This window comes from Rhyacophila brunnea, unplaced genomic scaffold (genome assembly GCF_057557595.1).
Source record: "Rhyacophila brunnea isolate RB1 unplaced genomic scaffold, BYU_Rbru_1.0 scaffold_44, whole genome shotgun sequence".
Taxonomy (NCBI): domain Eukaryota; kingdom Metazoa; phylum Arthropoda; class Insecta; order Trichoptera; family Rhyacophilidae; genus Rhyacophila; species Rhyacophila brunnea.
Genome location: NW_028233109.1, coordinates 1,206,622 through 1,257,762, shown reverse-complemented (window position 1 = coordinate 1,257,762; position 51,141 = coordinate 1,206,622). Strand labels below are relative to the sequence as shown.

General features: G+C 25.1%; 1 protein-coding gene and 1 non-coding gene across 2 annotated transcripts; one reads left to right on the top strand and one right to left on the bottom strand.

Moving 5' to 3' along the window:
• The first annotated feature begins 2,220 nt into the window (after nucleotides 1–2,220).
• On the top strand, nucleotides 2,221–6,814 carry LOC147066638 (fidgetin-like protein 1). The gene is made up of 2 exons (XM_085955105.1): nucleotides 2,221–2,240; nucleotides 5,866–6,814. Exons 1-2 carry the CDS (start codon nucleotides 2,221–2,223, stop codon nucleotides 6,812–6,814), a joined length of 969 nt encoding a protein of 322 aa, XP_085811231.1.
• Nucleotides 6,815–26,767: 19,953 nt separating this feature from the next.
• LOC147066637 (RNase MRP) lies at nucleotides 26,768–26,925 on the bottom strand. Its single transcript, XR_015071574.1, has one exon.
• Nucleotides 26,926–51,141: the final 24,216 nt, after the last annotated feature.

Here is a 51,141-nt window from a genome sequence, read left to right as displayed (position 1 = left end):
GTTTTTTTTTGTATTTTAGTTAGTGTGTTTTATGGTAAAAATTTAAATTACATGCTACATAAAAAATCTACAAGATCAATTAGTTTTTATAAAGTCTTATATCAATCCAAAATTGGATATTATAACACAAGAAACACTTATAATATAATCTACATAAAGTTCAAACATTTTATCAAACTAATATTTCTTAAGCTGAAATAATTACATCCCAGATTATAAAAATATTCAGATGCGATGATATGGTCTTGTTTGTTTTTCCATTTGACTATAATCTTAAAAAAATATTGATCATGTTAGTTTAAAACATTAATTATGATATATGCTTTCATTTTTTATACAAAGTCGCATAAAAGAAAGTGATAATTATACATTTTTGTATGATTGCTTTAATTATTTCTACAATATTGTAGTTCAAAAAAGCCATATTTGTTATAATATATCAGTTGTTGTGAATAATTTTATCAAAAAGATTATATTTTCTTTCTTAACTAAAAAAATATCCCGCTGGATAACTATTTAATAATTGGAAGTTTGTAATGCTTATTTTTTTTGAACAATATGTTTACTTGTATCTTATAGTGGGGCAAGATACTGGCTCACGACTTCAATTAATTATCACATAAGTTGAGTTTTTACCTGCAAAAATGATAGAAGAACACATTTTATGAACTTAAATAGAGACCGCAAACTGCATCTGGTAATCTATGGAATACTAATTTAAGTGAACACAACAATCATTGGGCATAAATCCAATAAAAATAAGATTATAACAAAACATTATTCTTTAATATACGATCCAATTGTATAATACCGAGAAAAACTGCAAGTTTTAAAGCCTACTTACGATTTTCAATTTTTTTGTTGAAAATAAAATTTTAGATATATTATAATTTATTTATGTATTATACAAAATAAACAAAGCCAAGAAATATAAATCTAAAAATGAATGTCTAGAGTTCAAAATATATAAGCATATCGGTGTATTATGGATGAATCCAGATACTTTGCCAGAAAGAAATTTCATTTTTTAACCACCGAAAATATATTTCTTGTGCTCAATACAAATAAAAACATATACTAAAACTGTTTTTTTTTCTGAAAAATAAATGAATCTGTTTAATAAACTATAAATTCACATGAAAGTAAATTATTTTTAATACAGATTGATCGAGATAATTAATTCTTCTAATCTGCTTTTTATTATATGAGAGAATTTTTTGATTGCAGATCTCTTAATTTGATGGTATATATATGACCCAAAAAAACAATATAAATCTAGATTTGGTCTAGACATTTATATTTTAACTTTATTATATCAGAAATACAGATTCGATCTATTATTTTTTAGGAGTATAATCATGATAATGGTTCCATTTGGAAGCTCACCATTGGATGAGAAAGCAATTATAGTCTGCCACATTATCAATTATATAGATTTATTCAACCACACCATATAGCATTTCAAGAAACATATAAATTTTTTAAAAATAATTTTGCCCATGGTTCGAAACGGAGACAAAATGCCCGAAAGAAAAAATACTTTCAAAAGACGAAATAAGATTATGAGAAATATAAAGAGGACGCTTTTTTTGAAACACTGTATGCCAGTAACACACAAATTTACACCCTGGACAATTATGATATTAGCAGTGGCATATACACTAATAAATTTATGTTTATACGCACCATTAATTTACATATGTCCGAATTACAGTCCAATCGTTCACTTATTAAAGCTAGTGGCATATAATGTTGTTCCTTATCTTAATGGATTTTTCTGGGTAAACTATTTAAAAAAAGAATATTATCAGACGTATGTGTATATTTCCACACTTTCTTTGATATTTACGCCGATTATAGATTTCTTAAGACTTATTTTAACTTATTTTGATACACCTTACATTTCGATCATACTTTCGATAATTGATATTTTAATCATTCAATATATATCTACGATAAATATTTTGGATATCGATACCAAGAAAAAAAAGAAGGATTTTTTATTGTTTTTGTTAATTGGATTTGTAGTTAGTTTATCTGCTTTTCTTGCAATCAATCCTTTCACATTCAATTTGAAGATCATATTTAAATAGCAGACAATTCCATTATAGTTACAAAATTTACACAAAACAATATTATACAGCTTTATTAGCAGTAAAAGTATTCTTTATAATTAAATTCTGATCTGAAAATTTAGAAGGAAACCAAAGATTTTGAGAAATGAAAGTTTTGGACAAAAGGTAAAGTGTTTTTATACAGAGAATAAAATATTAGTTTTAATCTTATTATCATGAACTTTTATTATATAATAATTTGTTATATCTTCGCAGTTAAACTTATTAATTCACGTTTTTCTGCTTTTTACGCGCCAATCGTGTTCGAATTCTTCCATTCGATTTTAAACCGATGTTATTTTTTTTATGTTAAAAGATATAGATTTTATTAAAATAAATTTTGAAATTCACTGTCCATGATAAAAAAAATATTGAATCATATTATATAAAATATTTAATCAATTTTAATAATTCATGATACAATCAATGATATATATTAAATAGATATGTTCATATTATGCAACTACTCTTAAATTTTTAGTAATATATGAGTTAGTTTTGTATTTCTTTATTAACCAAGGCAAAATTTAGATGACTATATAGGCCTGGTCATATTTATATATTCTTCCAGTCATATCCTCTATACAATCCGCTTCTATATATCTTTTCCAACATATTAATTCAAGTGTCACCCTTAAATATAATATATCCAGTCAAATTCTCTCAATAACGTTCCTCTATACATCCTTTTTTATCAAGTTTTTATTAATTCAAGTGTCTTCCACAACCATAATATACCTCTTTCATCTTATTCTCATCATGGCTATTCTCTCCATAATCGTAACTTTTTCAAGTGTAATTAATCTAATTATCACCGTCGATCATCTCGTGCTTCATTAAATAACATCCCTTTTACTTTAACTCTATAATAATCTAAAACAATTAAATTATTTCATGTGTTATTTTTATTTCTTTACCTTTTATCACATTGATAGAAAAGTAATAAAAAGTATGGGTAATCTTACTAAAGTTAAAAATGAGAATTTTAGGAAATATGACCATTAGCAAATGACCATGACTAGTCTATATATGTAGAACACAAATAGTACACATGCGTCATAACTTGGGATGGTGTGGTTAAAAATACCATAGGTTGTATATTAAGGAGTTAGGAACCTTAGCTGAAGCATGCGCACAAACAATAGGTTTGAGGAAGACACTTAAACTAATAATTTTGGAACGAAGAAGATGTATATGGTAAGATTATAAATATAACGAGGTAGAAAGAAGTATCAGCCAAATATGTTCTGTTGAGAACTCTGAAGTTTTGCTTGAAGAAGATTAAATAGCTCAAAATCGAATTAACCCATAAATAAATATTCATTGCTCCCTTTTACCCCGATCCAATCAAGCAAATATTTAGGATAGTTCTATGAGCTGTTTATATTTACACACACCACTGTACTTTACATTAAACAACCTCGCTATATTCATCTTCTTCTTTTAAGACTTAATTATTCAAGTGTCATTTTAGACACTATAATATTTGACTTATTGCTTTAAAGTGATAGAGCAATAAAAATTAATAATATATTTATGCCTGGCTATATAGAATTCAATCTTCTATATATATAGTGAATATTATTTTAAAATAAAGAGCATTTAATATTTTTCTATTATATGTACAACCCGATTAGGTATTAATCCGATTATCTATATCGAAAGTTGTTGCTGCTGAAATAAATTTGATTTATTTATATGACCAAAATTTTAGTTTTCTTCTCGTGCACAACTTGGTTGATTTCCCATGCACACTGCGTATTTATATTTTCGGCTACCTTCTCCTCTTCGAAGTTTTCTTCAATACTTCTACTTCTTTCGAGACCTATTAATTCAAGGATATTTCTCAAGCCAAAGATTTTTATATATGCCTAGATCTGGTTCGTGACTAAAAGTTTCTTCTGGTACCTGTTATGATAATCAGCACCCCATCCTGCTTTAAAATAAATGTTTTAAAAATTTTATGTCCCTGGTAATAATTTTGGCATTAAATATTCATCTTTAGCACATAAATAGATTTCAATTTGGTGTAAATTTTACAGATGCGAAATAATATTGTCCAAAAAAACATTTTTTTGCTGCTAAGATCAAAACATGATTAATAAAGAAAGAATTTAAATTAGTTATAAAAGCTATTTTTTTTCTTTGGTTGTTTCTAAATTTTGATACAGCCTGTGAATTTTAAGAAAACATACAGAAAGGCAAGAAATAATTAGTATATTGAGGTTTATAATTAAAAACCAAAATGATTGCATTCAAATGCAACCTTTAATTATCTCAAAGTTAATCTTAATTATTTTTTGAATATCTGAAAGAAACACAGCATAATAATATGTAAATAATTGAATTTTAAGAAACTTTTTTTTTATCAAACTTTGTCTACATATATTTTTGATGGAAAATAAGATATTATAAACGCTGTTTCACTAATGGAATTATTTAGAATACGAACACAAATCTATTTAAATTTTAAGTTGTGATTTTGACGCATAAAAAAAAGATAATTTCTAAGCCTAAATAATTTTTGATAGAAAATAAGATATTATAAACGCTGTTTCACTAATGGAATTATTTAGAATGCATAAAAAAAGACAATTTCTAAGCCTAAAAAATTTTTGACAGAAAATAAGATGTAATAAATGCTGTTTTAGAGATATAATTATTTAGAATACAAACCCAATGGTATTTAAATTTTAAGTTGTGTTCTTGATGCATAAAAAAAGACAATTTCTAAGCCTAAATGATTTTTGTGAGAAAACAAGATGTATAAATGCTGTTTTAGAAATAAAATTATTTAGAATATAAGAAAAAATTCAATTTTAATTTTAAGTTGTGATTTTGACGCATAAAAAAATAAAAGGAAATTTCTTAAGCCCAAAATATTTTTGAGAGAAAATAAAATAATAATAACGCTTTTTAACGAATTTAATTATTTAGAATACAAATATAATGCTATTTTAATTTTGAGCTGTGTCTTTGGAGCATAAAAAAATAAATTGTGATTTCTTAAAGATAAAAAATAAATGGCTTAATATAATATACATAGGATGATTCCTATCTGAAATCTGCTACAAACTTTGAAATAGGATTCTTATCTTCTATATGCGCTAGTTTTTTGATTATTTTGTTTTATTTCTTAAATATGAAGCAAAATTAGTAAGAAATTGTTTCATTTTATTGTATTTGCCCAATCAAATTCATGGTAGTTTATGTAGCCTACAAATTATTATATAAATGAAATTATAATTTATGCTATGTCTTTTTTTCATGCTTAAATTTCAATATTTATTGATGTTTTAATTTTAAAATAATTTACATAGCTTTAACAATTTCATACGCTGATATATAATGTTCAAAGACCCATGATATTTAAAGAAACAATGGAAAATACTTTTTATGAACTGCAAAGACTGATAAAAGAAAATAATCTTCCCGAGTTTCCATCATTCCTACCGCAAGAATGCTATACACAAGATATCATGAATAAATATAAAGAGTTATATTCACATTATATCAAGCTTTTGTTAGATGTTCGAAAAGACGATGAAAACAATTTTAATAAAACAAAAATTTTCGAAGAATGTATTCCATTTATATATAATTTTATATCAATTCCAATTTTCTGCAGCGATACTGAAATTGAAGCAATAGATATTTTGTTAAAGAATGAAGAATTAATTGAAGATGATTTATTTTATGGAATCGGAAAGTCTTATAATTCAAATAATAATACCGATTTTAAATCTGGTAGTGGAAATGATATAAAATTAAATGAAGAAAAGAAGAAAGCTGGCAATAGCAATGTTGATCCAGAAAGTGGAATTGATAACAGTCTTCTTGAAAAAATAAAGAACGAGATTCTCGATAAATCGCCGCAAATTAAATGGGAAGATATTGCGGGCCTCGAGAATGTAAAAAAAAGCATCAATGAAATTGTGGTATGGCCGATTCTCAGACCTGATATTTTTAAAGGTCTTCGAAACCCACCAAAAGGACTTTTATTATTTGGTCCACCCGGAACTGGAAAAACCATGATCGGGAAATGTATTGCTTCTCAATGTAAAGCAACTTTTTTTTCTATATCCGCAAGTTCACTAACATCAAAATGGGTCGGTGAAGGTGAGAAAATGGTTCGTGCACTTTTTTATCTGGCTAGAAAAATGCAACCTAGTGTTGTTTTTATTGACGAAATCGATAGTTTATTAAGTCAAAGAAACGACGGTGAGAATGAAGGCAGCAGACGAATCAAAACGGAATTCTTGGTTCAATTTGATGGCGCGGGAACAAGCATCGAAGATAAAATTCTGGTTATTGGGGCTACAAATAGACCCCATGAAATCGATGAGGCGGCAAGAAGAAGACTTGTTAAAAGAATTTATGTCCCTCTTCCATGTGATAAAGCAAAGGAAATTATGATAAGACATCTTGTAAAAGATTTCGAGACATCGCTGCATGAAAGTGAATACAAAGAAATAGCTGAGATGGCTGAAGGATATTCGGGTTCGGATATTTATAATTTGTGCAGAGAAGCCTCAATGGAACCAATAAGAGAAGTAGATGATATAACAGCCTCGGATTTTAGGGCTAGACCAATAGAAATAAAAGACTTTGTTGGTGCAATGAAGCAAATTCGAAAAAGCGTCTCTGAAAAAGATTTATCGGCTTTTGTTGATTGGAATAAAAATTTTGGATCTGTTTAATAAAAAATTCTTTCTCATAATGGCTAGTCATAATTTTATTGCTCCAAACAGACCCTTTGTTTAAGCAATTTATAAAGATAAGATGATAAAATATATTTAGTGAATCATATTGCGTCATATAATAATTTTAAATGTCACAATCTTATATTTTAATACTTATCTACATCCTTTTATGCCAAATTCTAAGCTTAAAACAAGATACCACGTCAAAATATAAGTTTGAATAAGATAAAATATGGTGAATAAACATTTTATTTCTCAAAATAATGATAAAATATGTTTTTAACTTAATTAACTGGTAATTATTTTCAACAATTTTATTTGAGATGTAAAAATTTTACCTAAAATAACAATATAAAAAACAGTTGATTATGTGAATCCACATTAAGGGCATTGTGAAAATTATAAAATCATCAAATGATGTAACAATAAAAACGATACATAAATGTTATATGCCTTTAATATAAAAAAATCGCATAGCTTTTTTTGAAAATAAATTCGGTTTGCACATTTATTGTGTTGTTTCATGGCACAAATATACGAAATCTAAACTGATAATTTGAAATGATGTAGTGTTCACAGAGAAAAAAACGCGCAATTAGGCTAATCTCCATGGCTTTTCCCGAATTTCGTAAAATAGTAAATTCACGTGATAAAAACGTACCTGCATTTTTTATAGGTTCTTCTGAATGTGGCAAAATTTTTGATTAAAAGAGATTTTCCTCCGTTTATGTATGAATGAAACTTATAAATTTTACAATAAATATCAACTGGTAGATCATGGGTTATAACTAAACATCTTATCTACGAAATAACTACAATTATAGAATGAAAAGACATTAGAAGGAGAATGTTTGCGAGGAAGGTGTCTTTCATCGTAGGAGATATCATAGAGCATAAATAAGAAATCAATATGCAAAAATAAAAAGATTTATTACCATATTTTAATATTTTATAAAGAACAATTACTTCAATTTAAACACAACTCAAATATTCATACCTCAAATTAGAAGATCATGTATAGATATTTTAATTTTTTTGCAGAAGAATATAATTTTCTTTGAATAATGATAAATCGAAATTAAGTTCTACTTATATATTTAAGGACTAATTCACTTACACAAAATATGCCTTTTATGTATCTAACATATATATTTTTCGCATAAATCAAACAAAACATTTTTTGAAGAAAATTTCTTGAAATAAATAGAATGCACTTTATTAGATTCCAAAAATATTAACGATATCATATTACTTTTGGCATATTATAATTCTAAAATGGTAATTATTTAAGAACGATCGTGTGTATTATATATTTATTTGGGTAGATGAGAACTATAATAATATAATAATATACCGAAAATACGCACAGCATATTTGATTATAAAAAATTATTGCATCAGATAGCCAAAAAAAAGCATGCGATGTATCAAGAAATATCTTATTTTTATAAGCCTGAGTAAAATTATAAAAATAATTGCCTATTATAATTAAAAACCCCTTCTCAGCCAGATTTCTACTACCGCATTTTGTTTTCATAGTGTATTGATTGATCTTATTAGATTATACCTTTATATCCAATAAAATTCTGTGCATCAGCTTTTAAAAAAACAGAATTTCTCGTCTTTTAAAGATTTAAATATTTCATTTCATGGTTTTTTTTTGCACAAGATGGCTTCAAAACCTCCACAAATTTTATATTATAGCAGAATTTCAATCTGAAGAAATTACAATGTATTTTTGACAAAAAGGAATTAAATATTTGTGGTACTATGTTTTTATTTTCACTTTAATATATTATAAGATGAAAATTAAGTTGTACGCCAAATTATATTCATTTATATAATTAAAAGTGTTTATTTAGTTCGAATAATGAACCTAGAATACAAATATAAACTATAGAGATTTAAAATATCGCACAAAGAAATAATAACGTAAACAAATCAAATACCGCGGGTTTTAATTCCATATAAAGCGAAAAAAATCAGAAACTGTCAGAATAAAACAAAAGTTTAAATTTTATAGATATATTTGATCAGAATGTCTTTCTAAAAGACTCAATTCTAGACGGTGATAAATAATTTTGAAAAAAATAGTGCGGTGGGATATAGGCCTAAGGAACTAATATCAAATAATTGGTTTACAAAACCCCCCAATAACATTATATTTTCACATTTATAAGAAATTAAACACTTTATAAATAACGTTAACAGTTAAAATATGGCATGGTATGATAATATAAAAAATAACAATTATAATAAAGTTACTTCAATAAAATGTTACTGCATGATTACACCCGAAGGCACAATGAAATCGTAAGAGGTCTTCATTTTCTCCTATAAAGACGATATAACTTCAAGAAAACCAAACAGATCAGAACTTACTCCTACAAGAGATCTGCGAAAACGAAAATGCAGAAATAAAGGTTGATACCTGAATAAAAACAGATACATTAATCAAATAAAATGGTCCTGATATTTTTCTATACGATAAAAAAGAAAATATGATTACACTGATTGGAATACGTATAACTAGCCTTGACGACTTAACTGAAGTTGAGAATGAAAAATATAGGAAGTATGACATCTTGGCGAATGAACTTGGTTAATCTACAAATGTAAAACAAGAATAATACCATGTGTAATGACTTGGGACGAGATAGTTACAAAATTCCATAAAAATATGTTAGGGTGCTAAAAATACCAGACACGTAGAAGCATACATGCAAGCTCTCACACTCTGCAAGACACTTGAACCCATCTCATTTGAAAGAATAAGAGCAGTTGACATAGATAGCACAGGTGTAGGTGTCAAAAAATATATCAAGGAGTTGTGCAATATTCCCAATGGGCTGACCTCGTTCAAATAGATAAAAAGAAACTTAACCGATAAATAAATTAAATAATATCCTTACTTTACGCAAAAAACAATCTATACTTTTTTATGATCAAAAATTATGTTCATATATTAATTTTTAAAAATTTTTATGGCACCAAAAAAACAAAATATCAATCAATTCATATAAGAAAGACACTAAATTTTAATTTGACTTGATTTGATCTAATTTGTTTAGTTCTGATAATATAAACACTTACTTATTCAATGGGTGCTATTACCTAGTTTGTTGAAAATGATTGGATAAATTGACAAACCCCCAATACAATACAATAAATTAGTTAAAGCATTTTATCCACTTAAAGTTAATGATTATATAAAATACACTTGAACTGATCTCATTTGAGGGAAGAAGAGTAGTTGATGAAGATAGATTAGGGGAAGGTGTCAAAAGATGCCTCAGGGAATTATGTAATATTACCAATGGGCTGATTACATCTAATAGATGGAATTGATATGATGAAACTTAATCCATAAGTAAAAAAATAATAGATAAAAATATATAATATTTTGGTAAAATCATTGGAACCTGGTGTGAAAAGGATATTTTATCATAATTGAATGTATAAATTTTATTTCTTAAATATTTATTAGGTCATGTGTGATTACATCACCTTGCCTCTGATATGATAAAAACCATAAAGACCTTCAATCATCAGACCCTTTTGTCTTTCTTAAACTTTCTCTTTTTTAATGTGTAATTCAGCTTGTTATTACATGACTTAACGTTATGATTATAAAATAAAGAATCAGGATCAACAAAATCATGAAATGCGCGATCGTTTGATATTAATAGTCTTTTATAAAGTATAATCATGGCCTTTACATTCATCAATATATATTACTAACCTCTCTAACTACTCTCTTAATGACATTCTCAATGTATTTTTAATTTTATTCAAAAGAAATCTAGCGAATATTTTTAGGTGATCTGCTTGTGCCTACAAATTAAAAGACTCTTGTAGGATCTATTTGTTCCCTTCCTCGATTAAGCTCAATCTTATAGTTAAGAATCTACTTGAAAAATGCCCTAGGTCTTACTATTCTCACTATATTATTGCTATAATACACCGCTATGAGTTCATAGACCTCACTTATTAATTTACCAGTGGATCTTAAATTCATGCCAACAACTTCGCATGTAGTCTTGTCGGTGGTTTTTTGAATGGAAGAACTGAAATTTCTAACAATTTCTTGATGTCGATTAAATTTACTCAACCACATTTCTTTATTAAAATCTTTAGTAATTTAGTATTTATCACAGGATTAATATATACATTTAAAGTTATGACCATTCCAGCCATCTTTTGTAGATTTCATAGCTATGGAAAAACTAGATTTTATACGAAACCACATGACACATATTAATAGATTTAGTAATTTAGTATTTATCACAGGATTAATATATACATTTAAAGTTATGATCATTCCAGCCATCTTTTGTGGATTTCATAGCTATGGAAAAACTAGATTTTATACGAAACCACGTGACACATATTAATAGAGCAGTTTATTATTTCAGAAAGAAAAAATTAGATGTATTTTCGTTTTTGCTTCTAATTACTTAAAAAATTAGACATTTTAAGATGTTTTATAGGTCATTTTAAGCACATTATACAAATGATCTCTTACGAATATTCAGCATATTTTCTGTATTTGAACCAAAATATAGAAAATATCCTTTCAATAACACATTATGCCATGCACAAAAATATGAAAAAATAACAATATTCTGATATAAATAAGCAATCTTTATCATCATTAAACTTTATGAAAAAGATCATTTTTTGATCTTTCTTCACTGAATATCCCATCATTGTGCGAATTTTTTTTATTTCACCCTTCCAAATCCTTATAACCAAATTTTAAACAAGATAATATCAATCTGATAGCTTAAAACAACTTGATCTTGTATTTTAGTCATTTACCGAATGAAAATTTGACAAAAATAGTCTAAAGAGTAAATAGAAGTTTAGATTACAGTAACGGAAAATAGTTTTTCGTGTAATGAAATATTTTATTTGTATTATTTTCCTTTTATCAGCATAAACAGTTTCCTTTTTAGGCATTCCAATAACTTTTTACAAATGATTATTTAGGGATACATTTATAATATTATGCTACAGTGAAAGCCAATTCTTTTGAACTCAAAATTTTCAGTGTCATTTGACTTTTTAGAGGTAGTATGCTTTTTCTATTGATTTATAAAGGTTTTGTTTTCTTCAATTTATACTGCCTAGAATAGCAAATTAAGTATAGTGATTCTAAAGTAGATGATTAAAAACACACACGCTGTAAATTTTTAAATAAAATTTTAGGAAATTAATTTTCCAAATTTTTCGATTTGAAATACATATGATTTAATGGATTATATTTTTTTCTAATAACATTCTCTTTTGAGGATATTCAACAATCATACAATTCAATATTATTGTTTGACCATGAAAAAAGGTCAATTATAGGTTAATTTACAAAAAAACATAAAAACAATCATTAATTCATTATATAAGTTTAATTGTGTTAAAATAAACTGTTTTATAATTTATAAAGCTCTGTTAAGCGATTTATATTGGATTATTATCATTTATGGTGTTAAAAATAATATTAGGCGAAAGAATTATTTCCAGTTGGTGAAAAAACATGATTGTGATCATTTTTACTTATTGACTATGATATGCCCATTAAAGTCTATAGATATAATATTTTCAGAATTGTTGTATTTAAATTATTAAATTAAATCATATATCTCTTGAGCTCACATAAAAATAAGAATAAATTTCATGAAAAAATAGAACAAGTTAATTGAAATTCGTTAATCTTAAAATAGTATTAGGAAAAAGTTAATATACCACAAATGGAAAATATAATAATTCATTTTGCGGCATTCATGAATATTAGTTCTTTCAACACCCTGATGAATAATTTCTGTTCACTCGTTTTTTTATTCAGGTATCTAGATATTTTAAAGAAAATTATATGAACGAACATCGGATACTCAATTTACTTGGTACTTGCGTGAATCGACAAAATCAATTATATAACCCGTTCAAAATTTATGTGGCTTTGATATTTAACTTCCCCATAAATAAATTTATTCTATGATTGATTAATGTGCCCAGAATGAATGCCGGTTTATAATTAAAATTTAGCAAATTTGTTTAATGAAATATCAAATAAATATTTTGTAGGAATGCTGATAATCACTGTGATTATATTTTTGTTTTTCCTTAAATTTGACAATAGATGTTATTTATGATATAAATAATAATGAAATAAAGTGTTTTGTCTGTTTATTTTAAGCTAAGAAATCGTAGGATTTCACATATTTTATATTTTTAATAAAAAAGAGTGTAAAAGATTAATTACAATCTTTGCTTTTTGAAATTTATTTCGACGATGGTTAAATTTAAATATATATTTATATATACGAAAAATAACATTCTTCTATAATAAACACCTCAATCAAATACAGACTGTAATAATATTTATAAAATTTGCAATTGATTCATTTGTGGTATTTGAATATAGTTTAAAAAAATTGGTTTATTGAATTATATTTTTATGGATGGCTAATTTCCTTTTTTCTCTAATTGGAAAGTTCGTTTAAATGCAATTCAAGATAAAAATTTATGAATATTATCTACGTAGTAATTATTTTTGCTATATTTTACATATGTTTTTGGATAAAGAACTCAGCTGAATATACAACCAGCACTAAAAATTTTGTCTATTCTGACTATAAGACACCAAAATATATAGATTTTAGATATAATTTGAGTCTATTTGCTTTCTTGGAGAAGACAAGAAGAGACGGAATATCTGTTGATAAGTATGAGGGCGAAGATGCTCATATTTATGTATATGAAAGTGTTTTGCTTGTTGTTCAATATATAAGCGCAATCTTAAAGCATAATTTAATTCATGAAAAAAAATTTGTTTCACTTCTTGACTCCAAACTTTCAGGCAAAAAAATACAATCCCTAACACAAACATTTTATAAATGTGAGGAGTATTGTCAAATTTTTGAGGATATAAGTGCAGATGTGCTTCCAGTATCAATTTTACATGCAATATGCATAGTAGATATTAAATTTTTTAAAAAACTACTTCCATATGCCTGTGATGTGTTTTTTAATGCGTTACAAGATGAAAAAAAGCTAGTCGATGTTATTATAGAAGAAACACGCAATTGGATAATGATAAGAGAAGATACTGAATATTCCAAATGCATAAAAATGTCCGAGGATAGTTCTTGTAAATTATTTGAGCAGCTAGATATTTTTCATCATCATAATGTATTTACATATGTTCATACTAAACTCCAGGATCCAACGGCAAATAAAAATTCAAAAAATGAAATTATATTTTATTATGATTATACACAGTTTATAGCGGTGAATATATTTAAAAAATATATTTTCGAGAACGATTGGAATTTTATCGAGTTTGAAAAGATAATTCACAAGAATACATCTAAACTTAAGTTACCAGATAATATAAAGATTTCAAGTCTTATACTCAAGAAAAAAAATATTCATTTAGATATTCATATAAGTGAAAATTATTATCTATCAAAATTGATATATTTATTTAACATATTTTGTTTGCAAAACGATTTAAATATAACATTATCTGAAGGTGATCATAAAAATTTTACAAGACTCTCTGGATTGATTTCTTGTAAAATAGCAACTTATTTTGAGAATTTAGAAGTATTTCTCAGTTTACATTACAAAAATATTGAATTTTCATTCTTTTATACGCACCGAAGTGAAAATGATGATGACACTCTGACAGAAAATGATAAAGAAAGACTTCAAGAAGGAAAATCATTATTTTTCGATGATAACAAGTTGAATAAAACAAGTACACAAGATACTGGAGAAGTGAAAGAAAATGTAGAAAGGATATTTAATAAGCAAGTAGATAACACCAATTTGAAGAAGCGCAAATTTAATTCAAAAAAGAAAAATAGCATCCAAATTCTAACAGAAATTGGAACAGAAAAACCGTTAGAGCCCGCAAAAAAATTTAAAAAGCTAAACATAATTAAAAATGATAGCATTAAAGATTCAATAAATAAAAATCCACAAAAAAGTCAAGAAGAAAATTCCATTGACGGGAATAATAAATTAAAAAATATATATAATCTAGAAGAAAAAAATAAAGATCTGGTTATATCTAGAGGATTAAATATGAAGACTTCAAAATATAATATGGGACAAAATAATACAAGCGAAGAATTAAAATGTGCTCAAAATTCAAATAAAGATTCTAAAATAGAAAACCATGGGACAAAAGATCGATTATCAAATATTTTAGGAAAAAAGACGACGAGACCAGAAGCTAGCAAGAATATCCATAAAACTAATATGAAGGTTAGAAGCTCTACAGCGAATACCGCCCCATATTCACTTAATACAGATAATGCAATATTAGGAAAAGAAATAAAGAATAAATGTGCAGAAAAAAATGAAAAAATGAAAATCAATGATGGTTTTGATAAAAAAGAGTTTAAAAAAACAAATGTAAACGATATTAGGCCATTCATACATAGAAACGTTGTTTTTTCACATACGAATTGCAAATTTACAAGCCAGGACTATATTCGTTCAACATTACGAAAAAGGATTTCTTTATTTTCTAGCCCAACACTACCAATAAATTCTTATAACGAAGGATTACAACCTATTTGGGAGATCACAGAGGAATAATAGAGAAATATCTTTTTACCGTATTTTTATTGGCGTATTCGATATTAATCTAAAATTTATTCGATCAAAATAAATAAATATTTATTTTTAAATTTTATTTAGAAAAAATTAAATTTTTAATAATTCCAAATCTAATTAAGAGGTTGCTATTTATACGTTTGATAAATATATGAGTTTCACGTTTTCTTATAAATAATAGATAATATTCAATAAAATACATATTCGTAAAATCTAAATTAAAGATTGAAGGTGATTTATGAGCCTTAAATTATAATTACTTTGAATATAAATTGTTTCGATAAAAAAACTATGAAGATAAACTAACAAAATAACCTTAATAGCATACGCCTTCAAATTCATAAATTTATAGAAAAGAGTTCATTTTTTAACAAATATTATCCTTTTAACTTAATTTTACTTATGTTCAATATTCATTTTTTCAAATCAATATATAGACTTGGTGTTTTTATTTTTTTCGGGCTTTTATTCGAAGGCATTAATATCAAGATATACAAAAACATCAAATATACCACTTTAAAAAACCATTCAATTAATATGTAGAAAATTATTTGTACATATCATAATAGACGCTGTATATAGCAACCCTTGTTTATTCAATAATTTACAAATAAATTTAAGTTTATGCACCATTGTTATGTATTATTAAATTTTTGGGCTGAAAGATAATAATTCCCCTTTTTGAAAGTTAATTCCAAATAATTTGTGAATAATGATTTGCATATTTACCAGGTCTCACCACTTCTTTGTAGATACGAAAATACACTTTGATAAACGAAATTCGAAAAAAAAAACCTATTAGGGAGAGTGGGATAATTGCACAAATATTAAAAGCTACGACACCCTTCTTATATATATTAACATTTGATTTATTCATAAAAAAACAAACAATGCATGCTAGAAACTTTATTATACGAGTATGAACTTTTCATAATCTTCTAAAAATATAATTTACAAAGGATAAAGGGTACGATACACTGGAGAAGATTTTTTAAATATATTATAAACCGGATGATAAGCTTATTTTTTTAGTTGAGATTTTGTTACCCTTCAAACCATAAAATTTAAAAAAATAATTCTCAAATGCAATGTTTTATATTGTCATCTGAAAATTTAAAATTATTCGATTTGATTAAATATACCCAATTTGCAAACATCATAATATAATATACGATGAGGTTTCTGTATAAGTATAAATTTTAAATAGAGTAAATTATATCTCTATGGTGTGATTACATTGTTCTTTATTCAAAAATTTCGACGTCTTTTTTCTTTTTCAGGTAATCAAACTTTTCTTTATCAGTTTTACCTTTACTCTTGGAGATTTTCAAATTGAGAAACGGATTGTATCTTTTTTCTTCATCAAAAGTGAGAAAATTTTTAAATTCAATGTCTTTTGGAGGATTAAGTTTCGAATACTTGTTCAATGATTTCATATTTTTTTCCTTATAATCATTTCCATAAAGCATTATTGTAGCGCTATCCACTCTCGAACTAAGTCTCTTCATAGTTTCATGAATATTATTGTCTTTTGCCTGAAGGGATTTTCCAAGACTCAAAAAATTAAATTTATCCCCCGTTACAAGATATTTATCCATACCACCATTTATATAATAACAAAAAGAGTCTTTAGTTTGATACGGTATATGTATGGCTTTGATTTTCAAGCCTTTAAATTCAAAGTTTTCACCGTTCGTTGCGGTTTTTGTATGTTTTGGTGGCTTTTCATTTGTATCTAAATAACCATTTGTTTTGCTGTTCTTTTTTCTGTTCTTTTTTTCGTATTTTCCGATTATTTTTCTTTCAGCTTCAACTTGTTCACCACCCTTAGTTCTGTCTTTGGAATAGCTCGTTGAAAATATAGCCAGTATCTTTCTTTTCTTTTCACGGTCTTCAAGATCTCGGAACTCTTCAGCTTTATAATGAGGTTGATCTATTTTGGCTTTTTTGGCCTTTTTGATGATTTCGGCATCAGCGGCATCGAATATAACCATGTTATCGTCATCATAGAAGATATGCATGTATATTAAATTCTCCATAACAATAGAAACAATGTTCATCTTTATAATAATTAGATTAAACCTGATTTTTGTGTATTATCTAAACCTTAATTTATTTTAAGGTATCCAATATTACTTTATTTTTTAAAAGGAGCGTGGATAACCCTCTTCTTATAAGTCCTAATCAAAGTTATATCTTCTAAATATACCTAGTTGGATGTAATCATATCAGTTAGGAATTATAAAATCTCCTTTTAAATAACAAGAGAATATAAATTTTACGTAAAAAGACAAAAAATAAATATTTATGTATGAAAATTATTCCTTTAAATCATATTTATATTGTAAAGTTTATCAGACAAAATACACATATTTTTAATTTGATTGATGAATTAATTGAAACTTTATCTGATGACATCTTGATAATGAATTAAAAAGAATCCGAATTTACATGAAAAAGATTACAATTAACTATATTCTGTGTATTAAAATCTATTTTTTGATCAGAAGAATATATAATATATTTTATCACCAGTAAAAATTGTATTTTAATATTAAAAAAGTAAATTTCTGTGTAGTTTTAAATTTTATGCGCTTTAGGTTTCCACAAGTCATATGAATTTTAATATTAGATACAATGAACCATATATAGTGCTATTTATATGTATTAAGAGAGATTAATCATATCATGTATTATTTAAGATTTTTGAAACAATTAATTTTACAATAAAATAAATACCAAGATAATTATTACAATTTTATAAATACTTATACAATATTTCTACTGAATCACACACATATTTTTTCGTGAATATTTAGAAGGGCTGTTTGATGAAATCAGATACAAACTAGGCCAGTCATAATACTGTAAATAATTATATTAATTGTTTATGAAATGTAGATATATAAAATTCTCAGATTTTATTTTTAATATCCGAAGAAGGTCATAATAAATATTTCAATTTAGAATAGAAATTTACACATGTGATATTTAAATACCAAAAAAGCATATGTAAATATTAAAAATGAAAAAAACAAACCCATTTTGATCTACAGCGAAGGCCAAAATATAGCGTTTCAAAGATTTTTGAGTTTGGTTCAATAGATATATGCAAAATTTTCGATAACGAGATACTCTTATAAAAATTTATGTTTTTTCGATACTTTTTTTAGGTTTTGAAATTGGTGTCTAGAAGAAACCATATGTATAAAGAATAAATATATTGCCAAAATATATCTTTTTTTGAGACGCTTATAGACTATTATGAATGTATTTTTAAAATTGTTTGAATTTATTAGGTTGTTAGCTTGCAAATAGTGCAAAATAGATTCAAATCATATATTTTTGTAGTCTGTCTTATATAATGAAGAAATTACTTGCAGATTTTTTGTTTTTGTGACCACTAATCAACGTGAACAATATATTATCTATAAAACTTAAATTAATTTTTTATAAACGACAAAAAGTGCACACTAAATTTACATTTAATTTAGTCATAAGTAACAAAGTTATATAATTAATATTGGTTCGATTCGAAAATTATGTATTTTATATGATGAAATTATAATTGGTCTTGTCTTGACAAGGAAAAACAAATATAGAAAATTAATAAAACGGCGATTAAAATAAAACCTTTGTGTTTATAGTAAAGTCAATAGAAATAAAAATAATTTTTAAGCAAATAATCTGTAATAGGAAGTATAAAATACAGTTATTCTGGATTTATGACTAAATTTTAAACGTTAAATTCGATTTTTTAAAGGAAACATAGACACAATAAGTCGCTATATTTAAAATCTGCGACATTATACGGCTAATAGGTTTACAATTAGTTCAAAACATATTTAAACATAAAAAAACATAATGTCTGGATATATTTACGTTCCTTTAAGGCGACATTATTTGATTTAAATACTATTTCTATTATTTTTTAATTTTCTGATGTCTTTTTAGATTCTACCCTGACCAATAATGCTTTAAAGTATATTTAAAGCTCTTATATATTCTATAAAGCACATTTTAAGCAAACTAATTGGAAAAGCAAGCCTTATTCGGCATAAATAAACGATCCTTTTGTCGGAAAAACAATAAATAGATACATAAATTGTCTAATTAAAATTATATCAGATCTTAATTTTATGAATTAAAAGTGTATTATTTTAATTAGAGTGAATATTTTTTTTGGGCGGGGGATTTTCCGTCATAAATTCTTAAAATCTTAAATTTTGGGGTAAACATACTTATTAAGATAACAATTCTTGATAATATTGCAGTATACAGTGAAATCTAATCTCAACGCATATCTAAATCGTTAGATTATAACTATGTATTGCAGAAAAAAAAATTAACAATTTTTTCATAATAGAGTGAGATTTAATCACCCTTTACACATAAATAACTTTTAATTTACTTTTTTATTGTAGGAAACCAAAATTCTCAATGTTTAAATATAAATAAAAATTTTAATCTCCGCACATACTTAAATTCTTAGATATTTTTTTCTTATTCTGCTAATAAGTATCTGATCTTAACATATAATGGTGTTTTTATGATCCCTTATTACCTTGTTAACTAGAGTTCCACCTGATTATCTGGAAAATGAATCTCTTCGAAGTTCACACGATATAGTGAAGTTTTATCCACCCATATTTCCAATTAATATGTATTGAGTTTGTTATTGCGGAAAAAGAGCACTTAATATCTTTACATAATATCTGTATCTTCATCATATACCAGAGACAATTTTCCTAGTGTATATTTAATTAATATAAATAAAGCCAATAGAATACAATTATTTTTTATGCACTCAATATTAGCCTATTTTTATTTTTCTAAAAATCTTAATATTAATGATTAATAGGGGGTTTTTCGCTATTTTTTTCTTTATCAATATGCTTAAATTTTTGAACAAAAAAAAATTGGTTCCGATAATAAAATAAACTATAAATACTAAAAGGTATAAATGGATATAATAAGCAACAAAAAAATGATTTTAATGATTGAAAGGGCTAGGTGTAATTTTTTAAGTTCCATAAAATCGCGCTATAAAAATTAAAAGATCAAAAAAACACCTAAAAAATGATTTGATGATCTAAAAAGCCTGGTGAATTTTTTTCAGCCGCAAAAATTTGCGCTATATAAATTAAAAATGCTAAGATAGAAAAACACCATAAAAGATTTTAATGAATAAAAGTACTGGAAATACTTGTTTAAGTCACATAAAATCGTGCTTTAAAAATTAAAAGGTAGAAATGGATAGAATAAACACCACAAATAAGATTTTAATGATCGAAAGTGCTAGAAATACTCGTTTAAGTCACATAAAATCGTGCTTTAAAAATTAAAAAGCTGAAATGGATAGAATAAACACCACAAATAATATTTTAATGATCGAAAGGGCTAGATGAATTTGTTTAAGTCACATAAAGCCGTGTTTTTTAGTTTTTGAGAGAAAATGGTAAAAAAATCGTTCAAATTACTTCTGACAACTTGATCTTGGACCGAATCAACTTCTGGTCTTCCTAATGACAAGCATAGATTTTCTAGAGACCCCAAGAAGACGTCGATTTCCTCTTTCCCTTTTCCAGGAATTTGAAATATACAAAGAAGGATAGAATCGAGTATAAAATTGAGTCTTTTACGAAGTTCATCAATTATAAATAGACATTTTTCCAAAGATATATTGTATTCTTTATCGATGATGTCCAAGAACACGTAATTATAAATTTTGTGAATCAAGTTCAAGTAGGTGATAATTCTTATCATTCCGTTAGTATCGAAGCTTTTTTTCTTTAGTTGTTTTAGTAAATGTTCAATTTTTTTGATTCTCCATAAAAATTTAAAAATAGATACGTATTTCATAATAATTTCTTTTGTAAAAATTATGTTTGTAGGAAACTCCAGTTGACAGAACAAAGAAATATAATCCCATTTTCTTTCGTTATCTAGAATACAAACGTCAATTTTCTCCGTAAATCCGTTTAGCTCTTTAAAAGTGTCTCTAAGAGCCTTTTCAAGCACGAAACTCATACTTCTGTTGAATAAAACTTTGTTAGATGCTTTGCTATAGTCTTTAATATAAAATACAAGTGTTTCTATAAAATCAGATCTTCCGAACATAAAAATATCTTTTGCTGATTTTATATGGGCGATCATTTCCTCTTTTACAATAAAGACGAGATGAATTTTTTCGTTAACTTGTTTTATGATATTGTCAATACTATTTTCCAGATTTGTTTCTAAAATATTGACTCTGTTATTCAACGAATATTTTTCTATTTTGTTGATTAAAAATAGGCATTTTCCAATATACAAAATTTTATGGGCCACTTTATGAGAAATAAAATAAGGCACAAACCCATAATCAATAGTAAAATGTTCCCAAAGATCATTTATGACGTTATTTGTATTAATAGTAATAAAAAACTCATTTGTCGTATCTCTAAAATTTCCAGTGCACACAAATTGATTAACAAGATTGTTTAAATGAGATGAACATGTTTTTATTATTGTGTCTTGACCACATACATTAACATTTTTATTAAAATTATATTCGTATAGCTTGAGGAACTCAAACGGATTTTTAGGGTTATCTCTAAAACATTCATTCAGTTGGTTAATGAATTGAAGTTGAAGATATGCTTTCCACATGCCCAAATGAAACCCAAGTATTCCATCTTTAAGATCTTGATTAATTACCAATTGTTCGTATGATGATAGTTCTGTTTTAATTATTTCGTAGAAATTTAAATGTGCCCTGCTTTGATAATTTTCATCAGCATTTTTTAATTTTTTGTATATGTGTGCATTTTGATAAACACGAAAGATAATTTCATAAACATGTAAATCCAAAGTTTCTTTGAGTTTAAACAATTTTATATCGTTAAAATAACCAATTTTGAATCCTAGAGCACCTTTTTTAATGTATTGGCAGATTTCGGTGCCGATCTCAGATTTCTTATCAAGACCTATTTTTATTCTTTTATATTTTCTCAAATCTGAAGTTTTTATTAGAAACATAATCAACTTTTTATCTATTTCTGTATTATTTTTAAGTGATGTATAAATGTTTCTGGCTTCTACACTTTTCCTTTCTAAATCTTTGTGAATCTGGATGGAAGAAACTGTATTTCCTGACGATTTCCGTGTATAATGGGAAAGATAATTTATAAAAGTTGATGATATTTCACTTTGGTTATTTATTAACTTTAAATACTCTTTAACAAGTTGGTTAAGATCTTCTTGCATTTTATAGTTGGGTTGAAAATAAATGCTATAGATTTCGATTCTTAAAAGCTCAAATATCAAGTAAAAATAATAATAAATTTGAATTTGAAATACGAGTATCAGAAATGCAAATCACACAATATTGAAAGTAGAAAATAAAAATACCATTTAAGAAAAAACAAGAAATACCAAATAGAAAAATATTAAAAGCATAAATATCAAGTAAAAAATAATCTAATATTAGAAAATAATAAAATCAGAAAATTATTAAATGTAAAAACAAGAAATACCAAAAGAAAAAGATTTAAAGCTTAAAAACAAATAAAAAATAAGAAATAGTAGAAATAAAATCAGAAAATTATTAAATAAAAAACAAGAAATACCAAAAGAAAAATATTCAAAGCTTAAAAACAAATAAAAAATATCAAAATCAGAAAATTATTAAATAAAAAACAAGAAATACCATAAGAATAATATTAAAGGCATAAATACCAAGTACAAAATATCAAAATCGGAAAATAATAAAATCAGAAAATAATAAAATCAGAAAATTATTAAATAAAAAACAAGAAATATCGAAAGAAAAATATTAAAAGCTTGGAAACAAATATCAAAATCTGAAAATATTAGAAATAAAAATATTAAAATCTCAAAATTATAAAATTATACAATAAAAAACAAGAAGTACCAAAAGAAAAATATTAAAAGCTTAAAAACAAATAAAAAATAAGAAATATATGAAATAAAAGGTATATAAAGTGTTTAATCAAAATAAAAAAGATGGTGCATATATAACAGGCCTATACTTTTTTTATTATAATACAATTTTTTTGGTTTTTTTCTGCCATTAAAAACCATCTAATATTTGAATTGGCCAAAAGAACCCTTAATTAGTAAAATAAATTACCAGAAAAACCTTTTGTATATTCAAAAAGGTAAAAAAACATATATTACTACCAATTTTTATAGATTTAAATTTTAGTTCTGCTTTTTTTCAAGATATGTAAGACTCTTCTTAAATAATCAGTGCTCATAAAGTTAAAAATTAATATTATAAAAACATTCTAAAACTAATATCTTTTATTAATATCAATATTTTTTGGTTTTTTACACATACACGTATTCATAGTAATTTTTTTGACATGTTGTTAATATAAAATCGATGCAACAAAAACTGTAAAATATCAAATTTTTAGAGCCTCATTTTAAAGTTATAGAGTGATGAAGACAAAATAATGCCTTTAGCACGGATAAAAAAAATAATTAAGAAAACGATTCATCTTAAAAGTTACAATTTAGATAAGGTATATAGCTGATTCTAAATTATTTCAAGAAGAATAATTTTATATCAATGCCAATAAGATTTGAGGTTTAAAATAAAAACAGACTAATATTTTATAATATTTTAAAAAAAATGTATACAGAAGATACACCATTTTTTTTATAAATAAAATTTATCTTTGTTAAGTCCATATAATAATTCAAAATAAAAAATATATTCCAAAATTTTCATGATAATAACTATAAGATATAATTTAATATCTAAAAAATATTCTAAACAATCAGAGTTAATTTTATAAGATTGTCTAAAAGTAACCATATCTAATACAATTTACATATAGTAAAAAACTTCACAGCAGAGTTACCGTTAATATTCAATAAAAATCAAGACCATCAAAGAAATTTTATCAGTCCAGCTAAAGCAATCATATCTAATAAAGTTTACATTTTTAAAAATATTTAGTGCTTAGATACACATATGTATTATAAAATAAATACAGAAATCACGATCTAAATATAAACTGAAATTTTTATGTTTTAATGAACGAAAGTATTGTTTATTAAAATAAAATCATGGATTTTGGGGCTTATAAAAATCATGCTCGAAAAAAATTAATTAATTTAGAAAACTAAAATAAATATTTCTTTTGATGGTAGGTAAAGCTATATTGAACAAAATAGACATTTCCAATTTTCTAATCTTCATAATAATCTATTTTATCAGAAAATTAATTCCAAAAAAGTTAATATATAATATAATGGAGGATAAAATAATCACATAATCATATTTCTTTCATGCTAGCAAAGAAATATAATTTCAAAAAAATCCGTAGACACATATTAAAAGAAATAATGGAAAATGTATTCGCAGAGAATAAAGTATTTAAAGAATTAAAAGTGATATAAAATTACCAAATGAAAGACCAGGTATTTTTATATATGATAAAAAAAAATTATCCCTCTCATAGAAATTTTTGTGCTTAGTATTAAAAACATAAACATAGTTGAAAACGAAAAATTGAGAAAGTATTATCTTCTAGCATCCGTGCTGTAATTAATATACAAATGCAAGACAGAAATTATTCCATATGTTATAAGTTAGGACGGTGTGGTAACACAATATAATAAAAGATATCCGAAAGAACTCGAACTAACTAACCAGATTAAGGCATAAATACAAACTTGGGATAGAGAAAAACTTTTGAATTAATAATTCTTGAATGATTTGAGGTATTGAAGAAGACTCCAAAGAGGAGAAAATAGCCAAGTATAAATACGCTGTGCGCATGAGAGATCAAGTAAGTTGTGCTTGAGAAGAAAAACTAAAATAATAAAGAATAATTTAGCCATAAAAAAATAGCTTTAACGCCTATCCGAATTCAATTAGCTAAAATTCTGACATGATTTAAGGTGATTTACTCGATTAATTATTATATAATATTTATAAAGAGACCATACATGGTAGAAATTCAAAATATTTATTGCATATAGATTTTTAGATGACTAAATTATATTTATAAGATTGGTATTTTCTTATTATTTCTATTTTTAAAAACTTTAATTTTTTTTATATCGGTAAAATGTGGTTATTTGCATTATTTTTAAGTAAAGGTGACTACGTTTAACAGTATCAATAATTGACTTAGGATATTCAATTTAAATGATTCAGGTTCAAATTATACAAATGCAAGGGCATTATTAAATTACCCGACAGATATTTAAGAGCCGCTGTCATAAAGGAATACATTGATAGGCCGATACACACTAAAATAGAGCCTTTGGTTATAAGCATAAACTTGATCATGGTTCTCTGACAAGTTCACTCGATTCTTTTACGAAAGTTCAAGTAAATATAGCCATTATTATTTTGACAGGAATGTTTCCCTATGTTGTGGCACAATTGACGCGATTAAGTTAAAAAAAGTTAACCTTTAATACTTGGTAAATAAAACTGAAATCTATCTATATTTAGAGACTATGTATCTCAAAAAATACAGGATATTCAGTATTTAATTTTTTTGGTCATACCCATAACCAAGATAAGAAAAAAGTTAAAAATTATTTTCGAGATTTTATTTGAATTAGAATAGAAATTAACTATAGCTAAATCAAAATTATAAACTCTATAATTGCATTATATTTATTCATTAAAGGGCTAAATTATTCATCATAATTTTAGTTTTTGTTCTCAAGAACAACTTGTGTGATCTCTCGTGCACACAACGTACTAATACTTTCGGCTATTTTATTCTCTCTGAAGTTCTTTTCAATATCTCTTATCCGTTAAAGACTCATTAATTCAAGGGATTTTCTCAATCCCAAGGTTTTTATATATGTCTCAATCTGGTTGGTTATATATCGCATTAAAAAATCAATTAATATTTGTAGGATGGCAAGATCCTTATTATCAATTTGTTGTTTACAATTTTTTATGTATGAAAGCTTATGCAATGTAAACCCGACTCTTTTGGATGAGCATACATGCAAAATGATTAGCAGCTGCAATGACATTGTTTTACAAAATTCTTGGTGAACGTGCAACTTAAAACCAGCTTTTTTAGACATTGAAGATGCGACATACAAAATTCACAGTCTAGGTAGGTAATAACATATTAAATATTCCAAGATACATAAGTTATGCTTAAATAAATAGCAGGATTAATACGAAGAGAGGGATGCCTTTGATTGTAAATTGCTTTTCTTCGAAGGGTATGAGATTAGACATGTATTTAAATCACAAAATGAATATCAGTCCTTGTTGAATTTACTTATCAAAAAATTATATTCAGTGAAATAAAAAAACTAGCTTAAATGGTTGAAACTCTCGAGAGTAAGCCTCATCGAGTTGGTAGACCAATATACCTAACAGCATAACTATCGCAATGACGAAAAAACCCTTTTCAAGGTGCATCTCTGCAAATGTCCGAGGACTTTCCCCAGAGTATTTCTACTCCGATGCTGTTCTTCGAGATTTTCAACATTGGGTTAAAAATATCAACTTAAATCAATTTAAAAAATATGGTTTCTAAATCAAAATAAATATATAGCCACAGAACGATTGGCAAAATCGAAATAAAACATGAATTGAATCTCAAATTCAAAAAATAGAATTTGAAATCAAATAAATTATTCTAAAATGAAGGTTTGATAAAATTATAGGGAAACAAAAATATAAAAACTCATTTGTGCATGGTTTCTTAAAAGAGTATATTAGACAATAAATAAAGTGTTTTCGTTGTCGTTAAATCATATCAACAATACCATGAAAACAATTAAAATTGTAGCAGACATTATGTTTATACAGTATACAAAGATTTTTATTTTAAATTTAATTATTTCGGCATAATTTATTGTTTTTAACGTTTTATATTCAAGCAGTTGAAATTATTCCAGGTAAAAAAATAAAAAAAAGTCTTAGAGTCCATTAAATTTATGAATATTAGAAAAATTTAATGATAATTTTTTCTAACAAATTTATATGATCATTGCATCATTTTTATTCACACACATATATAAGCATAGCTATTCAATAACCAATTTGCGTTCATATTTTGGATTTTTTTAGACGCGTATGCTTCTGCCTAAAAAATTTTAAATAAAATCAAAATAAAAAAGAGTTATAATTTACACCGGAAATCTTTTATTGAATTTATTTTATCTACCTCGTTCCCAACCTTTCTCAAATCTAAGTTTTAAATAATTATATTTATCGGTGAACAAAGTTAAGATTCAAATTATAGAAAATCACACCATTTCCCTTATTTAAAGATTAATAATTTTACACAAAAACACAATTTAAGGATTTAATTGGCTATCTTTATTTTAATTTAGATTTTAATTTGATTTTCGGCCATTTTAATTTGTTCAAACTCAACTTTAGATCGGTTTATAAACTATTTTTCTTAATAATTTTTCATGACTCACTATCTTAACGATCACCCATAAATACATCGTCTTATTTTAAAACCTATGTAGATAAATTTTTCCACAATTTTATTTTTTGTGTGTATTCTTCCGTCTCATTAGGTTTCCCCATACCTCAATATATAACATGGCTATTTTTATTTATATTCAACATAAATATTTGAAAAGTAGGTATCTTGTGGCGGTTTGCAAAACATCGCCGCCAAAGAATAAACAAAAATTAAATGATAAACCATGGAGGAAAAAAAATTAATGCTTATCCGCTCTCTTTAATACGTAAATAAACACACAATTTAAAAAAAAAATTATAATCCAATTGTATTCACTTTGAAATTCAATATTTTAACTATATATCATTTATCAGATGAATAATTCATTTATTGCACTATTCAATATAAAAAATTATTCAAAAAATATCACCCAATAATCACCCGTTTGAATAGAAAAACAGTCAAAAATCTATAAATTATAGTTAGTATAAAAATTTTTCATCAGTAAAATGTATTTTTGCAAGCTTTTTTTACTTTTCTGTAATATAAACAAACATCCTATGTTTTTGAGCCACAAAACGCTTCAATAACCAAATATTTTTATAGCTATAGTAATCTCATATTTCTTTAAATTTTGGTTTTTTTATTGTAAATTTAATTACAAGTACCTTACATTGCATCAAAAAAAATCTTATTTTATAAAGTTATCATGCGATTTTTAATACTTTTAAGCGTATTTTATTCTTACTAAGTGAATTTATTTTATAGGAAATCTATATTTTAGGGTTTTTTATATTTTCGGTGTTTTAAAATAAATTGTCTCTTATGCTTTAGATAATAATCAGTGGGTAGGCAATATAAAAATTACATTCTCTATTATGATACTAATTAAATATTTATATCTAAAACTTCACATGATTTTACATTAAAATGCACATAAAAAACATATATCATCATGTCAGGGAATATGACAACCATGAAATTATAATAAAGACAATGATTAGAAAAAGTTGGGAATATTTTAGTTTGTAATTCTTATTTAGCATTAATAAATTATAGGAGGCTAGATTATATTTAACCTTGTTGGATTTACAACCATTTATTATTATTCTCAAACGTAATAATCGTTTAAACACAATATGAGCATAAAATTCCAATTTATTTTGTTATATTTTTTACATAGCTGAAAACCCACAAAAATCTTAGAATTATTATAATAAGCCAATTATATCATTCCATAAATATATTTTTACTACCCGAAATAAATCATCATTTCAAAGACGAAAAAACAATCTATGTGAAAAAAATCATTCTAAGAAATTATAACAAGCATTATATCATCATTACAAAAGAAACTTACATGATCAATACATAAAATTGATATGAAATATCTCTTTTGTAAAAAAATTCAACACGATTTGTATTATATATATTCGTGCAGGATTTATATAATACAAATTTTGTTCAATTTTTTTTGCTTCTTTCAATAATTAAATGAATTTTTTGACTGGAAATATATTTTTCAAGTACAGTGAAAAACGAGAATATGAATAGAGCTTTGTTTATAAAAAAATCCATTGTTGTTTAGTATCTTAATACCAAAATTTATACTATTTTAAGATTTTATAAAACAGAAGATAGTCTTTTTACATTCTTTATTATTGTATTCCAGAATAATATTTGACGAATTCTTAGGCGGCTATACATACAGTTTAAAATTCTTATTAAATCAATGGTTCATGAGGAAAAACGCAAAATTCAGGTTATATTTTTTATGTATTCAATTTATAAATAAAATGAATTGGCTGTGTGAGGGGTAGCATCCATGGTTAAATGATGGAGAGAATATATCCATGCAAAATGCTATAATAATTCAAAAAAACATAAACAATTAAATAAACCTAATTTTCATATATATCAAAGTGTATGCATTATAATAAAATATCTTCAGACTTGTTTAAATACTACAAGGAATCACTTACAGCTGTATATTCAAAAGAAATTATATATCATATTGTTTCTATTTATTTAACACCCAAAAACGCAAACTTTACCCATACATTGATGCTAATAAAATCCCAAATCTATATTAAAACACTAATTTAGGCTTTATTGCATTTAATATAATCAGAAAAATCGATAGTGATAAATTAAAAATATTAACGACTGTTGCGCAAAAAGATTACCACATTATCGATAAGTGGTGAAATTAAAATGTATTATATTTTTTTAAAAAACACGAGATGAGCATATAATAGGATTTAGTAGAGAAGTGAGACCTATAATTTCAGATATTATAGTTAATTTATAATCGATAAAACCGTTTAGCTACAATAAGTATTATTAATATGGCTTAAAAGCTTATAATCCCTCTGATCTTTTAATATAAATATTAAGTTTCTTATCGTGTGCTTATTTTTATAAGCCTTTGTTTGCAATAAAATGAGCATATTTTCGAAAAATAAATTTTTCATAAAATAATCATTTAAAATTGTATATTTTATCAACAATATATTATTTTCAGAAAAAAACCTGATTTTATTTTGACACATATTCGTCTGCACATAAATACGGAAGAAATGCAAATATTTGCATTTTTACAATATATTATGTAAAGAGTAGACAGTTTTATCTGCATAATTAACCAATATTAATCGCAAAAATCAAGATAGAATGCCTATATTCTATTATATCCCATAATAACGGGTGTTTGTGTTTATAATTAATTTTTAAAAATATTAATCACTCTATTTTTACTTAAATAATTTTATTTTCCCGGGAAGCCATTAGATACTCTAGTTCAAGTAAGTTTCAAAGAACCATTGATTAATTTTTTTTTGTAACTATAAAATATCATACGAATAATATGCATTTAAATTATTTAAACTCATGATGAAAAAATATATTTTTAATTATATCTTAAATTATTATTTTTAAGGCTAAAAATATAAATCAAAGTGTTTTTATAATAAAATTATTCAATGATTTTTTGAATTTTTAACGAAGAATTTAGATATAGATATAAAAATATAGAGATTAGAAATAAATACGATTATTATATTTGACCATAATTTTTGTTTAGAATTCAAAAACACAACCTTTAAAATTGTTGCAATCTGTGTTTGCACTGCGTTTCGCATATTTATGTGTAGAATATTAAGTGTAAAATTTTTAGCTTTTTATTGTATTATCATGTTATTTTCTGTTTAATAAAATAATTTTTTTTTTGTGATAATCAAATAAATATGTTCTCTTCAAATTAAATGATCGAAGCATCGATTCAACATTATACTTTCCTTATTTACCGCAAATATATATTATGATAAGCAAAAAAATAAGGCATAAAAACAAATCTTTTCGATATATAGCATATTTAAGGTTTATTGGGGTTTTTTTTATAAACAAGTATTCGTTAGATTTTATAGGAAATGACCAAGAAAGACATTAGAGAAATAATGTAAAACATCGAAAATAAGTAAACCAAAACCACACTTTTAAATCAATCGAAATTGAAAGAACTGTCTTTCTAATTATTCTATATTTAAACAATTTAATTCAAAGATTAAGAGAATATTATAAGCCAAAACCACAATCACATAAATATGTCAATTTACATTCATTGCCGGAAATTAAATAATAAATGATCAATAACAAATTATTTTTAAAAAATGATCGTGGCGGACAAATCGTTTGAAAACAGCTGTATGTATTCAATTTTCATTATTTGGTAAATAAAGGCATTATTTTTAATGTGTTAGAAATTCCAAAAATTATATAAAAGCGTTTTTTATCCATGTATTAAATTTCTTATTTTTATAAATTCCATCACTGAGATGTAGACAGCCCATTAGGAATATTAAATCATCTCCTTAATGTATCTTTTAACGCCTTCACTGATCTATCTTCGTCAATTGCTCTTCTTCTGTCAAATGATATGAGTTCAAGTTTCTTGCAAATTGTGAGAGCTTGCATTTATGCTTCTACTTCATCTTTGATTTTTAATTTCTCAACATATTTGTCATGGAATTTAGTAACCATACCACAACTCATTACACATGGTATTATTTTTGTTATACATATGTGAATTAAAGCAAGTCAATTTGCCAAGATTCATAGTTATTATATTTCTCATTCTCAACTTCAGTTAGTTTATAAGACTAGTTATATACATTTAATTCAATGTAAAATTATTTTCTTTTTTATCGTATATATAAATATCAGGTCTATTTTATTTGATTAATAGACACATTTTATATCTGGTATTTACCTTTATTTCCACATGTTAATTTTCGCAGGTCTCTTTTACTGAATTGGTTCTGGTTTTTTTGATTTTACCTAAGATGTAGCGTCTTGATAAGAGTAAATGGGTTCACTTTTAATGATATTTTAGGGGTAAAATTTAAGAATTATTCGTAAATTTTTTTTGAAAATAATGGAGGCATTTATGTACATTAATACGGTTACAAAACCGATTTAATAATTTATCATAGGGAACCTAAGAGACAGTTAAATCATAGTTGTATTAGGAAAGACATTGGTTAATGGTATGGTTTATATCTACAAAAAATTAGCGCAATGAATAAAGATTTTCAAATAATAAATACCGGTGAAAATATAAAATACTTTATTTTGTATAAAATAATTATTTTCATTAGAAATTTGTTTTTTATGACATTAAACTTATATATTTTTAAAAAAAATAATAAAGAAAAAAGCGGCTTTTATTTATCTTACACAGATAAAAAATATATTTGACTATTATTTATAACATAAAGTGTAAGAAGAGCCCCTCTGTGTAATAAAAAATAAATGCTCATTTTATTTTCGAAATATTTTAATTTTATATGATTTCAAGTGATTATAACCCCAACTTAGATAATACATCTCCATTTCCCATACAGAGTTTTTCTCCAATATTTAAATAAAAATTTTTCTTGATTGCGCGGAAGTAAATATTTTTTACCGAATAATACACATAATGCATATTATATAAATAATTTTATTTCTATACAAGTCTACCAGATTATATATTAATCGAACTAGCATAACATATTATAGTTGAATTGATTCATTGATTAAAAAAAAGTATTATGCATATAAATATGCTCTAATTTATGTACATAGCTACATAAGAATAAAATATTATTTTCTAAAATAAATTCGGTATTTCACACATAAAACTTCATTATATATTATATATCGTACGCATTTATTAACTAGGGGATACTTAAATATATCTAAGTACCAAAGAAAATATGTAAAAATCGTTTTAATAACATAAAACCGGATCTAGATCACATCGATGTACTCTTTTGAATTTTTTTATATCATTAACCCAATGTTTTTTTTATTTAACTAGTCGCAGAGTACATCAATAAATACAAAGCATTTTTAAAATGGCAACAAGACGCAGTTCTGCGACTTTAATGAACTAAAATGTAGTTTATTTTATGCCTATTATTTTTATTTGTTTTAGATTTCAACTGTAATTCTTAGAAAATATATAAAAATATAAATAATTACGGCACAAAATTCTTTCTGAAATATTTTCCCGTAATCTTGCATTTTTTCTGAATTTTTCAAACTACAATATAAATATAGCTTTAATTTATGTCGAAAACATGAAATTGATTGCAATTTATAAAATATGTAAAAAATTACAATTTAATCGATCCTCTTTCTTAAAAGGAATAACTACACAGTAAGCTTTCTTAGATTACATCGAAAAATCAAATAAAAATTAATTATCCAATGGATGAATTTTTGGGTTCGGATTTATATTCGGCAACGTGCCTTGCACATATTTGACCCTCTAAATATAATTGAATCGGTGCTAGAAATAACAAAGTTTTAATGTGTGGATTTTTTTTTGGATTTTAATAAAGTAAATGCAAGTCATAGATATAATAAGAGGTTTATTATCTAAAAATTTACGATTAAGTTTTGAGATAATATAAACCACACCATTTGTAAAAATCAAAACCTTGGATTATTCGAATGGATTATAAACATTATACTTTATATTCAGTTTAAACTAATGAAGGGATAAAAAATCCAATAGTTTATTTATGATCAAAAATTTATATTTTTTTTACTTTTCTCAATATTAAACAATAAAAATAACAATACCAAATTTTTATTATAAAACTTTAGATACAAATTTATTTATATATTATCACATCAGCTTATACAAAATACCTATTCTATCCTTTTAAAATTGTTTTTAAATATAAAAATCAATAAAAACGCTTAGATTCATGAAATTCAATCCAAGTGGCACAAAAAAGAATCAGAAAATGAAAATCGAGATTTTATAGAGTATAATAATAGCTCTTTTTAGAAAAAACATAATCTAAAATTTTAATAGAATATATAAGAGTCGAAATTATTTTAAATTTGAAATTCAACGATCGATTCTAGATATGTGCCAAATCAGTAGCAGTCTAGAACTAGCTAAAGTTATACCAGATTCTAAGTTCTAAATATACATGTTTATGCAACTTATATAAATAGCTAGGGTAAAATAATTCTCTGAGATATCAGGTAAATAATGAAACATATTAAACATTCAACAGAGAATATTTTCTATATTAAATATATAATCATATAAAAAGGGGGTTTAAAACGCAAAAAAATATATAAATTTTAAAATAGAATTGCTTTTCTAAACCACTTTTTGTATATTTTTGGTTTAAGATGCGATCTTTTATTAAATATATAGAATCGCCATTTAAATAGCGCGTGATTACAAAGCATTACAGTTATATGTCTATCTTGATTTTTAATAGTACAAAATAATAATAAAAATCTTATAATATTGGAGCATGCATATCATATATTCACAGAGTTGAATATATTGAGCCTTGATTTTTTCATATAATATATCAAAGCATGTCTACAAAATATGTATAAATTTGGCTTAAAAATGCGCTTAAATATATAAATATTCAACTCTCACTATAGTTTTTGTTTAATCAAATTATGACACCAATTATTATACACAGCTTATGGATTTATATTTTCGCAATTAAATTGATATTTAATTTTATCTATTCTTAAGTACAAAAGGCATTAAAAGTATGTCATAATAAGGCTTTTGTAACTAATTTCTGAAAAGATACAACCGTAATTCGAAAAGACGATTTGTAATAAGTGTTTTTTTTTATTGAAAAGGCAGTTAAAATGTATATATCTACATGATTTCCATTCTTTTTATGATCAAATTCAATTTATAAGTGATCCATAAGTTCCAAATAAACTACAAATATATCTTTTTTTAAACAAAAATTTGATTATCTTTTTATTCATCAAATCCATTTAAAAAATAATTATGATAGCATACAAAAAAATTATATTTATATATACATTCGGAATTCTAATCATTAAAAATCAAGCTCTTAAATTTAATGTTGCAAAGGTAGCCTTAAAATGTTATTTTACAGAAAACCCAAAAGAAATTTGGAGGAACATTCTATTTTCATATGATTTAAACAGAAAAAAACTGAATTTCAGCATGAAGCGTTTCTTAATTAAAAAAATAAATTCAAACTTGTATTTCTAGCTAATGAATCGCCAATGTAATAACGCATTAAGTTTTAAAAAAAATGAAACTTAAGATCGGCAAATAAGCCAAACATCACTAATTCCATTTATGCAGAAAAAATTACTTCACACTTTAATTTCGTTCCCTTATGATAGTTAATCCATGCAAATTTACATAGAAGAGTACAAAATTTAAAACTAAGTGTCCGTTTTCCAACTATAAACTTAATAAAATGATATAAAAAAATTTAGAAAAGAAATGCTAGAAATGTACATATTCTATATTTGCTGAAAATTTATTCATGATTTCATGCCTATCTAATAATTCATATCCAATTCCTATGGTTTAAAAAAGAAATTATTGCGAAATATAAAACAAAGTGATTTTTTCATTGAACATTGAACTTTCTTATATCTCTAGTCAAGACTCAAATTTATATATAAAAGTATTCTAGTATTGCTTTCAAAAAATCATAAAATTTTTGCAAAGAAAACAAATCGATTTTATAAAAACAAAAAAGAATGATTTTTAAAAATCCACTGACACGCACAAAATTCCCAATAAATTAGAGTGTTAACTTACATAAACGAATTAAACTTTCATTTATGACTTCCGAATATTTAATTACAACTTTATCAATATTAGCCAAAAATTTTTAGTAACAACGCTTAAACAAGCATTTATGAAAAAGAATTAGTAAATATGGTAAACTCCATGAAGTTTTTAACAAAAAGTAGAGATAGATATATTAAATTAAGAAATATTTACAGCATAAAAAAACCTATAATTTAAATAGTAGATGGTTGGACCAAGAATACGCGCACAAAATACATTTTAAATAATAATTTATAAAAAAATATCGGTAAAAATACAAGATACAGTTATATTACAGTTCAATTGTTAAAGGGTCATAAGAAAATCAGAACCCCTACGTTAAAAGAGTAAAAATGTTTCAACCGAAAAGATTATAAAGTAAATTCGTATAAAAAACACAATGATTTCCTTTTAAGATTTTTTAAAGGTAAGAAAATGACAATTTTGTAAAAATTAACAAGAAAAATTAAAAAAAAAACAATCACAAAAGAAGAAGGGACGACACCGCGAGCTTGATATGATCAGAAAATAACATGATAAATAAATCACAAATACTATTTATAGCAGGAACAGTTTAATGCTATAATAATATCCATAATAAATGTAGATACACATCGCCTGTGAATGTAGTCAGCCAGAGAGACATTCAATTTTTGATTTTATAAGTATAAAACACCTAAAAGTATCCTACACCAATATTTACTAATCCCATAAAATCTATTTAAACAAATATAATTGTGTGTAACAATTCAGCCGTAAAACAAAATATCGATAATAATATGCGAACATCAAAAAGAATCAAATATTTATCTGAATAAATTAATGAAAAAAAATATTGTAAAACCCAATTAACCGTAAAATTTTTTCTTTTTCTCTTAATTTAACATCATATAAGATAAAGTAGATATAAAAATTATTGACGAAGCATAAGCATAAATAGTAGTAAAAAACCCAAGACCAGGCATAAATTCACAATTATACATGAATAAAAAAATTAGAGCAGAATGTATAGTTATAATAGTAAACAGAACAAAAGAAAAAATAGAAGTTTTTTTTTCAAGATTTGCTGAAGATCAGAATGAATAAAAAAATTGGGCTCCTTATAGCATTGAATATGTGCGAAAAACAAAAAAACACTTTCATTAATGGAAATAAATACCTAAAATAGCAAAAAATCTTGCAATTCTTAGCATTATAAGTATCAGTAGATTTTCAAGCATAGAAAAATATGATCAATAAAAAATTAATTTTATCAAAAGAAATAAATAATAACTAATTATAATAGATTTTCACCATTGTTCGAGTATATTATGAACAAATTATCAATATATAATTTATGTTAATAATGCATCAACGCGAATAATAGTAAAGAAAGATGACGGGCAGAGAATGTGACAATTTATTGATAAATAAACATCATCATGCAATGTTTGGCTTTTAGGTCGATTAAAAAAAACAATATTGCACATTTTTTCGATATAAATTTAAAGGATAAACATATATATTATAAATCATAGTAGTGGACTCGGTAATTTTTATGGCATAATTTTATGTTACACCCAATAATGTGATATTACACTAGTTAAAAATAAAAAAAAATTGAACATGATCTCACACTTGACTTTAATGAAGGTTCGCATATAAAAAATGATGTAAATAATTTTGAACATAAAATAAAATACTAATTTAAGCAGAAAATACCAGATAATATAATTTAGTAATTTTGAACAGAAGAAGTTAGTAAATTTATATTTTACAAATAGTGTACTCATCTTGTTCAAGAGTTTAAGAAGGCTTTAAGAGATTTTTATACAAAAATTTATAAAAAAACTCACAACAAAAAATCACAAAAAACGAAGATCTTATGAGTTTTTAAATCAGACAAATAATATTTTTTTTGCCATATCTTGTATCAAAACCTTTTCTCGGGTAAGTTTTTCGTAATATTGTTACCATTAATTTCATAAAACATAAACTTTGTTGTGTCACATTTCTTAACTACGGTAAAAAACCCGAAATTATTTTTTCATTCATTGATTTCTGTGTTTAAGTTTTTATTGTATATATCTTGATCATGATTTAACATTAAAATCATTATATGTCATCCATAAATAATAGTATAAGACCTCTCAGAATTAATAGTATAAGACCTCTCAGAATTATAGAAATCATAATAATTGAATATCAGAGGATTATTATCGAAAACAAATACTATGTAGGTTACACCTAACAAAATAAGCCTTTAAAATTAAACCACTTTAATATATGGAAAGAATAAAAAAATATTTTTGATGATAAAAATTATATTATATTTATAATTTAAATATTATATAAAAAATGAAATACTTCATATCAAATTATAGAAAAAGTATACAGTTAAAACCATGAAGACACAAATATGAAGAGGTTAAGCAAGAAAAATTGGTTTTGAATTGGAATAAAGCAATAAATCAGCCTTTTTTAAGAAAAATATCGAAACAATTTTTACTTATACATGAATGTATTTGTTTTGGAGGGCTTAAAACTAGACAGTGACTGTTGATGTTACGGTTTCTGTAATAGTTGTTTGAGCTATTGTACTTGTAACAGTCACAGTAGGGCCTATGATGGTTTCTGTTATTGTAGATGTAGTTGTAACGGCAGGTAGTGTAACAGGGGGCACAATCACTGTAGTTGTGATAGATGATGTTGAAGTTTCCGTCGTTGTCAATGGTGGGGATGTTACGGTTGATGTTTGTGTGATGGTAGTTGGTGGTAGAGTACTTGTCGATGTGATAGTCGCAAATGCTGTTTCGGTGAGTGTTGTGGAAGCAACAGTGAGTGTAGATATTTCCGTAAAGGTAGATGTTAATATGTGTGTATATGTGCATGCTTTTTCACATGGTCTACATGTGGTGTTATTGATATCCGATTCCAATGTTATAGTATCTATAACGGTTAAAGTACCATATACAACTTCGTTAAGGGTTGAAGAGTTAAACTTGAAAGTGTTTGTCAGCACAGTTGTTGAAATTGTAGAAGGCATAGTCAAAATCTTTTTCAGCTTATTAAAACACCTATCTTTCTTCATATATCTGAAATAATCTTCTGGCCTGTTATAATAGAATGCAGAGAGTTCTTTGTTTGGATTATAAGCAAATGGTGAGCTTTCTTTATTAGGTCGATATCTGTCTTTATTCAGCTCACAGTATGTAGGTTTATTTTTAGGCCGAAATTTACCTTTTTCAAATGGATATTTGGAATGAATGCTACTATCATGATAAGTATACAAAGTTCCCTGTCCAAGATCTTCGCTTTTTTTGGAGGTTTTATCTAAAACATTAAATTCACTTTGATCCTGAAAATCGCGTATATTCACGGATTTTCGGTCTAATGAATCATCATCATGTGCTTCATTTAATTGTGTAGCCCCATGATCGAATAATTTTTTTTTAAGGCTATGGTAGTTTGGGTAATTAATATCACCGATCAGATTTTCTTCTATTCTTACATTATCACTTTCACTTACTAGATCAGATGCATTATTTTCGTTATCTTGAATTCCTTCACTTACATGGGAGTCCGATTCGCTCGCTTCTACTGATATGATGTTCTTTTTATCCAGTTGGTTTTCTTTTCCAGATGCAAATAATACATAATCAGATTCCTTTTTTCTGTTTGACTGAAGATTATCGAGACTTCTTGCCGGGGAATACTCTTTTCTTGCAGAATATATATAACCTTTGGTGTCAAACTCTTGAGTATCGATCCATTGATTGTAAGAATCATTTTTTTCTTGTATTATAGATCTATTGTTGGCTCTATATTTTCTACATTCTACATGATTCGAAACTAAGTGTACAAAAGCACATAAAAATAAATTTAAAAAGATCATATTTAGATAAGTTTAAATTTACTTAAATCTTTTATTTTAAATATAAACGTGTATAAATAAACTTAAGATCGAGATTAAATGAATCTGTCTGACGTAAACCAATTATTCTAGAAGTAAATAACATTTAATTGAATTAGGGTTTTAGACTATAGATTAAATACTCGATCGAAAAATATGATGCAAACTTATAAAAGATTATATTATATTATTTTTACACTAAAAATACAAATTGTGCCTTAAATGATTAAAGAATACATAAATTATTCCTTAAAATAAAATAAGTCAAAAGAATTTTTTATAGCCTAAAATGCCAATTAATTTTTTTTACGTAAACAAACATGTCAGAATTCCATTTGAAACACTGACTTATATTTCGAAAGAATTTATATATTGAGAATGAAACTTGATTACATCAGAAATAATTTATTGAAATAAAGGGGAAAATCAAATTTCACATTAAAAACAATAATTAACAATTCATAAAAAGAAATTCGATTTCACATCATATATCATCGTTTTATTGTGCGAAGTTATACTTTTTCTTCTTTCATGAATAAATACAATGTTGTGTTGTGGAATATTCACGACGCCTTCTATATTTTATACTTCTGCAATTTTTATTTCATTTAAATTTTAAAAAAAGACATTTATATTGATTCAAGACATTTATATGAAATATTTTTTTGATTTTGATTTTTCTAAATTTTAAATTTTATTTGAGGGCTATAATTTTTATTTTAACTTTTCATGTTTGATCCACATTAAAAATTTACTGTATACTCTTTTCAGGCATACAAATCTTAAGTCTCCCTAAATACATGCTACTCTCAAAAATATTACATTCAAGAGTTTTCTAAATAATATTGTTTGTACATTTGCTTCCGTTTTCGTTGGTACCCCAATTTCTTAATATTAGACTTATGGTATTTTGTGATAACACTATCTTTTTTATGACATATAGTAGTTAATTTCGATAAAAAAAATTATGAATTAAATGAACAGCAATTTGTTTTAGAATATGAAGGTTTAAATCAGATGAGTTTACAGTAAGATAATTCAATTGTTTAAAATAATCATGATTTAAATTATTTTAAAGGGTCGTATAATCTAATGATCTGTATTATAGACATAAACACTACAAAATCATATAAATATTTAATCAGAACATTTTCAGCTTGTAATTCAAATAATTCGATTAATTGCGCAGAGCGATTTTTTTTACCGAAAAATCCAAATTAAATTTCATAGAATAATTTAATATCTAGATTTATGAATAAATACATAATACATTGGCAAAAAATCACAAATATCTGCCAGGAGGTTATTATTTTACAATAGTTTATCCGAAAGATACAACTACTTTATGAATTTTTATATTGTAAATATGATAGTTTACTTATAAATTTTATTAATCCTTTTAGTTTATTAAGGTAATTATAAATGATATATAATAATTAACATTAGAATATATATTAATATAACTTAGCATCATATAAAGCTATTTACATGTGGTTTTTTTACGTACTTTATATTTTAATGCGTCTGTGATTCGCCTAAAAAATATTTTTCAATGTGGCTTTTAGAGAGGCCAACGAAAGCATAAGCATACACACAAAAAATAGGATTGAAAAATTAACAATAATAAATGAATTATGAAAGAAGAAGATTAATACAAGAATGCTATTAAAAATATTATCGACCAAATTCATTCTTGGAGAAATCTAAGTTTTTGAGCGTATAAAAAAAAGAAAGATTAATGATATTATAATAAAACGTAATTTTTCTTTATGGGCTAAATTTATTTCGTAATTTTAGTTTTTGTTCTCAAGCACAGCTTGCTTGATTCTCTGTACGCACAGCGTATTTATACTTTAGGCTATCTTCTCCTCTCCAAAGTCTTCTTGATTACCCCTCCTTCTTTCTAGACTTATTAATTCAAGGGTTTTTCTCAATCACGAGGTTTGTATATATGCCTCAACCTGGTTTGTGACATCTAGCTCCTTCAGGTACCTTTTATGATATCTTGTCACCACATCGTCCCATGTTATAACATATGGCATAATTTTTGTCTTGTACTTGTATATTAATGATAGCTTAGATGGTAGCAGGTAATAAATTCATAATATAGCATTCTTTAAAATAATTGTAGTGTTGCGAAATTTTAACATAGGGTGTAAGCGAATTTTTAGATTAATAAAAATCGCGGAAAAATCAACAAAACGATGATAAAACATAGTATATAAATCGTAATAACCCAATTTTATAAATTTATATTTGCGAAAATCAAATTCATTATATAAAGAATATAAATTATATATAAAATTTACAAACTAAATTTAAAACCATCATAATATATTGTTAAGTTATTGTATTTTTAATAGAAACCACCTAGAATTTATTTTTTGAAAAAAAATAAGAATATTTATTTAATTTTACAGAAAAATTTCTTACTATTTATTATATAATAGCCTACTTTTGCATTTTTTAAAAAAAAAAGTATATATAATTTATGGTGTTGAATAATTCAAAAGTTTAGTAAGAATGTAAATGTGATGAACTTGAGAGAATTATAAATCAAATCGGCCTTTTAGAACAATTTAGATTTTTAGTAAGCAAACATGTAAAGCTAAAAGAAAAATTCATCCAAAAATAAATATATGTGAGATATATAAAATGCAGTAAATGAATAATGGCTCTGGTGAATAATCATGATTAAAGAAATAAAAATTTTCAATGGCTGAAAATGAATTTAAATATATAAAAATAAACAATGGCTCTAAATCACATTTAAATATTGAAAAGAAACGATCGCATTGAATCATATTCAAATATAAAAAATAAAAAACGGCATTGAACCATATTTAAATAAAATACTGGATTTGAACAATAAACAATTATAATTGGCTTTGAACCATAAAATATGACGAAAAAGCGTCAAATTTTTTTATTTAGTATTATTTAACGATTAATTGATATTGTTATAACGCCAAGCCAAAATTAAAAATTACAAAAACAAATTTATTAAATGAGAATAAAATTTTAATATTAAAAATATATTTTAGTATAAAACAATTTCAATAAAATCAATAATCCTTTTGAAATGAATATACATTTCTTCCAATATTTCTCAAGCCAATATAAAATTGCGCACTTTCAACCTTCATATTTCTAATAAACTCATAAACATTTAAATCATGATAATAAAGTTTTGTACGTGGACACATATATTTTGCAGGCAGTCCAGTTATGTCACAAACCATTTTTGGTTGCCTAATAGAATATATATTGGCTTGTGTAACATATTGTGAATTATCAGCAACTAATTGTTTGTAGAAATATTTCAAGCCTTTGAATTTTAAGTTTTGATTGATACGTGATTTACTTCGATCTTTAAAGTTGCATGAAATAGTCATCTCTAAATTTTAATTGGGATTGAATATATTTTTGATTAATATTCAACTCCTTTTAAAAATGAACGTGAATTTTCAAGAAGAGCTGGATAATTTGGTACACCAAAAAAAATATCAGGAGATAGTCGATTTTTTAATTAAATACACTAACGAAAATATCGATTTAATTGTTAATTTAGAAAAGGAAGATTTTATTGATGTTGATAGAGCTCTACACAATGTTTTTGAAAATGCATCAAGTAACGATCATCATATGCTTGATTTGGCCAGGATACTTCCCGATATGTTTTTATTTATGAGCGATCCGCGTATATTGTTTCCATTTCTCATTTATTTATTTAAATCTGGTTCCGTGAATAGTGAACTAGCATTTTTTTCTGCCCAAAGCATATTTCACTTAATGAAGCATTTTAACACCGAGGTATCTCAATTTTATGAAATATTTTTTGAATTAATTAACAGTAAAAATCTGCAACTACACACAGAAGAATTTTTGACATTCATTAAAATTATATTAAATGAATCTAATGTTTCACTCCGCACAAAAATGGCATATATAAAGAAACTGGCCCAAATATCTTTAAATATAAATACGGAGGCATCTCTTAACGTGCTCAATCTAATATTAATTTTAATGCGACTAAATCCAACTTGCTTTATTATGGCAAATGATAAGGGATATAATGAACAATTGATCTCTTCAGAATCTTATGGCTCGAATCTGACTATGGATGATTTTCAAACATATCTTTTTGAATTCGACATCCTTGCATCGGGAATTCAACCAATTAGGAAAATAATCAATATTATTAGAAATGAGTCTTATAGAACAAAAGAAAAATATGACAGAAAATCTCTTATTAACGCAAATTTTTATACGAGATTAGAAGATATTATCTAATTTTCAAGTTTTATACTTATTAAATGCTATAAAGCCAAAGAAGAAACAAATAAATTCCTTTTTTACCTCTAAATTAGCAACACTTTTTTTTTATTGCAAAATTCATTTTCTATTTCTATCTAATAAAGAGCTGTATGGAAAAAGTAAAAAATCACGGTTAATCATCAATGATGTTTTTCTAATCTAGTTATTTCCACTTTTTAATTATATCAGAGTATATACAAGCTTTTTAAAAATATAAGTTTTTACTTCTTAACTATTATTTATAGTTCAGAATCTAGTGATTTAAAAAATATAAAGTGTATCTAGAGTTTTTGCAAAAGATATTAAGCTTTTACTTTTAACTATTATTTCAGTTCAGAATCTAATGATTTACAAAATGTAAAGTGTATCTAGAGTTTTTTCAAAAGATCTTAAGTTTTTTTAACTATTATTCAGTTCAGAATCGGGTAATTTATAAAATACTGTATGTATTTAGAGTTTTTCAAAAGGTATTAAGTTTTTACTTTTTTAGTGTTATTTTAATTCAAAAATACAGCTATTTCGCATCAATTAAAATACGTAGCACAAAGGCCAGTGCTGATAATAAATTTTTGCTGCAATAATTTTTATAAATACTTGTGCGCAAAAAAACGTTTTCGTAATCCTTCTGTAATTAATAAAGACATAAATCAGCCACACATACTACTTCTCTAGTCTTAAAAACCGTTAATAAAATTTTTAATGATTTTAAAAATCAAAAATTTTGTTAAAATAAAGCTTTAAAAAGAAAAATTATAAGGTAAATGTTAGCGATCTAAGTTTTTTTTACGGGCGAATTCTGTGCCTAGAATTACTTTTAATTCACGTTTTTACCCGTAATGATCCCAACAAAGTAGTCTGTCTATACCGCGGTGGGAATAAAAAAATTAAATGAATCGCAGGGTTATTGACACCAATTTAAATTAGTTAATTTACAAAAATTCTTAACTTCTTGAAAAAAATAAAGCTATAAATAGCATTATGTGGAACAAGAAAATATCTCAAAGATAATTTTATGTGATTTGAATATAAATCTCCTTTGCTTTTGAATAATTTCAATTATGATATAGGGAATAAATACTTTAACGTGGGAATTTTTGATAATTGGTAATAACCCCCGTGGGATTATTTTCCCGTTTTTACAATTACCTTCTTTATTTAATCCGAGACTTTACTCATTCATCCACCAACAAAATTATTATAATATTGTCTAAACTGATATTTGTATAAGAAAAGATCTATTTTTTTTTAGTAAATGTATAAAAAATATATTTTGCAATTTACAAGAACATTATGTAGAATCGTAGATTTTTCAGAAATAATAAATCGGAAATAATGGCTTTTACTTATTTATGGTGTAATTTTCTTCAAAATTTTCATTTATGATTTTGAAAAAGTAATATTTTTCCCAAAAAAACTGATTTTACGTAAGATTTTTCAATTTTAATATTTTTAAATCCAATTCAAAGCATCTTATACCCTCAAGACATATACAATAAAGTGTTTTTCTCAAATAGAAATAATAATGAATAATTTTAAGCAATATATAGATTGTAGAGGAATATAATTAAAAATTTATTTAAAGAAAACGCTCTTTGATTCAAATAAAAATACGTAAATATACCCCGATGCAGGAAGCGCATATCGTGCAGATACAATAAACAAATCTGTTTCTAGAAAAGAAATCCAAAAAAGCAGACAAAATATAATAAATGCACAATTTATTTACGATAATATCCTGTTTTTGAGCAAAAATTGATAAATGATTTCTATTTTGTAAAAAACGAAAAAATTATCATTAAAAATGAATATATATTAAAGCACGTTATAAAACCATAAAAAAAATATTTTTATTTACAATAGTATTGAATTTAAAAGCATGATACTCATAGTTTTAAAACTGAAAAAGAGAGTTTATTATATAAAAAATTTGTAGGCGCAAAATCAACTTGCTGTTTCACCAAGAGAATCCAGTGAAAACACGCATGCACTTACATTTTCTGCATGAACTAAGAGAAAAAAATAGACACTTCTGATTCCCATCAATTAGTGGCATTCTAATATGAGCATGATAATATATTTAAATAGATGGTTAGGCAATAAATTTTGGCTTGTAAAATTAAAAATATAAAATAATATATTTTTATGTTTCACAATGACACATTTTGAAATATAACAAAATCAAAATACGTTAATATTAAAACGAAACAAAATACTAACTTCAATCCTGAAATAACCCACTATTGAACATCTTTAAATAAAAAAATACCAGTTTATGAGATATAAGCATAATAAAAACATAGATCTATCTTCTTATCTAAGAAAAAAAATATAATAAGTATATCTAGCGCTAATATTAATTAAAAAAAATTACAAATTTGTATATAATAGGAACATTAAAGTACAAACTTAAATTGCAAAAATTTGATACCATTTATAGAAAAATTTCTTTTTCACTGAAAACTTTGTTAATATAATCAGTATTGAGCTACTGTCCGAACAATTTAGACTTTATCTGTTGAAATAGGTTCATACCAAAAATTTTAGCAGATTTATGTTACTTATTGCATTCTCGATATAAAACTATGTCTATCGCAAAAGAACTAAAGTTTTTCTTTCACTGAATCTCTCATTATATTAGTATATTTATATTTAGCTTAAGTAAAATCACAATCATATTTTTCACTTTTATCACCTTAAAAATGATTTTTTATTTTTAACTGTATGTTTTTTATATTTTAAAAATGCATTCGTTTATTAAATTTCATATGTTAAAAGAACTTAAAGATACATAAAAATTTTTGATTCTGAAATATAAAAGTTAAATACACGATAAATAAAGCATAAATTCATCATTTACATATCTTATAGTGCGCATAATCACGTGTTTATCTTATTTAATTTATTTTAAAGTAATATAAATCTTTAATATTTGTAAAGCATTATGCATTACCAATGACAATTAAAATTTTAATATAACTAATGACAACATGAAAAAAACCCATAATTATTCCATATTTTAATTTAAAGGGGTATATTTATTGTGTATTTATAAAAAATATATCGTTATAGCTTAAAACTTCATAAAAAAATTAGGAATTAACTACATATGGATTTCAAAGTTTTAAAATAGTGTATTTCTAGATAACTCGTATTGTAAGAATATCAAAAAATTATGCCAATTCATTTAAAGAGTATGAAATGAGGGAACCTAAATATACATTTTTTCGATAGTTTAATTTATTTATGTGCTATTTGATTTTTACCTATTAAATTTGTTGAAGTAAAACTTCAGTATGCTCTTTAGAACGTTTTGAAGAAAAATTCTTTATAGCTAGCAATATTTACAATCTAACACAAATTGAATACCTTTTTTCAGATTTATTAGTTTAAGTCACTTATTAAATACTTTTTTATGCATATGCTAATGCTTCAGTCGGCATCTTCAACTATTTAATATACGACTTGTGGTATTTTGTTCCACTAAAATCCCTGTAAATTAAGTATGGTGAAATTTATATTACATAAATATATATTTTTTTTAAATACTTTATAACATTCTATGAACTTTAAAAGATGTTTAGTACTTCTTAGTAATCACGCACAGAACAAAATTTAAATAATATTAAGTCTTTCAGAATAATAAAGTTTTTTAAAAAGAATACTTGTAAATTATATATTAATATGATATTTTGCCACAGATATGTTTAATTAGTAGTAGATAAATTTGACAACATTTTATACGATACATGAGGAACTTTAGCCATCAATTTTTCAAAATTTGTATATAATTAAAGTACTAAAGCATTTAAACAAATTATAAAAAGAAATTATATCAATTAAATTTATAAAGATAAACCTGTTGATATATAATGTTTGTCATTTAAATCATGATTACACATATTAAATAACTATAAAAAGCACGTTTTTATGAAAAAAGTCATGAAAATTATTTTATAAACGATTGAGTAAAACATGTAAAACTCCACTAAAATTTAAAATTTATAGTAAGTGTATATTATGCTAAAAAAATTTTTAAAAATAATGTTTACATATTTAAGCTTCACTTCAAACTTTAGTTCAATATACAAATATTTTTTGTTATTCCCGAAGTCTTTCAATAAAAAATATTTAAATCTTAATTCATTGATATGCGGGTATGATGGATGGATATTTATATCACGCGTAAACTTAGGTGACGTAAAATATCCGGTAAATTTATTTTTAGCTATATATTTGGCATATAAGATTTGCCATTTTTATAGTATTTAGATATCAAATATATAATCGGTGATGTCAAAGGCAATCGAAAGTATGAATTTGATTAAAACACAGAGAAATCCTTTGTTATACTATTACTAACCAATATCCAGCAGTAAATTCATCAAAAATTCTGTTTTTTTGAGAAATTTGATCACACAAATAAAAAAATATTCTGTGATAAAAAAAACTACTATATTTACCTTGGGGCAATAATATCGTGTCTTTTTATGGTAAGGCAAATTTGTTTCGTTTTATTAATACTACTTTACAAAACCAAAAGCACAAAATAATACATTGAATAATATATTGTACCGTCACCAATTTTCGGCGTTTTAAATAAAAGTTAACATATGCGAGTTCAAACCGAATAAATTTTGCTAGTTTTTATAAAAATTTCTTAAACAACTTCATCATAAAATTGGTTCAAAATTATCTTTGGTGCTTTTTAATGTAACAAAAAAATTTAATTCGGTAATTTTACAGTTTCAATTTATATTAATGATCTACATACTTACACTAATATTCAATTTAAAATAATATAAGCAAAAGTAACAGCCGCGAACATCATATAACTAAGATCATAGCTATAAAACCAATATTTTTTTAGGGTACATACCATAATTTTTTAAATTATTTATATAGGCCATTTTTTTAGCGCATAAACGATTGATAAAAGTAGCGATTGAAATTTAAAGCTCCCTGTATTTTAAGATTAAAACCAAATAATATATTAACATCACACAATAACTATTTTAAATAATGATTTCCATTCTTTAGCACAAGAAAAATCATTCAGCACGGTTCGAAGAATTACTTGAAAAAAATTAAAGAAGCGCAGATTCCTAATGAGTATTCGATCTAAATTGAAGTAATTTATGTATTATCGTATAATAAACATAAAATATATAACAAATAGATGATCTAAAAAAATTACAAAGTGAATAAATTAATCCACATAGAATATTTAGGCTCTAAAATTTTCTTTTTTTCATTGATTTTAGCAAAGTTCATTTTTAGAAATACGTAGGTAAAAATGAATTGGTGTTCTAAGCCGTATAATAATATTTTTTTTTTATAAAAAGCCATCGTAAAATTATCAACGTTTATTTTGTGTGATTTTATCATTTAAAACCAAATGTGCATACTTGAATTACTTTAATTGAATAAACCAGATTTAAAAAGTAAATCAATAAGATTTTGATTTCTAGTATAGATCTAGCGACTTTTATTTGCATTTAAACATAAAAATAGAATCTTTTAATACTATTATGCTTCCCTTGTACATTGTATAACTTTATGCAGCAAAATTAATCATTTCAGCATAAAATTTCTATTATAAAGATCTTGTCGAATTCTTTACGATTAAACATCAATTATATATATTTGGTTGTATAACAGCAACAATGAAAATTTTCTTTAAACAAAGATCATACATAACCAAAGTTGCAAAGTTGAGAAATTTATGAGCTTATCGTGTTTACTTTTATGCATTAATTGTTTTAAAAAGCTAAATCGAAGGGTTTTGTAACTATTTGAATAAATTTCAATATGTATTAGTTTATGCCAAATTTAGTTTTAATATTAATGGCACAAAGTATGCATCGCAATTATACTCCGAATATCAATAGTTGTTTGAATTTCTATTTCACAATATTTTTCTGTGAATATATAAATTTACTATAGAAATTGGCAGAATTTATACAACATTTTAAGGATGCATTTAAAATAGAAATTCAGAATCAATTAAAGACTAATAATATGTATTCTTGATAAGTATGAAAGAAAATATCCAGGTAAATTTTGTTTTGTAAACAGAGAACCGATAAAAATAAAGATTTTGATTTTCGTATTTACTTTTAATATTCTACAAGAAAGTTTTTATTCTCATATCAAGCTTTCATTTAGGATTAGGCTGTAGCCATGTCAGCAGCGGTATCTTTTTCAGGCGTTTTGGATGCGGCTGTAGCCGTTTCTACAGGGGTGTATGTTTCAGTCATTGTTACTGTATTGGTTATTGTATCAGTAGTTGTTATGGTCTGATATTCTGTAACTGTTTCTGGTTTACCAGATCCATTATCCACAGTCACTGTTTGAGTCTTTGTTTCCGTGGTAGTTTCAGTCGAACCGGGTACAATTTTGGTAACTGTTTCTGTAATTGTTTTGCCATCACCTACCGTTACTGTTGATGTCTCCGTTACTGGATCTTTTGTAAATGTAGTCGTGAAACCTGGATCTGTAACTGTACTTGTGGTGGTTTCCGTTATTGTCACAGTTTTTTCGGGTAATGTAACAGTGGATGATTCCGTTATTGTAGTAGATGCTATGGTCACGGTTGATAATACTGTATCCGTTTGAGTTGTGGTGGCTAGTGTTAAAGTGGATGTCAAGGTCGTTGTCACACCAGCATCAGTAGTTGTCACAGTTTGAATCATTGTTTCTGTGAATGTCACAGGTGGAGGTATAATCGATGATATAACAGTTGAGGTTAATGTGGTTGTATCAACAACACTTGAAGTTATTGTAACGGTTGCGGGTATCAAGGTTTCGGTTTGTGTGACTGTTTTACATACAGTATTTGTGAGGATTTGATATTCTGTCGTAGTTGAAAGAAATTGTGTCTCTACAAACGCTGATGTGACTACAATAGGTGGTGGATATATTGTCAAAGAAGC

Excerpts from the sequence above, each read along its gene's own strand:
- LOC147066638 (XM_085955105.1), top strand. The coding sequence starts at position 2,221 with ATGAAAGTTTTGGACAAAAG. Across the intron at positions 2,241-5,865 it reads ATGAAAGTTTTGGACAAAAG|TGGAAATGATATAAAATTAA; the intron begins GTAAAGTGTTTT and ends TAAATCTGGTAG.